This window comes from Cheilinus undulatus, linkage group 23 (assembly GCF_018320785.1).
Source record: "Cheilinus undulatus linkage group 23, ASM1832078v1, whole genome shotgun sequence".
NCBI lineage: Eukaryota > Metazoa > Chordata > Actinopteri > Labriformes > Labridae > Cheilinus > Cheilinus undulatus.
Window position 1 is genome coordinate 4280975 of NC_054887.1, and position 72089 is coordinate 4353063.

A 72089-nucleotide genomic window follows, 5' to 3' on the forward strand; every position below is an offset into this window, starting at 1 on the left:
ATAGCAAGTCATCTTTAGGATTTTAGAGAGGCCAGTCAGATTTCAGAGGGCCCTGGTCGGCCCTGGCTACTACTGGCTCTGCCCCTTGAACACCATCGGTACTCCTAAAAGCCTTCGTAATCCATCAGGGCATTATAAATCAAAATATTGTTATTACGCTGGTTGCCAATATGTTTTCCATTTACAGCATTGCCTTCACTTAGTCACAAAAAACTCAAATCAATCAAGTCTTCTTATCAAAATGTTTGTTTACAGAAATAGTATGTTAGCACTGCCTTGTGCTGAAACAAAGAAGTACGATACAATCAAGCTTCATGTTCAAATGCGGGCCATATTTCATTTAATGTTAAGAATTTGCTGAGGGCCAACAAAAATAGAACTGCGGGCCTGGTTTGGCCACTGGGCCATAGTTTGGACACCCCTGATCTAAATCATTTATTGATTGATTAGGGGTTGTATGCGTTACCCTTGCTTTGCTTTATTTGCAATAAATTCTTTAAACTTCATTTAAAGTCAAGGACCAGACATTTTACTTCTTCAGCAGTTCTCCTACACTACTGATCCTACAGGTTTAGTGTTTTATCATCAAAAAGTTTCCTATAGGTTACACTGGCTAACCAAATTAGCAGACCCTTGGGATTTGCTGTACAAATCTCTAAATGATATTCTAACAAAAAGAGCCAAGGTTCATTAGAGGAGAGCTGCCATTAACTGACACAGCTGGTGTGAGTGCTCAATCCTGGTGTGAGTGCTGCACTGGTGGTAGCAGGGTAGACTTCAGGAAGGAGGCAGTTAGGAGTCTCCTCGCCACCAGCTTTCACGCCATAATATTAAGTGCCATAATCAGAGTAAGTCAGTAATACTGACAGGGACGATAGCTGATGGGACAGAGACCTGGTCCAGTTCCTCCTGTAAAGGGGTGTCATCTGGGAATCTAAAGGATTCCCAGCAGTAAGGTGCTTGAAAAACTTGATGATAGACCTTGAAAGTGCTTCTAAAGGTCTTAAATTTGACCTGGGAAAATATGTATGAATCTAGTGTGAAGGCACTGAACAGCCTCAGAAGCCTGGAGCTGTTTATAGTTTCACTGTAGATGTGAAAAGGAAAAGATGGGACAGAAGTGCCCTCAAAGTCTCATACCTCATGGTGAAGACTCGGTCAGTAGTTGTTGTGTACTCACAGTAGATGGCGCCAGATGTGTTGTGCTTAACTTGTATGCTGTTAACATGTACTTCTATGCAAGAAGCACCTGTAAGGCTGTTAGTTCAGTAAACTGCAAAAGAGAGCACTGAACTATCATTTCATCAATATTTTGAGGAGTTTTCTTATAATTCCCCATATATATCAAATATGTATGCTTAATGGGCTTGACCTTTTTTTTTTTTTTTACCAGATTAGGATTAACCTATGAGACTGAAATAAGGCTAGAATATTTTCTTCTGAATTGTTCAGTGTAAAGTGCCATAAGTAGATTAAGTACTCATCATTAATCTATTCATATATGACACAATTTATTATTGTGCAGGCTTCTGATGCTGCTAACATTGACATTTTGTGTTTTGCAGGGGTGGAAAGTGGACCTTTTATAGGTTATTTGACCACAACACCAGCGGGGTATCACCTGCTAATTTTTACCAGTTTGGATGTGTTAAGTGTGCATAAGTTTTAGGCATGTAAGATGCTAAGGATTCATGGAAGTGCCAAAATCCAGGGCTGGAGAAGGGGGCTTGGTCGGCCAGAGTCTAGCACAAAACATGCTGACTCTTGTCGCTCTGCAGCCAAGGTCAAGCTCAACGGCATCTCTTTTGTCCAGGCCTTTTCACACTCAGAGACTGCAGGCAGTTTTCATGTCCTTTGTGCATCCACAGCATGACCAGGGACCCTAATATCCACCTGTACAGTACCCTAGGCCAGCCTTTCTTAACAGGGGCGCCACCTTCAAAACACGAAATTTAACCAAGAATTACCACCATCATTACCGATCATTAGCTATCCCTGTGTGAATCTGAACAGTCTCAAATGCTCTTTTTATGAAATCCGATCAGAGGTCAGTATTCTCCTACACCAGGTCAGAGGTCAGAGGACTGATAGCTTGACAGACTCTACCTATCTGTCAACCAGAATGCTAGCTAGATAGCTAACAGGAAGTCGAGCTCAGTGGGGTTAGGTTAGGTTGATCCAAAGTTCGGTTGATGCAGTGATTTCAATATGGAAGCCTCCACAGATTGGCTTCAAAAGCTGCTTGAGTCTGCCTATTGTAATCAAACGGGTGATGTCACACAATCTTTGTCCAATTCTCTCTATGGTCTTTGCATTTTACCAGGGGAAAATAACCTGTTGAAAAAAATTAAGAGAGGGCAGAGTAAGGGGTAGATGTGGAGAGTAAGCATGACCTAGGGCAGAGTTTCACAACTTTTTTGCATTCAAGGCACCCTTAAAAAATGTAAATTTTCCTGAACACCCCATTGCAAATATATTAATAAACAATGAATTCACCCCCCTACAGTGAGAGGATATGAAGGCATTAGCTAAAGAGTGTTTCGTGTTTTTGAGCCAGGCTGTAAACCGGTTTATTTCTTGTATTTAAAACTTGTGTTGTGTACGGGACTTCCGGTGTTCCTGCAGCCAGTCTCAATTGGACACTCGTATTGCAATTTTTTGCACATTTGCATTGGCTTCATTTTTCAAGGCCGTAGGTTGCCGCTTGGTAAAATGCAAGGACATCCAGACCAAACCAGGGTTGTATCAATACTCCTTCCCACCTGATGGTGCCATCAGGTTGTTATAGTTAACTAAAACTAACTGAAACTAAATAAAAACTAAGCTTTACCAAAAAAGTAAAAAAACTAACTAAAACTGTTAAGAGCACTTACAAAACTAACTAAAATGAAATAGAAATAGCGAGAAAATATCCTTAGTTTTAGTCCCTGACATAGCCATACTAACTGGCACCTACATTCAAGTCGAGAGAGTGGAAATGCCCTGATTTGATTGGTCAAGACTTCACACAGTTGTAGTTTTATGTCTGGAGTTGTATTCAAACATCCTCTTAAAATGCATAAATAAAAAGTGAAGAGTAGCCTGTTTGAATATTTTTTTTAAAAATGTATGATGTTCACTCAGCCCTGACATGCATCCGAAAAAAACTAAAACTAAAACTAATAAAAACTAAACTAAAACAAAGCATTTTTCCAGAATGAAAACTAAACCAAACTAACAAACCAGCAGTAAAAACTAATTAAAACTAAACTTAAATTTAACTCATAAAGTGAAAACTACATAAAAATAAAATCTAATGAAGAATCCAAAATTTATCTAGCTTCTATGCCTTAATTTAGCCTCAGTTTTTGGCCCAAACATGCCTAAAAGTTCTGCACAGTACAGTATCATATACTAATGAGAGGAAGATGATTTTTAGGACTTTTTTAGAATATACAGTCATGGATGAAAGTATTGGCACCCCTGGAATTTTTCCCAGAAAATACACCATTTCTCCCAGAAATTGTTGCAGTTACAAATGTTTTTGGTATACATGTGTTTATTCCATCACATGCTTGAAATAAAATGATTTACCCACAGTTTTAAAAGGGTGACTATAATTTTGTCTGGCCCATTTTTTGAGTTTTGTGTAGAATTATGTCAATTTTGCCTTTTTTCTTTGGATTTTTTGTGTTGTTCCAATGCACACAAAGCAAATAAACGTGGATAGCAAAAACATTTGTAATTGCAACAATTTCTGGGAGAAATGGTGTATTTTCTGGAAAAATTCCAGAGGTGCCAATACTTTCGTCCATGACTGTAATTTTATATTCATTATTTTGACAACTGTGTATTTTTGTTATTTATATTCTCGGGATGTTATATCAGTATAAAGGTAATACTCATGTAGTTCTACTCCTAGTGTTACCTGTGGACCTCTGATCATTTATGAATTTCCTTGTGACGTTACAGTGTTTGCTGCAGTGCATTCACACAGGAGAAGTGAATTTACTGAAGGAAAACATGAAGGTGCTGCACGCCTAATGCAATGAAAATGCACAGTGAATTTTTATTTGATAAATTCATACACAAGAAATGCAATATTGAGCACATTCTGCAGATGATGTTTCCTGCATGTGTCCTATAGGCACTGTTTACCTGAGTTTATAGTGGACAACATGGACTTAAGCTGATGATGAGAACTGTGTTAAATTAATTGAGTTCAAACTGCATGAAAAAAAATGCATGAAAATCAATGTTGCTGCTGATCATTGTCATATCCCAGGCTGTAATAATCCAAAACAAAAAAAAATCTACTTTGCATGTAGTTTATAAAAATACTTCATATTCTCCCATTTTTCCTTCTGAAAACATGGTGCCATCATGACAAATATCTGGCATTTAAAGGGTCAAATCTTTAAAAATGCAATAATATTTTATATAAATATTCAGGTCAGATGTAGCCGAATAAAATGAGCTCCATGAAAGCAGAATAAAATATACATGTATAATTTTTTAAGCAGCAATTTGAAGAGTGCATATTATGGGTTAAAGGTCTTAAGTGTAATATGTTTGAACGGTCCCAGAGGGTTAAGTCTTAAATCAACTCAACTGACGTTAGTAAAGGTCCGGAGGTTGCTGCAGGATTCGTCCATCCTTTATAATTAAACGGGCATCCTTACAATGATGCATGCAGGGAGATTTAATCAGCCAATCAGGCTGAAGTGTGGAGTTTACTGGCTCGTCAGTGCACAGAGCAGGCGACAGACCCAAAATAAATAATTATTCATCTGAGTTAAAAAAAAAAAAAAAAAATCACACCAACCCGTGACGTCTCAAACCACCAGGAAGTGATCACGTCGTGCTGAAACAGCGTGGTGGTCCCTGCATGTGCATTGGCTGAAACCATAGGTGTGTCAGGGGCGTGTGTGCGCCATGTCGCCGTGCGTCACTACGTTACTTCCTGCAGAGGATGAACGGAGGTTTTTGACAGCGCGGAGGGAGACGACGCGTCAACTTTACAGCGGAGGAGATCGGGGGATCAGTTCTGCGGAGTGTCCCGGGACCTAAACACTTCCCTCCTCCTTCCTCCGGGTAGAGACACCAGTCCATCTCGTCACCGGCGTCCGAGAATGCTTTGGATAGCAGCCTCTGAGGTATTAATCATATTTATTGTTATGTAATTGAGATTATAGAGCATCTTCGGATGTTTGGAGCCAACTTGTAATGCTTAGATGCAGCTGAAGTTCTCATGCTTTATGAGTTTCCTACTAGGCTGCACTGACTCACTGTTTTCTTGCTTCTATTTTGAATGCATGCTTTTGTTCTCAGTTTCTCAGCAGGCTGTGTGATTGTGTGGTTGATCTGAGCCCAACTCACATTTCCTGGCCGCTCATGTCTTCACCTGTTTTGGTAATAAACCCACACAGCTGCATGTTTTCAAGAGTATCTTCAATCTAATAAGAGGAAACTGGCTCAAATTTCCCCTTGAAGCCTCAAAAAGAGCAGACTTTAAGTTTCCCTGATGAGGCAGTGACACATGACAGTCTACGAATTATTGCAGAACTTGTTTAACCCAATGTGGAAGTGGGTTTTTATGATTTCCTCTGTTCCTTGTTGTTGCACATGGATGACCTTGTTGCAGAGATTCAAACCTTGGTGAACTTGTAGAGCAATTGTGGGTCTGTTAACATGCACCGTTGAGCACAGCTGATAGCTCCTGTTTCCTCTTCCCCTGTGACCTAAAGATAGAGCCTTGTGTCTGGGTTTGTAGTTCCTGTGGGATTTAAACACAATGTCCTTTGAGGTGATGAAGAAACAAGGGCTGGGCCGGGGTCATCTATGAAAGGGAATAAAGTCGTATCAGTATAGTAAAGAGGTAACTGCCGACCCATTTTCAATATATTGACCCATTAAGGTGGTATTATTCAAACATGAGGATGAAATTACAGACCTGATTGTTGTCCTCTGTTAAATCTAGAGGAAAAAGAGGCAACTAGCAAATATTTTCATTTGATGGCTATTGGTCTGATGGTTATTTCTTGATGAAAAAGCAAGCAACCTGAATATATTCCATGCATTGTAACTCAATACCCAGAAAATAAGCATTTTAAACGACATTTGCAATCCTTGCACTATCAAATATTTGGCACTTGTTCTGTAAAAATGACTTGGATTTCAAAACAGTCCATGAAATGTAATGTTATCCATGTGTCTGCTCCACATGAAGCCATGCCAGAGTTCAGGTCAGGACACACAGAACTATACCTCTATAACTCATCCAAACCAGTTGTGGAAAGTTTAGCTTGTGTTGTGGTGGGGTCCTACATATTTTAAACACAACCCAGCATAAACTAAAGAAGAGTTCACTGATCAAACAATGAAAAAAGAAAGGCTGTACCTTTGGATAGCCTATGGAGAATCATACCTACACCTTACCTGCCTGCTGATAAGGTAGATGATCAGCAGAGGCAGCTGGACAGACCAGTTAGACCACACTTAGTGAACAAACATCTGTACGGTCTTCACTGTGCACACCTACGTCTTTCTTTTTTTTTTTACCCCTCTTACTCATTTTTTGCACTCTGTTAGGACCTGTCTGCAACCCACAGACTAGATAAACAAGTGCAAGCATGCTTTCAGTGATCACATTGTGTGCTCACAGGAGTAAACAGAGCGTGTTTACTATCCAAGCAAATGACACAATACTTTAGTCTTAATGTCATGTTTAACTAGAAAAATTAAAGCTGTTGTGAAGAGTTATTTGGTTTTAAAAAACCTGTATGAAAACTGAATCTTCTGGATAACCTACATTTTATAGACAAAAGTATTTGTCTACCTGCTAATTATAGAATTCAGGTGTTTCAGTCAGACCTGTTGCCACAGGTGTATAAAATCATCACCTAGCCTTACAGTATCCATTTACAAACATCTGTGATCCTAAATGGGTTGTTCTGAAGAACTCAGTGACTTCAAGCGGGGTACTGTGATGGATGCTACCTTTGCAATAAGACTGTTTGGGAAATTTCATCCCTGCTGGATATTCCACAGCCAGCCTTAAGTGATATCATTAGAAAGTGGAAGAGTTTAGGAACAACAGCCATGAATTGGAAGACCATCAGAGATCGGGGTCAGTGGCTGCTATGGTGCTGAAAGTCACCAGCGCTCTACTGAGTCGATAGCTGAACAGTTCTGATCTTCCACTGGCATTAATGTAAGCACTAAACTGTGCAGCAGGAGCTTCATGAATGGGTTTTCATGACTGAGCGGCTGCATGCCTCACGTCACTAAGGATGGAGTGATGTAAAGCACATTGACACTGGACTGTGCAGCAGTGGAAACATGTTCTGTGTAGTGATTAATCTGTGGCAGGGGGCAGGAGAATGTTACCTGCCTGACTGCATTGTTCCAGCTGTGCAGTTTGATGGAGGAGGGATAATGGTATGTGGCTGTTTTCCACGGTTTGGGCTAAGCCTCCTCTCTCCAGTGAAGACCAATCCTAATGCTTCAGCAGACCAACACATTTTGGACAATGCTATGCTTCCAACTGCGTGGCAGGAGTTTGAGGAAGGCCCTTTTCTATTCAAACATGACTGTGCCCCAGTGCACAAAGGCCTCTAAAGACATGGTTTGATAAATTTGATGTAGAAAAACAGGGAGTATGAGCCAGGCCTTTCTCACCCAACATTAGTGCTTAACCTCAAAAGTGCTCTGCAGTAGGGGTCATCAACTACATCTCAATCAGGAGAGACTTGATCTGAGTTTAAAGGTCACATACTTTACCCTTTTAAGACAAGTTTATTTTGGTCTCAGAGGTCCCCAAAACATACCTGTGAAGTTTGTTGCTGAAAAATATTCCAGTATTGGATTATTGCATGACTGAAAACCCCTCTGTTTCTGCCCTGCTCAGAACAAGTTGTTTCTGTGTCTGTGGCTTTGAGTGTTAATGAACTGTCTGACTCCGCCCCTGACTCCGCCCCTCTCAGGGCATGGATGTGGCTTAATGGATGTGGCTATCCTGATCAGGAGAGGAGGGCAGAACTTTCTTCCAAATGGGGAGGGCAAACCGAACCTGGGGGCGGGGCTAATTCCCCACAGGATGCAGGATCAGATGAGGAGTAGACTTCTGAGAATCTGGACCAGGAACCAGAATCCCCTTCTTGTCCTTCAACCGTGTAGCTGTTGCTGCATGCTTTGGCTTAGTGTCTTGCTGTGGAAAATAAACCGTCTTCCAAGCTTTTGACTGAATAAGATTGTCTGTAAGGATTTTCCATTATTTTGCCTCATTGATTTTACCCTCTACCTCTACAAGCCTGGCTGCTGAGAAGCATCCCCACAGCATGATGCTGCCGCTACTATACTTCACAGATGGTGTGTTTGTGGTGATATGCAGTATTTAGCATCTCGTCTAGTGGCCAAAAAGCTCCATTTTGGTCTTATCAGATCAAAGAACTTTTCTTCCACTTTACCATGGAGTCTCCCACATGCCTTTTGGTGAACTCTAGTCCAGATTTAATCTGAGTTTTTTCTTTGCTATATTGTTATATTCCTTCCATTTCTTGATGATGGATTTAACTGAACTCTGAGGGATGTTCAGTGCCTTGGAAATATTTTTGTTTCCATCCCCTGACTTATACATTTCAATAACCTTTTCTCTGAGTTGCTTGGAGTGTTCTTTTGACTTTCTGGTGTAATGGTGGCCAGGAATACTGATCAACCAGCGACTGGACCTTCCGGACACAGATGTTTTTTTACTACTAACTACTACTTTTTGGCAGAAAGCCAAATCATATTCACCATGATTGATTGATAAAATCAATAAAGAAACATAGGATTGTGATTCACCGAAGGTGGCGCCAAAATCCAAACAAAGTAAAGGTTCCTCCCAGGAGATTTAAAGTCTGGAATCCGACAGTAAAAATGTAGTTGCTCAATCTCCTATTAGCTAATTCTTCATGCTGGCTTGGCTCTCAGATGTAAGCAGCTGTGTAAACTGAGCCTTTACTCTGAGCTCACAGTAACTCCATTACAGCCATTTTATATCCTTTTTATTTTATTTTATATTCTTTATTTTCAACAAATGCAATGTGTAAATCAGTGTTGTTATAGTATTTTACAGCATTTTATTACAAGTTCAATTAATTTTTACAACTCTAGAGAGGAAACAATAATTGCTAAGGAGAGAGAATGCCTCGGTTTTGAGGTATACTGTTGTTTTTGTCTTAATCCTACTTTTATCTTGTTAATGATATTATTATGAATACATAGTGGCCTTACAGACTGTATACTTTGTACTGTTGCCATCCTAGAAGCCAATCAGTGTACAGACTGTAGAAAAACAACTGTAACATCTGCTGCCATGACTTACTGGAAGTAGGACAGTTCGTTATAGAGCGTGAGCGTTAGCCATGGTGCTGTGATGTTGTGTGATGGCTCAAACAGATGTCCTTTACCCCGCTGAGAGCAGCTGTGAGCTCCAGCACACTCCCTCCCACACACTCTTTAAGATCCACTCCGAGAAGGCAGACAGCCACGGACAAGGGCAGAGAAATTTAGTTAAAGCTGCGTGTCCATACACTGAAAAGCTATTCATAAAATGTAAACAGTGACTCTGATGTACAGTATGTACTCACTGAGCATCTTTAGAGTCTCTGTGGGTATCAGGGCTCTTTAAATCAGAGTCAGGGCTCAAGAACAAGTCTCGGTTTGTGTGCTGTGGGTGGACACGTTTGAACTAGGGCTGGGCAAAATGGACCAGAAATCATATCTGGATATTTTTGAAGATGTATGGTGATAAACTCAATACCATACATTCACACCCTTTTACTTTTTTCAGGTTTATGTTACATCCTGATGCATTTATACTCTTTTTTCTCTCATTAATCTACAGTCAGACTGAAATATCATATTTGACATAAGTACTCAGACGTTTTACTCAGTACTTAGATGAACCAGCCTGCAGCCTTTCTAAATATGATGCAACAAACTTTGCACTCCTGGATTGGGGGATTTTCTGCCAGTCTTCTTTACAAATCTTTGCAACGGACAGACATTTTCAGATGTCTCCTGAGATGCTGAATAGGGTTCAGGTCAGGACTCTGGTTGTCCCTAAGCCACTCCTGTGTCATCTTGGCTGTGTGCTTAGGGTCATTGCCATGTTGAAAGGTGAACCTTAGGCCCAGTCTGAGGTTCTGAGCACTGTGGGACAGGTTTTTATGAACAATATCTGTACTTTTCTCCATTCAGCTTTCCCTCAGCACTGTCTTCCAGTCACTCCTGCTTAAAAACACCCCCACAGCATGATGCTGCTACCACCACGCTTCACTGTTAGGATGGTATTGGGCAGGTGGTAAGTGGTGACTGGTTTAGAATTGAGGCCAAACAGGTCAATCTTGGCTTCATCAGACCAGAAAATCTTGTTTCTCATAGTCCGAGAGTCCTTCAGAGGCTTTTTTGCAAACTCCAAGCACACTGGGGAAAACTTTCTGTCTAGCCACTCTGCCGTAAAGCCCAGATCAGTAGATGGCTGCAGTGATGGTTGTCCTTCTGGAACTTTGTCCCATCTCCACACAGGATCTCTGGAGCACAGTCAGAGTGACCATCAGGTTCTTGGTCAACTCTCTTGCTAAGGCTCTTCTCCCACGGTTGTTTGGCCGGGTGACCCACTTTTGGAGGACTTGTTCTATTTGAGAATTCTGGAGGCCACTGTGCTCTTGGGAACCTTCAGAGCAGCAGAAATGTTTTTGTAGCCTTCCCCAGATCTGTGCCTGTCACCAACCCTGTCTCTGAGCTCTGCAGGCTGTTCTTTTGAACTCATTGCCACCTCCTTCCTCTGACTGGCATTGTCAGCTGTGAGGCCTTCTATAGAGAGGTGTCTGCCTTTACAAATCATGTCCAGTCAGTTTAATTTACCACAGGTGGATTCCAATCAAGGTGTAGAAACATCTCAGCAAAGATCCAGAGAAATTGGGGAACCTGAGCTAAATTTACAGTGTTTTGTGAAGAGTCTTAATTTAAATTAAATTTTCAGATTAAAAGAATCACCAATCTTCAAATATTAACCAAAAAATATTTGTTTAAATTCATGTTTGACATCAAAACTGCTATAAAGTCCTGAAACACTTTTATATAAAACTATTGTCTCTGTGTATTCATAACCCCATCCCTTGTCCAAAGCTAAAGTGTGTCACCACCATTGTTTAGATCTATCCCCATTGGGGACCATTTTCAAAAGGCTCCATTTTTCATGTAAAATGTGGTGGAGTGGTCAAAATTTGAGGAAAACATTTTTTATTGTTAGCTCAGGGATCTTTTGTTCCAGATCTCTCTTATCTAACTGATAAAAGCCTGGAAAATTTCAATCACAATGCTGTTGGTCTGGAAACACCAGAGAAATGGTTGTGCTTTCATGCTGTAGCCATGCTTGAAATATAAAGTGAAACTTGCACCCACATTTTTCTCCTCCAAACTTGTATCTGCGTCGGTATTGTCCCTCCTCATGATCATTTTTCTCTCCCCCTTCTCCTCACAGTCTGGTGAGTAAGGGCCTCTTTCTTCCAGTTTTGATCTCCACCATGGCGGGGGATCTTTTCAGCCCCCCATCCCCTCTGGGGGATTCCCTGCTGGACGGTCCGCTGTGTGGAGACCTGATGGAGGATCTACGTGACATCTCCCAGTCTATCGGAGACGACACGCTGGGGTTTGACTTTTTGGAGCAGCAGAGTACCGGCTCTGGATCTGAGAATTCCATTGCACTGGGTGAGTATGTGAGTTGCCTCCTGGTCAGAGGGGGAAAAAAAACTACTAACAAATAAACCAACAACTTAAAAGGTTGAACTAAACATGTCAGAGTTTATTTTTGCTACCAACAGGTGATGGGGATCATTACTACGCTGACCTTTTGACCATTCAGGCTCCTCTGTGCCACATGTCACTTCACTAAAAAGGCTTCTGTAAAACTGTGTCTGATAACAGAAGATTAGATTTTCTCCGAGTCTCCTTCATGATCTTATCTCGCGAAATTCCTGAGCAGCCTTTTACAAATGACCTCTGTAATTTTAGAAAACAACCAATAACTCAGAAAGTAACAATAAAAGATGATTCTTATTTCCATTTTTAACCCATTGTTCTAGACATTCACAGTATTTATTCTTTATTCAACTTGACAGTGTTTATGTTTTGTTTTCCTATTGCATTTTTTCTACATTTGCCTTCTGCCAATTGGCATTATTTTAGGCTGTTAACACAGAGGTATCTAGTATAGGACTTTAAATTTTTCACATCTGCATGGCATTAAGAAAGTATTAAGACTCTTCACATAAACATTGTAAATTTAGCTCATGTTCCTCCCTTTTCTCTGATCTTTGCTGAGATGTTTCTACACCTTGATTGGAGTCCACCTGTGCTAAATTAAACTGATTGCACATTATTTGTAAAGGCAGACACCTCTCTATAGAAGGCCTCACTGTTTACAATGCATATCAGAGCAAAAACCAAGCCATGAGTTCAAAGGAACTGCAGAGCTCAGAGACAGGATAGTTGACAGGCACAGATCTGGGGAAGGCCTGGAAAGCCTTTCCTCAGTGCAAAACAAATAAAAGCCCACTTGGCTTGTGGATGCATGTGGAGTTTTTTGCAAACTCTAAGCAGGCTTTGTCAGCTGTGAGGCAGACACTGGACTAAATCATGTCCAATCAATTTAATTAACCCCAGGTGGACTCAAATCAAGGTGCAGAAACGTCTCTGTAAAGATAGAGAGAAATGGGAGGAACCTGAGCTACATTTACAGTGGTGTTGGAAAGAGTCTGAATACTTATGTTGATGGGATATTTCAGTTTGGAATTTCAGTAAATTTGCTAAATGAATTTAAAGAATTGAAGCATCAGGCTGCAACATAAAGCGGAAAAAGTTTGCTTTAGAGCAGGGGTCATCAACGACATTGGTTTATGGAAAGACACTAGATTTTCAATTAAACTAAACTTACTAGACTGACTTGGTCTAATTACTTTATTTTTGTTCAAATATTTTCATTGCTTTTTAAATGTACATAATGCTATTCTTTACTCATGAGATCAGTCAAATCCAATCCAATCCACTTTATTTATATAGCACATTTTAAGAACATTCAAGTTTACCAAGTCCTGCAAAGTAAAATAATAATTAAAAAAAGATCACAAACACTGCAAAAGTAAAAAAATTAAGAGGAAGGAAATAAAAGTGGGCCATAAAAACATTTAAAATGAAATAACAATACATAAAAACATACAACAACAAAAAGCCATAAAAAACACAGAGAGTTGGACCATTAAAGTCATAAAAGGACAGAGATCACACAGCTCTCATGCTGAAATAAAAGCCAAAGAATAAAAATGAGTTTTAAGACGGTGGGTGGGGGATGTTTTAATTTCTAGTTCCAATTCGTTCCACAATTTGGGAGCCACCGCAGAGAAGGCTCCATCACCTCAGGTTTTTATAATCGGGTTTTTGGGACCCGAGATGAAGCTGATCTGCAGACCTTAAGGACCAGGAGGGGGTGTAAACATTTAAGAGGTCAGAAACTTACTGGGGTGCTGATCTGTTTAAAGATTTAAAAAGAAACAATAAAATGTTTAAATGAATTCTAAAATGAACAGGAAACCAGTGGAGGGATGCCAGGATCGGAGTTATGTGTTCATGTTTTTGTGTACCTGTTAAAAGACGAGCAGCAGCATTTTGGATTAACTGTAAACGTGTGAGGGAAGCCTGATTAACACCAACGTAAAGAGCATTACAGTAGTCCAACCGTGTAGAAATAAAAGCATGAATTACTCGCTCAGTTATTAAAAGATTAAACTGATTTAATCTTGCATAAAAGCCTCAGATGATAAAAAACTGTATTTAACAACAGAATTTATTTATTGATCCAATTTAAAATCATTGTCAACTTTTACACCAAGATTTAAAACTTTAGGTTTAAAATAAGGTAAAAGAGGGTCCATCTCCCTGAGAGGTGCCTCCTGGGCTCCACTGGAGCCAACAATGATCAGTACAATAACCAGCTACAGGGTGGTGATTGCAATGGTTTGGCCCCATATTTCCTACTCTATGGTGCTCTCCATCACTGGGTTTGATGCTCCTATCTGTGCCATGAAAGGTGAAGAACATGTGCAGGAAATGTTTTTTTTTCCTACCATTTTCAGACAGGGAAAACTGTATCTTTAATCGAGAATGGACTTAAGAGTATGTGTTTATCATGACTTATATTTGCCTATTATTGGCGAGCAGGCGAGTTTCTGTAAAATAGATCAAATTTTAAATCGCTGAAAATAAAATAGTTTCAAATCTAAATTGTTTTAGGGGTTGTTTTCATAGCTGTCGGGATTTACGTAAAAAAGATACCCTTAATACCGTAACCTCCTCGTTTCTTCCTCGTGTTTTATGAATTTAATCGTCTTTTTGGGGCTGGTAGGGAGCTTTTGGGGCCTGATGTTGCCCCTGGGCTGAGAAAGATACAGTTTCAGGACCGCAGATTCAGGCCCGGAGATTGAGGACCCTGGCTGCGCACAAGCATGTTGATTATGGGCATTCTTTTAAATGCAGATTGCTAGCTATTGCTATTGCTACTACTCACGACAGCGATGGACGACAATCAGGGTGCAGCCCTTAAAGAATTAAGTTTGCTCACGTCCTTCAGAATGAGGTGTTCCGATAAGAAAAAACAATAAAGTTGGTAGAATGAAAAATTGTTTAACTAAAACAAGCAAAATTAAATTACAACAGAATGAGAGTCTGTACCCAAGAAGTTTAATATTTAGCCTGTGCTTAGCAAGCAGTCATATTGTTAGTGGAAAATATATGGCTAACTAAAGTGGTTCCCAACCTTTTTTCCTTTGAGACCCCCTACTTGTATGTAACAAAGCTGATCCCCCTAAGATCAACACAAAAAATAACAGTGATACTTTGTGGCCAAAATCAAAACAAATTCTAACAGGTTTTTGTTGTGTAAATCCAAACAAAGTAGCCCCAAACACATATGATTTTACCCAGAAACCATTGCATGAAGTGTTTATAAGTGTTATACCAAGATCTCTGTTAGTATGTGCAAATCAAATTTTAACAACCTCAGAGCAGATAGAGCCTCACGCACCCCCTGAGATCTCTGGTGTTCCCCAAGGGGGTCCTGACCCCAGGTTGGGAACCAAGAGCTTACACATTTAAAGATGCATGAAACAGTTATATAAAATTAAGGGGAAACAGAAATAACATTAAAAAAAGTACTTCAAGTGAACTGTAGGTTTCTGCTGATCAAAGTTGTGCCAACTCAAGCAACAAACACGGGTCCTAGCGCTACAGTCCTGAAAGTGCTGCCTGCGAGCCCAGGCCGCCAGTCGATTATCACTGCTGTCGAGCATGTTTTTGCTGTAACTTTTTCAAAATAATGGTGACAAATCCACTTGTTTAATAAAAGATAAAATGGGTTAAACATAGTCATTCTTTAGTCTGACGTTTACCTGAATAAAATATATTCATCTTAATCTGGTTTAGTAATTTAGGTTTTATCTTATTCTGTTTTAACTTCAAAATTATCTTTTAGTAGTTTATCCTCTTGTTTTATCGTCTTTCCTCAAGTTCTTAAGTGTTTTATTCCCTGTTTGAGCATATTGCCATTATCTTTTAGTGTTTTTATTCTCATTCAGCACCCTTTTATTATTTGTTTATTTTTTACTTCATTTCAATTTACTTTTTATTCCATTTGATGATATTTTTAATTTTACACTTTAACCTTACCTCCAGTGTTTACTCATTTTAAACCTTTAAGATGGCATTTCCTTGGTGCGTACTGGATACATAGATTTCCCTAGTGTCTTTTATTTATGATGCATTTTGCCAATACTGTGTATGGATTGTGGGGTGGGTGGGTTAGGGAGTTGGGCGGAGTGGGGTCGCCTGTGTACATGGGGAGCGCCTTTAACCACTAGGCCACCTGCTCCCCTATTTGGGAGAAAATTTACATACTTTTTGTCCTTTATGCATTGCAGACACCTTGACACCCGCCTCAAGTCCATCTTCAGGGACATGTGGAGGAGCACCCAGCCCAGAGGAGACCTTCACCCCCCTCAACTTGGAGTGCCGAGTGTGCTCCGACAAGGCTTCAGGGTTCCACTATGGGGTGCATGCCTGTGAGGGCTGCAAGGTGAGAGATGAAGCATAGTGAGGCCAGTTTGAGTATGTGATGTTTTGCATGGACCGACAAACTTAAATGAAGGTGAGACAGGAGATATACAGGTAGGCCGTACTAGGACAGAAACATTAACACTGTTTGAACTGATGACAGCGTAAATATTTCCATTGGAGTTCTTTCCTTTCACGTGGCCGTGCAGCTATTTCAGAGTGGAACAACAGCGCACACACCCACTCTCACATGTGCACATGCACATACATGGCCTGCATAAGTACCTGCATGCACAACATAACACACAAAGCCTGGCATGTAGGAGCGCCTGACCTAGGGGCCAGTGGAAAGTTTTTGAAGCACACCGTCGAGTCATGTGAGGTAGGGGACAGAGTGGCCTCAGTTGCCTCGTCACCTCTCCCCTGCTTGGCACGGAGCCCATCTAAGAGACTTTATTACACACATACACGGGCACACATGGAGCCGCTGCTGCTGGCACGGAGCGCTTCTTTGTTTAACAGCAAATATTACCTTCATACGGAGTCCCCTTTGTGACACAAGTTTAGTTTAATGCATTTTTAAAAAGTTCTCATTATTATTCAAGTTGAATTAGTTGAGCTCCACAGGAGACTTTTGTGCTGAAATTCCTGACATTCTTGGGATTTTTTGTAGCACAAAAATGTCATTACAGAGCACTAACACGCAGAACATTCTGTAACTGAGACTATTGAGTTCATTATCAGTTCACTGATCATTTCTCTGAGTGTTAAAACCATTAAGGATCATCTCTGCATTACTTTCCAGTCATATGAGCTTCCTTAGGCTGAAACTTCAAACTTGTGACCTTATCTGCAGTTTAATTCTCCCATCACTTTTTCAAGAATATGTTTGGTTGCAGTGTCATCAACTTTATGTAAAAATCTACAGTTAGATCGGCCTGTTCATAAAGTTGCAACCCGGATTCCAAAAAAAGTTGGGACACTGTGTAAAATGTTCATAAAAAATGATTGTTAAACCTCATAAACCCAGAACACAGACAACATATCAGATGTTGAGGCCTGTTGAAAATTAGACATTTTACCATTTCTTGAAAATGATTAGCTCATTTTGAATTTGATGGTAGTTACACATCTCAAAAAGTTGGGACAGAGCTGTGCTTACCATTGTGTAGCATCCCCTCTTCTTTTGGCAACAGTCTGTAAATGTCTGGGAAGTGAGGAGACCAGTTGCTGGAGTTGTGGGAGAGGAATGTTGTCCCATTTTAGTCTGATAGAGGGAACCTCTATTGTTTTCAGCATTGATAGTTCCTTTCTAGATGGGTAAGCTGCCCACGCCATAGGCGCTGATGTAACCCTATACCATCAGAGATTCAGGCTTCTGAACTGTGAGTTTATAACAAGCCATCTCCTCTGCAGTGCTCAGGACACAGCGTCTGTGGTGTCTAAGGAGAATTTCAAATTCTGATTCATCTGACCACAGAACAGTTTTCCATTTTTCCTCGGCCCATTTTAAATCAGTTTTAGTCCAGAGAAGACAACAGCGTTTCTGGATCCTTATTACATATGGCTTCTTCTTTGCTTGATTCAGTCATTTGTGGATGGCACGGCCAACTGTGCTGACAGCAGTGATTTCTGCAAGTGTTCCTGAGCCCATGCAGGGATTTCCATGCCTGTTTTTAATGCAATGATGCCTGAGGGCCTGAAAATCCCAAGCATCCAGTATCGATCCAGCCTTGTCCCTAGCTCACAGAGATTTCTCCAGATTTTCTGAATCTTTTGATGATATTATGGACTGTAGATGGTGGGAGATTCCAAATCTTCACAATTTTACAATGAGGAACATTTTTTTTCAATTGTTCCAAAACTTAGAGATTCAGCTTTCTTTATATTTACTTCTGAGAGACGCTGCCTCTCTGAAATGCTCCTTTTATACTCAGTCTTGTTACTGACCTGTTGCCAATCAGCCTAACTAGAGCTCTGTGCAGGACTCTTTACTTAGGGTGCTCTCACACTAGGCCATCTGTACTGTGCTGTATTCATACAGTGCTAAAGTTTGACCCCCTCCCCTGTACCCGCTTTGGCACAAACTCACACTGCTCAACGCATCCAGGCCTGGGCACGGATACGTCATCACACGGAGCATCCACTGCTGATGAACTTATACGTGTTGATGACTTAGTATGCATAAGTATTGTTTTAGGCTGTAAAATAGCAGCCAATTTATACAATATCTGATCTGGCACCAGAGTTATTACACCTGTCCTTGGATCACGCTAACTATACAGAGCCCAGTAAGGAGAGAGAGAAAGAAAGTGGTTCATAGCGGAGTTTTCGCTCACAGCATATAATATTGAGCCTGATCAGAGGTCTAAGCACTTCTCCTGCTGAATGAAACCCTGACTTTTGGACTCGTATGAGCCCCCACAATCGTTCTCCCGCGTGTCCGTGCACTATCTGAATCCCTCTGGCATTCCTTTATGCGCCATGAACTGTGCCTCAGTGTAATTTTGGATGCCTTTCAGTTCTGTACCAAACAAGCTCTCATGTCACGGGACAGCCAGTTAAAAGATTTTTTTATCGCGACAAGAGCAATTTTGACCATATGATGAGAGCTGGAGGTGAAAACACCACAGGATTAATAAACGATGTTCCTTTTTCCTCAGTACCATTAACTTTTTCAGTCTTTTTGTTGACACATCCCTATTTTTTTTGCTGTGTTGCTGCCATCAAATTTAAACTGAGCTCATAGTTTTCATGAAATGAAAAAATCTCTCAGTTTTAACATTTAATATGTTTATGTTTTATTGTGAATCAAATATGGGTGAGTGACATCTGCAAATCATTGCATTCTGTGTTTATTTACATTTTACATAGCGGCCCAACTTTTGCTGTAAATCTTCAAAGCTGTTTTCAGCTCCTTTGTGTTTGATTTGTCCACAGTCTGTTTTTGCTCCCTGAACTGGCAGTGTGCCTTCAATTCTCTTCCGATCTATAGGAAACATGACGGACACAGGCAGGGGGCAAACATTTCGCAATCTCCTTTTTTTCCTTCCATGTTTTCAAGAATGCACATCTGTATGTTCTTAGTGCTGTAAAGCTGGCTCTCCTCTCACGTATAGCACTCGCCCTTGGGTTGGAACCAAGATTAGCAACTTGACAGTGATCTGTAGGTTTCTGCACACGTGAGAGGTGTATTTTAACCTCACTTTGTTGCTTAAATTCTTTAACTGATGATATTTTGCAATCATGGAAAACTCTGGTGTAGATATGCAACATGCACAGTTCATGGCTTCCATGCTGGACGAGCTCTGCCTAACATTTTCAACACCTTGTTTTAAGAGAGGAGCGCTCTGTAGGGGGACTGATTGGAATGTGGAGCAGTGCCGTGGTGCGAGGGCTTAAGTCTGCTGAGATGATGGTGTGCGGGATGTTCAGGGCAGGCAGTTAAATCACCTCTTCCTGTTATAGAGGAGGAAGTTGTTTGCAGAGATGTCATTTAAACAATTTCTTCAGAGAACAGTTGCCTTTAAGGTAAAATTGCACAACACATCCCTTTGCTTACGTCTTTTGTCTCATTAGTCACCCCCTATGGCAGTAAAGTACCAGCCTCTCTGCTTACTGTACCCACAGACATGCAAAGACATGCATACGGTAAACACACATCTGCTTTTCCCCCCTTGTTCCAGTAGGTTGTTTTGTAATGTGTTTTTGATGACTCTTATGTGTCACTAAACCTTATTCCAGGAACTATGCCTTTTCTTCACGGTCATCTATTTTTCACAACAAAGCTAGACTTTGTAGAATAAAACAGTAATTTATGACAGAATAACCCTTTCAACATAAGGCTCCTTTAAGCTGATTTCTGACACATTTCTTGTTCATATATGGTACTGATTTCTTTTTTTATATATTTGTCACTCTTAAATGTTTACGATCATCAAACAAATTTTGATATTTATCAAGGATAACCTTGAGTAAATACAAAATGAAGTTTTTAATGATGACTTCAGTTATTAAGGGAAATTAGACATCCAAGCCTACCTGGCCCTGTGTGGAAAAAGTAGGCTTTGGACTCCCAATGGTCCATGCTGAGAGCCATTATCCACAAATGGAGAAAAACTGATAGAGTGGTAAACCCTCCAGGAATGGCCGGCCTACCAAAATGACTCAAAGCAAGTATGGACGACTCATCCAGGAGGTCCTAAAACAACCGAGACCAACATCTAAAGACCTGCAGGCCTCACTGGTCTCAGTTAAGGTCAGTGTTCATAAGACGTAAAAAAGACACTGGGCAAAACCTTTTCCAGTGACTTTATTTCTAATCTGTTGGGATGGAATTTCTTGAGATGGCATCATGATGTGTTGCTTTTCATACAAATACAATAACTTTATTTATCCCCAAAGGGAAATTCGTTTGTCTGGAGTCTCATCTGTTTATGGTAGAATTATAGAGTCTTATTGCTGATGGTATGAAAGATCTTCTATATCTTTCTGTTCTGCAGCAAAGAAAGAGGAGCCGTCCACCACTGTTGTTTTTTCGGTCATTTAGGGTGTTATGAAGTGGATGATCCATGTTCCCCAGAATGGCCTCCACCTTCCTCATTGTGCATCTCTCTACCACATCCTCCAATGAGTTCAACTTGATTCCAACCACAGAGCCAGCTTTTTCCACCAGTTTGTTCAGACGCCTTGCATCCTTTTAAGAACGTCTGGTGTACTCCACTTTGTCAGACAGGTTATGTCTGGGAGATTTCTGGTTTAATAACTGTAATCACAGTTGATTCATGATTTTACAATGGGAGAAATGACTTTTTCACATAGGGCCAGGTAGGTTTGGATGACTTTTTTTGATGATCTGAAACATTAAAGTGTGACAGATTTGAAAAAAAAAAAACATGAAACCAGGAAGGAAGCAAATGCGTTTTCACAGCTCTGTCTCTCCAGATATGTTCATTTATCTGTTTAACAGCTGGAGGTGAAGAATATCCTGACATCTCATTGATGCACACAGGTGTGTGTTAGTGCATGTCATTAGATTATATGCACTTGTGGCACATGTGCAGCACCTATTAGCCTGTGTTGGCCCACTGCCTTGTATCCCTGTGTGCATCATCAGGCTTCAAGATGTCTTCTCCAATCAGGGATCACCCTCAGAAGGGCATAGCTCACAGTACACCTTGAGGCACATCTCTCTTTAAATATAGATGTGATTCCACTGTACAGGCCAACTCAAAATGTAATAGAACACTTGACCTACCAGGTGTTAAAATGTGCTGAAGGCGTGTACAGTATAAAAAGGTGCTGCAGATATCCTGCCTATCATATGTTATATAAAACACTCACACATGGAACGCAGTCTTAAAAGTCACCTTTGGATCTGTGTATTAAAATCTACAACAGAAGAAGAAAAGACTCCATCTGTGTATAAAAGTATAATTAAAGCTACTGTCAGGAATTCCAAGGTGGTTATGTAACAGACTTTTGTTAATACCGATGCTGCTTTAGGACCTTCAAAAGTGAACAAGACCATCAGAATGTAGATTGATGGTTTGTAAAGAGTTATTTTTTACGTCTAAAACTGCCAGTGGTGGGGGGTAGGTGTCCTGTGAAATGATGATTTACATGCTACAGAAACTGCCTTTTTTATATTTTCCATGGCATAATTTCAGGACAAATGAAAAAGTAATAAGGCATTGTTTTATGAAAAAACAGAACTTACACATGCAGCACTAAATCAACAAAGAGAAAAGAAGCTCTGTTTTGTCCACAAGGGGCGCCAACATCAACTTTAATTCCTCACAAGAGCTTTAAATGTGGCTTAACAGCCAGTCTTTTAAAAGGCTTTTAAGTTTAAGTTTATATTGGTCTCAGAGGTCCCCAAAACACCCCTGTGAAGTTTGTTGCTGAATAAAACACTCCAGAATTGGATTTTTTGCATGTCTAAACCCCCCTCTGTTTCAGCCCTGCTCAGAACGGGCTGTTTCTGTGTCTTTAAATCTTACTAAGCTGCCTGACTCCGCCCCCATCAGGAAATAGATGTGACTTAATGGGTGTGGCTCTCCTGATACACGTCTGCCAGCTGAGAATTGATCAGAGGAGGGCGGAACTTTCTTCCACGAGGGGAGGGCCAACCAACCCTGGGGGACGGGCTTACCCCCCCCGTGACATCATGAGGGGAAAATCTGAGAACGGCTTGTTGCACACATTTTCTGAAAGGTGGAGAAATAAAGGTGGGGGGGAATGGATTTTTCTGGTACCTGGGGGAATTGTGGACAGGCAGGGGCTCATATTTTTGTAAAATAAAACTCTGAAAAGTGATTTTTGCATAATATTTCCCCTTTAAATATGGCTTTAATAGCCAGTCTTTTAGGATTGCATGCTTTGTTGAGTCTTAAAAAAAACGTGGTGGACACAGAATAAATACTTCCCTTGTGCATGAGGCAGTAAAAAAAATATGGTGTTGAATTTAATCAAGAAGCTTCTTCACATAATTTACAGCGAAAAGGGCACACTCCAACAGTTCGACCTCCTAGGGTGCACAACCAGAAAGACTTTTGACTGTAGCATCAGTCTGAAACATAACAAAATTGGAAAAAGTGTTGGGGGCTGAATACTTTCTGATTTCACTCTACACTTTCATGCAATCTACCAGTTAAGTTGCATAGCACATTGATGGCTCCATTCTGTTTCCAACAGGGCTTCTTCAGGAGAACCATCAGGCTAAAACTGGAGTATGACAAGTGTGAACGCAACTGCAAAATCCAGAAGAAGAACAGAAACAAGTGCCAGTACTGCCGATTCCACAAGTGCCTCTCTGTGGGCATGTCCCATAATGGTAAGGCCTAAATATATATTTAATGCTCTGCAGCAGCTTTGCAATAACAAGTGCTAAAGATTTAGACTGTAACTTTATAATATGTTTTTTCAACTTCCAAGAAAGGTTGCATTGATTACAAATAAAAACTCTTTAGTCATAGTAAAACAGATTTTTACAGAGTTATGTCAATTAATTTAAAATATGTAAGTGGCTGCATAAATATTCACCTCCTTTAAAATGACTGAATTCAACAGAGATCCAGCCAGTTGGTGCTAGTAGCCTCACAATTACTGAGAAGGGGATCACCTGAGTGCAGTGAATGTGTGTCAGTGATTGTAGCATAAAGACACCTGTGTCTGGAAGGTCCAATCACTATTTAATCAGTGTTCCTGGCTGGCTACCATTACACCATGAAGACAAAAGAACACTCCAAACAACTCAGAGGAAAGGTTATTTAAAAGTTTTACGTCAGGAGATTGATTAAAAAGAAACATTTCTAGGGCTCTACATCCCCCAGAGTTCAGTTAAATCCATCATCAACCATCATCGACTGAGACCTATCAACACAGACTCTGTGCTGTGACAGATTTTTATTTGATTGGCATTACTTTGTAGAAATCTTTTGCACCGTTGACATTAAAGAGGGGATTTATAAAATCAATAAAAGGGTAAAACATCCAAGCAAGTGAATACTGTACAAACTGAGCCCAAGTCCAGCTGTTGTAGCAAAATCCCAAAGTTTTAAATTTGAATAAGAGTGTTTATTCTATCAGAAAACATAAACATTTAATTTGTCCTCTCTAAAACAATGAAAAGAAACTCACTAATAAGTACACAGTTATATAAAAGTCTTATCAATTATGTGTTCTTCCAACAGTAGGATGTATCTGTGTCTCTCTGTGTTTTAAATTGAGTGAGTTTATATAGAACAATGTCCTGCCGGAGCCTGCCTGACATTGAGAAAACACAGGCTCCATATAGCTCCACATCTGGCCTGTCAGCCGTACCCACTGCACAGGGGTCATTGAGTTTGTTTCGATGGCCTCCCTCTGCAGGCAGAGCAGAAACCTGAGAGGAGGACGACATGTTATCCTGTAAAGAGGGGAAAGAGAACAGGATGCTGAAGATCTACTGTGAGGAAAAGTTTGTGTACATGTTTGCTGTAGGGGATATCTATGATCTATATTCTATATGTAAGCAGTTTACTTGTAAAAGAAGACATTTGAATACTCTTCAGGCTGTTGCTAATGGTTAATGTGTCTGCATTCTAGCTATCCGGTTTGGTCGGATGCCTCAGGCAGAGAAGCTCAAGCTAAAGGCAGAAAGCAAGATGGTTGAGGAGGAGGTATCAAACCCTATGTTGGCTGACCACAAAATTCTGGTGAGGCAGATCCACGAAGCCTACATGAAGAACTTTAACATGAACAAGGCGAAAGCTCGGCTCATACTCACAGGAAAGACCAGCAAGACGGTAAAGAAGCATCACACTGACGTCAGAGGTTTGCAGGTATTGTTTAGTTTGTAAACCTCACCTTTTTCTCCTGTCTGCTCCCAGCAGCCTTTCATCATTCATGACATGGAGACATTCCAGCTGGCAGAGAGGACGTTAGCGGCACATATGCTCAACGGTGACAATCCAGAGTTTGAGATTGGCCTGCAGGCTGGAGAAGTCGTTCCATCTGTGGGGAGTGGGGAGCTCCAGCAGAGGGAGGCTGAAACACGGCTCTTCCACTGCTGCCAGAGCACCTCAGTGGAGACGGTTACAGAGCTGACAGAGTTTGCCAAGGCGGTGCCGGGTTTCCAGAGCCTGGATCTGAATGATCAGGTGGGTTTAGAGAAGCTTTAGTGTTTGAACTGAAATAAGGATGGATTTTACTTCACTTCAATTGAAGAGAACTTATTTCTTATACATTTTGCCTCCTCTTTTAGGTGACTCTCCTAAAATACGGCGTTTATGAGGCTCTCTTCACTCTCCTGGCTTCCTGCATGAACAAAGACGGCCTCCTAGTGGCGCGCGGCGGAGGTTTCATCACCAGAGAGTTCCTCAAGAGCCTGCGGCGGCCATTTAGTGACATGATGGAGCCTAAATTCCAGTTTGCTACACGCTTCAACTCATTGGAGCTCGATGACAGTGACCTGGCTCTTTTTGTGGCTGCAATTATCTGCTGCGGAGGTGGCTGACCTTTCCTAACTTAATATGTATTCGCACATTTTTAAGAATTGCTTCCTCATATTTTTATTTCTCCCTCTACGTGATCCCTCCCCTCCAGATCGCCCCGGCCTGGTGGATGTGCCTCTTGTTGAGCAGCTGCAGGAAAGCATTGTTCAGGCACTACGGCTCCACCTGCTGGCGAACCACCCAGACAACAACTTCCTCTTCCCAAGGCTGCTGCAGAAACTGGCCGACCTCAGGGAGCTGGTCACAGAGCATGCTCAGTTGGTGCAGGAAATCAAGACAACAGAGGAGACATCGTTGCACCCGCTTTTGCAGGAGATATACAGGGACATGTACTAAAAAGAAAGGATGTTAGAATAGGAATAACTGCCATTCAATCCGTGAATAGTTTAACTAGACTAAGACATGCATATCATTGTACTGTACATAGTTCATTGTGCAGCTTTGGAGGATACTCAGTGCTGAGGTATCACCATGTGATCTGTAACTTTTAAACTCTGCTGGAACTAAACTCAAATGAAATGAGGAGCAAGGAAACAAACTTTTACCATAGCTTTGAGGAGATGTTTGTTAAAATGCGTGAGAGAACAAACAGTAACTAGGAAGCAGGCTGAACAAATTTGCATAGCATTTAAATGGGTGCACACATCATATAGATACCAGGACATGGCTGCTGCAGCCATGTTAGCACGATGTATTTAAATGGGGCATGCAGCATTAAGTTAAAGCGGAGAATTCTTAACATTTTAAATCTTTAAACAGAGATATTTCTATGCACGAGATGCTTCAACTTAATACCTAGACAGAATCCTGTCATGTCCTTTTATTTAGTGCAAGTGCCTTATTAAAGCAAACCAGGGATGCACCGATACCACTATTTTCAGGCCTCATCCACACGTAGGCGGGTATTTTTAAAGGTTTTTCCTCATCTTTATTTCAAAATATTCCAATCTACATGCACGGCAGTTTACAAACATCTTCGTCCACATGAAGGCCGACTGCTGTGAGGAGCACCTGACGTCAGAAATAATGTCCTCGATGTGTGGAAATTCTCTCCCTGCTCCTTTAATGCCAAATTTATTTTCAGTTTTCTCATCAACCTGAACTTTGGCTGCTGGTTTGGGTCTCTCTTATGTTATGTGAAGCAGCAGTGAGATCTGTACTCAAATAAAGCAGAGGTGTCAAACTCAATCACAGCAGGGGCCGGATTGTGGATTTAGGTCTAACCTGAGAGCCTAACAGGGTCAACATTCAACCATAACATTTTCACCAGTATGAAAATATGAAAAAAGCACTGATGATAAATCATTTGGAAATTCAAAAAAGTAACAATTATTAGTTTAAAAGCTCAAATCTGAGATAAAAATTCCAATGTATTAGTTCGAAAGATCAGAGCATGATATTAAAAATAGAAAAATAATATTTTACAGAACAAATATATGAGGAGAAAGTTGAAATCATAAGTTTGAAAGGTCAAAATATGAGATCAAATTTGAAATCATGAGTTTAAAAGTCAAAATATGGGATTAAAAAGCCAAAGTAAGGAGTTTAAAATGTCTAAATATGACTTAAAATTTAAAATTTGGGAATAATTGGGATAAAAATGTGACATATAAAGTCCAAATTATGAGTTGAAAAGGTCAAAGTATGAAATGAAAAGTCAAAATCATAAGTTCTGAGTCATAATCTTAAAATGCAAAATTGAAAATATAAATCACAAATTCATTTCTTTCCCCACATTCTTGACTTTTTATGAAATCTTTCTTACTTCAGTTTTTCAGATGTTTATGGCTTAACAAGGGTATTTTAAATAATCAAGTTGAAGTTTACATTTTTATAATGGAGGAAATCTGCAGACCTCATACTGGTGGGACAGTTAGAATACAAATGTGATGTGATCTTGTGGGCCAGATATGGTTCCATGGGCCGGATTTGGCCCCCGGGCCTTGAGTTGACACCCCTGCAATAAGGCATCTCTGTCAACTTAAGCTACTGTATGTGTAAGAATAAGATAAGATAAGATAAGATGAGATAAGATTAGACTTTATTGATCCCAGGTGGGGGATTCTGGCAAAAGAGAAAGGTGATAAAACACGATAGAATTTAGAATAAAGAAAAAGGACAGGATAAATAAATAAAAAGGACAGGTTTATACAATTAACACTCTGTGCGGTCAGTAGCAATTGAAGTGACACGTGTTTGTGTAAGGTGACATGGTACACTTACTAGCATAAATATATACAGTGCAGAAATAGTCCAAGAAGAATGGAATATTACATGTGCAGCACTTTTCAAGCAAAAACATATGCCCCGGCCTGTCCACAATCCTCCCAGGAATCAGAAAATACATTCCCTCCCCCCTCTCTTTCTCCACCTTTCAGAAAATGTGTGCTGAAACAAGCTATTCTCAGATGTTCCCCTCATGATGTCATGTGGGGAGTTAGCCCCTCCCCCATGATCAGTTGGCCCTCCCCCACTTGGAAGAAAGAGGAGGATCAGGAGAGCCACATCCAATTCTTGAGAGGGGCAGAGTCAGACAGCTCAGTAACGTTTAAAGCTACAGATACAGAAACAGCTCATTCTTTTTTTTTAGACGTGCAAAAATCCAACACTGGAGTTTTTTTCACCAACAGGCATGTTTTGGGGACCTCTGAGGCCGATTTAAACTTGTCTGAAAAGGACAAAATATGTTACCTTTAAAGTCACTTATCTGGTTTATAGAATCACAGAAAAGCATGTGTGAGCTAAAATCTAAGGTGTAAAATAATATCATATTTTGCATCTTAACTTTCAACATACACATACGTCATTTAAAAATCTCCATCCTGTGAAGACTTTTCAAAAAGTTGCGTTTTCAGAGACCTAAAACACTGTTTTCATGTGTACAGAACAAAAATTATTATAGTTAACTGAAACTGGCCTAATTTTAGGACTTTGATATTTTGATATTAAATTTGAACAAGTAGTCTGAATGTATTCTTAAAAAGATGTTTGCTTTTTCTGATCCTGACAGGTATTCCTTACTGCTGAAAAAAACTAAAAACTAAAACATATAAAAACTAAACTATTTGTGATTTTTGCTAAATAAAAACTAAACTAAATGGATAAACCAGCAGTAAAAATGAATTAAAGCAAAAAGTAAAAAACTAAATATAAATGAAATGTTATGAAAAATCCCCAACTTTTATTTCCTTGGTATAGAAAGTCAAAATGCACGTAACAGTTTTAGAAAATACCTACCTATGTGTGGACAATCCATATATGGTGAGCTGGATAAGGCACCAGGTGCCTGTAGAAGTGCAGCTGCCGCTCCTGTATCTAACAGTTAACCCCTTCCCATCCCGCCCTCCTGAGCACGTCAGCATTAGATGCATGGCCTTGGCAGCAATACCCAAAAATGCACCTTCATGCTCATGCCATGCTGCAAAATAATATCACATGCTCAGCAGTGTTTAATGCATACAAGTGTGAGTACTTAGGCTTGGTTAGCATGGATACTGCATACTTGTATCAGATATCGGTGCACCCCTAATTCAGACAATTCTTCCTTGACCATTTTAATGTTCATAGTTGAAGAAATTGTTGCATCAGTATTCACAAAGTGCCATAATGTCAGTTTCTGCTTCTGCATACCTCTATAAGAAATACAATGCTGTAGTCATGGGGTAGATTATAGTTATAGTGTTAATAGCTAGTGTTGAATCAGGGAAGAGTCTGGGTCATAAAACTGATGCATTCTAGTCAAGCAATAAACCCCACAGAGCCTTACTTCATGTGTCAGCTGACATCAGTTTAAAGTTTTATGTTTATGATGTAATTTTTTTTTCCTCAAGCACAACAAGGTAGCTCATTTTAAAACCAGTGTTAAGGAGGATTTTCTCCTACCATTAAGGCTAAATGTTTTCAGGACAGAATAAGTGTAGCGGCCAGTGTTGGATAATATTTTGACTATAAACACAATAATCTGTTAAGCTGGTTTATGTTTTATTTTGTAAATATAATAGGAATGTGGCGGCCACAGTGAAAGGGATGTGTGTACATGCAGACAGTAAAGCAAGCCTCAGAAACGGGCCAAATGCTTCTTTTTTTCTGAATCTCACCTTTTGATGAAGTAATGTAACATTGTTGTCATAATTACACAGTTTATATTTTACCTGGTATATCAGTGTACATTGGGACATGCTGTTAAAGGAATCATGATAAGTGGTAGATTGAATAAACTAATATATTTAACTTAGTTTTCTATTAGTAATGCTCTGTTTTATTGCCACTGCTTTCATGCTGATACTGATTAATAGTTCCTGTCAGTCAGACCCCACTTTAAAACTGTTAAGTAGGCTTTTTCCATTTTCACTCCTTCTGCAGAGGTAGTCTTTTCTTTGTCTATTCCTGTGCAGGGCTCTAGTGATTCTTTTAGACTACAATCCCTGACTTGTCTAAGTCCTTCTCTAGTATCTTGGCAGTTGTTCTGAGGTCTTTAGACACATCTCTCACTAGTTTTCTTCCCAAATGTTTTAAAATCTTCCTCTTCCTACCTCTGCCAGGCTTGTTCTGGACTGTGTAGCTCTCATTGAATTTCCTAATTATATTTCTCACTCCAGTTCTTGACACTTGGAAATGCTGTGATAACTTCTCCTGCTTTGTGAGCATCAACAATATTTTTCTCAAATCTAAACTGATTTTTTTTTTGTTTTTTTTGCCATGATGCTTTCTCCAGTGACAGCTCAAACATTTACTGAAGTTTGAACTGTGTGTAAATGTGAAGATAACCCTCAGTTTAACTTGATTTAACAAACTTTGACCATTACAAAGTTAAAGCACGTCATTGCACAACGGTGGATGTTGCAATGGCTTAACAACAATGTCAGTTCTAAAGAGGGCTAATAATTTAGACCAGCGACACTCAACGCGTGGCTCTTGAGCCACATGTGGCTCTTTTGTGATGATTTGTGGCTCTTTTATGTCTTAATTTGAAAAATTATTCCCCAAAAAAACCTTAAAGAAAAGGGAAACTTTGACCTCGTAAATTATCCGTTGCAGGTCACATTAATCAGTTTGTTTTGTACACTTATAGAATTTGTTTTATTTGTCAATCCTTTTTTTGACTATATTTCCATTGCCCTTACTTGCATTTTAGTGCCACTTTAAATCCAATTTTTACTGTTTTAAGCCCACTTTTGCCTTTTAATGCCCCTTTTCCCCCCATTTTTAACCATTTTCCCATCTTTTTGCTGCTTTTTGCCCATTTCATTCACTTTTGCACTCATTTTTGCCATGTCTTTGCTGTTTTTCTGACCATTTTTACCACCTGTAACCCCTTTTTTGTCACTTCTTACCCATTTCTGCCACTTTCTGCCCTTTTTCTGACACTTTTTCTGCCTATTTTTTGTAACTTTTCACCCAGTTTTAGCCATTTTATGCCTACTTTGCCTCTTTTGACCCATTTTTGCCATTTTTGCTGCTTTTTGCCCATTTTTCCCACCTTTTGCTGCCTTTAACTTATTTTAGTAACTTTTCACTCATTTTCCTGCCATGTTTTGCTGCTGTTTGACTGTTTTTGCCACCTGTAACTCATTATTTTGTCAGTTCTCACTCATTTTTGCCACTTTCTACCTTTCTCGCCACTTTCTTTCCCTAGTTTTGTCACTTTTCAACCAGTTTTTGCCACTTTTTGCCATTTTTCACCATTTACCACCCTTAACTTATCTTTATTGCCACTTAAACCCATTTTTGCCACTTTTCACCACTTAGATTGTGGCTCTTGTGAAGGTATTTTTCAAATATTTGCCTCTTTGGTTGAGCAGGGTTGAGTATCACTGATTTGGATCCTGGTAGTTTTTGGTTTTTGTTGTTTTGTTTATGTGTGTGAAGTTAAATAATGTAAGCATCCAAAATAAACTAGCTTGGAAATGTGTTAAAAATGACTTCCTCTTTAAACAGCACATTGGATGAGTGGTCTTTCATGAAATGTTTCTGTGTGTGCTGTCTCACTCTATTTTACAGGTTTTCTTACTTTAAAATCAACCATTTATCACAGTCATTGTAAACTAATTAAATCTGGCTGTATTTTTGAATGTATATCGGCATATATTTCTGAAAAGTATGGAAACACGGTGCTATATCATTAAATCTCGGTGATTCTTGGTGTCCTTCTACTCCCCCTGACCGTTAGGTGGCGGTAAAGCCACATGAAAAACAACCGGCCGCTGCATGAAAACCCGGAAGTAGGTCTTCCCACTCTTGAGCCGTGGAAAATGGAACAAACAAGTGAACCCCGTCAAAAATCATTTACCTGCCACTTATGTGGTTTAAGTAGCCCGTTTACTTATTACGGGCAGAAACCACCAAACACCAGAGCCATTGTGTAAGTTTACATTAATTTAAAAGCCTCCTTTAGCGCTCTGGAGCTAGCTATGCTAAAGCTAATGCTGCCTGCTACGTCAGTGGCTAACAACAACATTCAGAGTTGTCTAAACTTTATTTATTATCATCGTCTGCCTTGGCAGATATTTTTCTACTGTGTCTGACAACTTTATGGGTAAAGCTTCAGTATTAATGTAACTACATCCCCCGTCTGTCGTCCTGTTAGGCTGCTTGAGGAGTGTTTTGTCACCAGGGACCCCTTCAATCCGGACCAGGAGAAGTTCCTGGTCCTGGGCTCTAGCTGCAGCCTGTGCAGCATGCGGGTCTGTGTTGGCTCGGTAAGGAGTCTTTGAATTTAATTTCTTTGCCCCATACTAGATGAGTAATCAGGTAATTCAGTGAATCTAGATGAGATTATGCAGGAGTGCCTCCTTTAGTGGTAGATTAGAGCAGGCATCATTAGAGTTTATTAGCTGTTATTATCAAACTGAGTATTTAAGGATATTTAAAGGTATTTTAGGAGTGTGATCATTTCAGAAATAATAGGATCTGAAGTTCTGCAGGGTTGGCCTTCAGGGGTCCCCAGCCTGGGGCCCTGGCACCCCTGGGTGCAGGGCTGACCCCAGATTTGACTGGGCCCCTGAAAACCCCAGATAAGAGGTCCTGATGGGATGTATTGATAATATCAGTGAATGTGTGTGGGATGAGTAGAACTGGCGCCCTGGATTACTTTTGACCTCTTTTAACACATTTTCTTCAATTTTTGAATGTTTTCCTGAATCTGAATGAGGACATAAAAATTATTAGCACAACTATTCATATCCAATTTGAGATGTGTGAAAAAACAAAACTAAATATAAGATTTTTCCAAAGTTGTTCAGTTTAATCTATTTAACATTGTTTTGGTTATAATATAGAATGATTTGTTGCTTGTGTTCTTAAAATGAGGGACTTGAAAATAATCACATATTAATTTGCAATTGCAATGTTGAAAAAAGAAAATGTACAATTAGAATATTTACCCAAATAGTTCAGCCCTACCTTTAACCCACCTTACTCCGATTTATGCCTCTGTTTATGCTTTTAATGAAATGTTGATATTTTCTGCCCCTTTTTGCCATTTTAAACCCATTTTTGCCATTTCCCATCCTTTATTTCCGCTCTTTTGACACTTGCGCTCAATTTTGCCACTAATTTTTGGCCATTGTAATTGCTTTTCACTCTTTTTACCACTTATTTTTGCTACTCTACACCCATTTTGCTGCTTTTTGCAAATTAAATTGCTTTTCATTTCTTTTTTTGCGACTTTGTTCTAACCTGTTTTTGTGCCTTATTGTCAGTATTTCATCACTTCATACCTATTTTTGCCTCTTTCACACATAATAGTTGCTTTTCATTCATTTTATAGTGTTTTCTTGCTCCCTTTAACGTTTTTTTTTTTGCCATATTCTCTCCTTTATTGCCACTCTTGAATGACAATTTTTGCTCCTTTTTACTGATATGAAATGCTCTTCTTTCTTACCGCTTTTTTCAAAATTTTTGCAGTTTTTCCTCCGTTTTGCGATTCTTTAGCCACTTTACACCCATTTTTGCATCTTTTCACCCATTATAGCTGCCTTTCACACCTTTTGTAATTTTTTTTTTACCACTTATTTGTTTTGTCTGTCGTCTATTGCCACTCTTTTTCCACTTTACGCCCATTTTTGCTGCCTTGTGCCAAGTTTTGTTGCTTTTCACTCATTTTTGCCACTTATTTTGCCAGTTTTTTAACCAACTTTTTGCTGATTTTTGGCCATTTTGACATTTGAAATCAAACGTTATTCTCCAAATGGTTTAGCTCAGTGTGCCCACCCACAATGTTAACTTTACCAATGAAAGCTTATTTGATTTAAGAAAGGCCTTTACGTTAATGAAAAAAGCTACATTTAGTAAATAAATTTGTAAATTTATTTACTGACAGGATAGCCCCTTGAGATGAATCATCTCGTTTCAAGGGGGTCCCCAATAAGATTAACGTAAGAGTGGTTATTATTCAGGTTGAAATTAAAATATCGTCAGCCTAACTTCTCAGTGGACCATGACTTTGCTGATCTCCATGGGCCCCCAGTTTGGCTGGGCCCCAGAAGGCTCTTCCCTTTTATCCCCCCTAGCTTTGGGGGCTGTCCTGATGCTGTCAAAATTAGCTGCTCATGTAATAGTGTAACATAATGTAAGGGCCACCTTGGAAAATTAAAAGAAAAAGAGGATCTGTTACTTTTGGAGAATAAAAGACTAATTTTGTGTAAAGGAATCACAATTTTTGAAACAATAAAGTTCTATTTAGGAAACCGATCTCAGAGTTTAGAAAGATTTCCATTTTGGCATTATAAACTCAAAACTTTAAAGTTGTTAAAGTCAATGTAAAGTTGAAAATATACAAGAAACCAAACTAAAAACAGCAGTTGGATAACCCCAGTTTACAGAAATGTCTCTTCTAAGTCCAGATGATAATGATAATAGGAAGATCCTGGGCTAAAATACCAAGTATTTCCTTATTGATCAGTCCCAGGAAGATGAATCATCTGGTCTGATTTTTCTTCCACGCAATCCCTTATTTTCAACTTTGTATCTCAAAAATTCAAACTTTTGCCTCACATAAAAATATTTTCTTTTAAAGTCCAAAATATTGTACATTTTTTCTTAAATTTACATCTTTTTAAACTTGTGAATTTTTGATTATTATTTTCTTTCTTTTAAGAGGTCTTCTGTATCTGTTATGCTTTAGAGTGGAACTAATACACTGTTGTACTAATGGATAGTTATACAGGCTAGAATAAGTGTATGCAGGCCTATTTTGTCAATGAAAGCAATTAAAATTAATTCTTAATTTTATGAAGGGGGTACTGGGGGTTAAGCTTTTCTTGCCCTGAAGAATAAAGGTTGGGAACCACTGTTCTGGATCACCGCTGATAAAACATACTACTGCAGTTCTCATGTTTTTCCCAGATAACTTTTCAATCATGTGGCATACATGTCTGTGCTGAGAACTTCATGACTGCTATGCTCCTGGAATCAATTTATCCATGTTAGCATGCAGATATCGAGTAATAAAATCATCTGTGTGCGCTGAAGTGAAGCTGCAGAACTGATGCTAAACTCTTGCCTTCTCTTTTGTCAGGAGTGCAGCCTTTTCTACACTAAGAGGTTCTGCATGCAGTGTGTGAACAAGCACTTGGACCAGTTCCCCCATCAGATCCAGGCTGAGCTGGCCAAGAAGAAGCAGAGCTCCAAAGCTGCTGTATCGTGACATCAGAGAAAGTCCTCACCTGCAGAAGAGATAACTGAGTAGACTCACTGCCAAACCACTGTGGAGCCACAACACCAAAAACACCCCCCATCATCCTTTTATCACCTACTGTAGCTTCATGTTATTTATATTTCTGTTTAAAAGATGACCACCTTACACTAGAAAAATATGATTTACTCTTTAGCCAGCCGTTTTAAGAATTGGCTAAAATTAGTTTGTCTGTAGTGCTTTTAGAAAAAGTGAGCAGCACCAGTGTTACTTAGCCTCTGTCAGATGTGGCTGTAGGTTTTGTCCTGCTAGTTTGCTTTACCAGAAATGCCCCCAGATTTAAAATGTCCCATCATGAACTGAAAGTGCTTAGTTGCTCTGTAGATGCTATAATATTTTTAAAAATGCAGAAGAGATTTTTTGTAAATGCATAGCCAGACTAAGTGGACGTTGCCTTTCAAGAAGACAGAAGTATCTAATATTTCGTATTTATTACTATTTCTATTAATATGGCTCATCCCATCTTTTTTTGAACACCAATAAATCATTCTGTATCATAACCAACACTATAATAGGTAAATTAAAGCTAACCTGCTCTCTCCTGTAGGCTGGGCATATATGTAAGGATGGCATTACATGACACATGAATCAGTATGAAGTACATATATTGCCAAAAGTATTTGCTCACCTGCCTTGACTTGCCTATGAACTTAAGTGACATCCCATTCTTAATCCATAGGGTTTAATATGATGTCAGTCCACCCTTTGCAGCTATAACAGCTTCAATTCTTCTGGGAAGGCTTTCCACAAGGTTTAGGAGTGTGTTTATGGGAATTTTTGACCATTCTTCCAGAAGCACATTTGTGAGGTCACACACTGATGTTGGAAGAGAAGGCCTGGCTCTCAGTCTCCGCTCTAATTCATCCCAAAAGCGTTCTATCAGGTTGAGGTCAGGACTCTGTGCAGGCCAGTCAAGTTGATCCACACCAAACTCTCTCATCCATGTCTTTATGGACCTTGCTTTGTGCACTGGTGCACAGTCATGTTGGAACAGGAAGGGGCCATCCCCAAACTGTTCCCACAAAGTTGGGAGAATGGAATTGTCCAAAATCTCTTGGTATGCTGAAGCATTCAGAGTTCCTTTCACTGGAACTAAGGGGCCAAGCCCAGCTCCTGAAAACAACCCCCTTCCACCAAACTTTACACTTGGCACAATGCAGTCAGACAGGTACTGTTCTCCTGGCAACCGCCAAACCCAGACTGATCCATCAGATTGCCAGATGGAGAAGCGTGATTCGTCACTCCAGAGAGCACATCTCCACTGCTCTAGGGTCCAGTGGTGGTGTGCTTTACACCACTGCATCCGACGCTTTGCATTGCACTTGGTGATGTATGGCTTGGATGCAGCTGCTCGGCCATGGAAACCCATTCCTCTGCGCACTATGCTCCTCAGCATCCGCTGACCCCGCTCCATCATTTTACGTGGCCTACCACTTGCTGGCTGAGTTGCTGTCATTCCCAGTGGCTTCCACTTTGTTATAATACCACTGACAGTTGACTGTGGAATATTTAGGAGCAAAGAAATTTCACCACTGGACTTGTTGCACAGGTGGCATCCTGTCACAGTTCCACGCTGGAATTCACTGAGCTCCTGAGAACGAGCCATTCTTTCACAAATGTTTGTAGAAACAGTCTGCATGCCTAGGTGCTTGATTTTGTACACCTGTGGACATGGAAGTGATTGGAACACCTGATTTCAATTATTTAGAGGGGTGAGTGAATACTTTTGGCAATATAGTGTATATGATGTGCACATCATGCATAGAAGCACAACATCTCTGCTGAAAAATATATGTGAAACTTTTTGGACACACACTTCAGGTCTAATAAATAATCCAACTTCTGCAACTTCAGAATTGAAGTAGGACATATTGTGATTTAATCTAAATTTCTGATTAATTGCCCAGCCTTGGTAGTTCCTAAGGAGTTGTACAGTATAGGTTGAACTTCCCTTATTGGTGATAACAACAAGAGAATATGCATCTCAACCTGGCTTTTCAGGTAAAGTCAGACCTTTGTGAATAAGTAAAATAGAAAGGCTGTTTCTGGATGTGATGTGGAATCATCCTCTCTCTGGGTAGACAACAGAGATGGAAAGGTACAGGAGTATTGTACTCAAGTAAAAGTGCAGTTACTCTGGTTAAAACTGACTTAAGTAGAAGGATAAGTACTGATTTTAAAATGTACTAATAAACACTACACAGTTACAGTAATCTGGGTGATTATTATAGGTTACTTTCTACTTCTGGTATTGACAGGAACTCATCCCTTTTGTCAGTGGTCAGAGGGTTCTGTGCTGACTTCTGTGGAGTCAAAAATGTTTTGTGTCTTTATAATCTAAGATTATAAAAAGTCCCACCCAGCAGTGGCCTGTCTGTTGTTTTTGACTGTTTGTGGACCCTTATTAATGAGTAACTAGCTTCTCCTGCAGTTGCATCACCCCCCTCACACATTTTGTGTTTTTCTTTAAAGCTGTGACTGTGCCCAAACACAAGTATTACCCACAAGGATTACTTGTGATGTGTGACCCAAACAAAATGTTCCCTGGCCCCGTTTCTCAAATTCCCATCTAATCAGTTTGATCAGAATCTGTTTCCATCTCAGGGATCACTCGGTACAACGGCGTGCACAGTTTGCAGCAGCATAAACACATTACGGATTAAGTGTGATCCCGGCGATAGCATTGATAAAACAGATGGCCTTGCTGAATTCATCACGAGATGTTTCACTCTTTTCAAGGGTTAATTGAAACAGCATGGCCTTAAAGGCAGGCCGGTGATTATTTTTTTTCTCTTGCAGGCTCTGCGGAGGAATGCAAAGCGACACCCGCTGTAGAGTTTAAGTTGGGACATTGTGAACTCTGGAGTGCTGATGCATGCAGTTGATTACTGCAGGACGCCTTTGCAACTCTGGGACGTACAGAAAATCCAATCTTCAAATAAACACCTGCTAAACTGGTTTTCTACATGCACACTGAGAACCCTGCAGAAATGTTTTTCTTTTGCCCTTCTTTTAAAAGCCTCTCCACTTTTTGTCTCCTTAGTGTTTAAATTCTAAGCACACATAAGCAATTACAACCACACAAACCCGCCCTGTGGCACCAGTGGGAGAGTCTGACAGTGATAGGCACCGTGCCAACCATTACGAAGGCTTTCTGCTCTAGAGCTGATGTCATCAGATACCAGGAGGCAGATTTGTGGTCTTTTTTGTTGTTTTCCTGCATAAAACCTCATATTAAGTGTCTTAATTGTCCTTCCATTACCTTGAGGCTGTGGCCGAAAAGATTCACACTGATTGAATCAAGTGTGTCTAATTTGATGCTAAATCAGATCTGGCGCTGATATCTGTCAGCTCTTTAACAATCATTGGATGATTTATTCCTGTGATAGCATTAGCAGCCAGGAGAGGTTCCCCTTTTGTCTATTCTTATCACTAAAGACATCCAGTGCAGGATCACAGCATTCAATTCACACTTAATTAGATCACATATATTTGACTTTATAGCTGCTCACTTAAATGTTTAACATGATGCCAGTCTGGGTACATCAGATGCTTATCTTAAACTCCCCTCCTTTCTTCTCCTTGTTCTTCTTTATCTAATCAAACCAGTAAATTAGGCCATATTCCCGTGTAGAGTTAATCCAATCCAGCTCTGTGTTGTTGTTGCCCCTGTTCGACTTTAAGAGCTCTCTCTGTGGGCGGTCCTAGCGCGCAGACCAATGAATCGCCTCCTCTGTTTAAATAGTCCTTGATGTCAACTTTTCTTCTTCACTCACAGCTCCCTCTAACGCCATGTTGGCTGTTATGACTTGACTTGTTGTTTTCATCTTGCTTTACTACGGACTTGACAGGAGTGGCTTTCTTAAACCCCCCTGCGCCTGTTTGGAGACGCTTTATTCCATTTTTACGCGTACGCGTTTTGGATGATACGCGCGGAGTATGCACGCATCGCTCATTTTATTTTGCATTTAAGAGGAGTACTACTTGGAAATAGAAGTTTGGAAGGCTTCGGTTGTTTGTGGGAGTGTTTTTGCTTGTCATATGTGCAACAAAATGTCAGATGTTCGCCTGTCTAATGCGAGCCCGGTGGAGAGGGTGGATGCTCGGCAGCAGGACAACGTCAGACCTCCGACCCGCAGAAACCTTTTCGGCACACCTGATCGAGAGGAGACGCGGAGGTATTTCGAGGCATCGATACAGGAGAGTGTGCAGGCGTTCATGGAGGAGTACGATTTCGATCCCGTGAACGGGAGGCCGCTCACTCCGCGCAGTTACGACTGGCAGGAGGAAAACGACGCACCGGAGTTTTTCCGCAGACCGCCTCACCGGAGACAGCCGCCCCAGCGAGAGGTGGAGCGCCCCGGGGAGAGCAACCGACAGGATGCCGAGGAGAGGAATGGAAGGCAGTCAGACAGAAACGGCTCCAGGAAGAGACGTTCAGGATCTTCAGGTGATTTGACTTCTCTAGGTTGTCATGCTTTCATGTTTTGCTGTGTCGCAATGTGGCACACAGCAACAGTTGTGTCCGGGATTTAACTCCAAGCTGCCGCTCTGGCTTAGCAAAAATGTGCTGAAGATGCACCCAAACTTATTCGTAGCTCTGTAAGTCGTTTGATTTTATACTTTCAATGTGAATTATCTGTGATGCATGCTTGTAAAAAAAAGGCTCAAACTCGCTCTTATTACGCTGTGGTTTGCACATTTTCCTCCGCCGTGTAACATTTCACCCTAGCTGTCAGGTGCCTTTTTTTTTTTTAAAGTGAACGTGCAGAGCTACACGCCCAACAACCATGACAACTTTTCCCCCCCTGCCTGCTCTGTGTCTGCCAGGTTCATGCTCAGGCGAGAGGCAGAGTAAAAGGTCGCATTCCGACGAAGAGGAAGATGACGACCAGGCGGGGGAGAGACGGAGCAGGCCGGAGGACGGCGACGAGGTCCAGAGGAAAACAGAATAAGGTGAGAAAAGTTTGCCTCACTATTAGTTGTTTATATTCACGTGTTTGCAATGATTATCTATTATTATATTTCTGTCAACGTAAGTGTAAAAGCACCAGTTAAACTGTCATTGCCTTTTACTGCTATGATTGTTGGTGTGCGTAAAAGCGAACTGCCTTTTAAACAGCCTGTTTCCTCTTTGTCATCCGCAGAGCGAAGAGACCTGTTGCTGGTGGAATACTGTAGCCTTTCTCGTCATCTGACAGATGGAAGAGAAAAATATAAAAGCAGCCTTTTCCTAAAGAAGGGAGGGGGACAGGCTGCACAAGCACTGAATATGTACACTATCAAGTTTTGGCACTCATTTCAGTTAAATTGCCTCAGAAGCAGCAGACGATGTAGCAGTGTGCAAATGGATTTTTGCTCATTTTTGTATCTACTACCTATGTTTTCAGATGTAGCACAAAAAAGAAGCATAATATGCTTTTCATACCTTTTTGTTATATGTCTTTGTAAGTGTGTGAATTTGACTCGGGAAGTTGCAGTGCAATTTTTCCAGAAGAGAAATATTATTTTGTTAAAGTGGTCATAATGTGTCATTCAGGTAATTGATGTAAGTTAAAAATGCAGATTTCAAAAGTCAGGGTTATGTGGAAACAAAATTGTGTTTATTTTCCTACGGCTTTATTTGTCCCAGTGTTTTTTTTTTTTTATTTTATTTTGAAGGCCAAGATGCCCACACTGTAAGTTGAGGGTCCATCTAACTGGGATCAGCCATGACAGATAAAGTTTACATCTCCTTTCCCCCTTTTATCTTACTTTTTTTTTTTGCCAAAGTTAGTGCCTTTTATTCTGGGGTTGAAGGGTGGGAAGGGAGGGTTGCTAAACTGCTGAGCAATATCCAACCAAATTTTAACAGTATTTGCTAATAATCCTAAGAATTAGCTTTTTTTTTTATCTTTAAAATTAGTTTCTATTTTACTGACTTTTGTGTCCCGCCCCTTGTGATAAATGATACGGTCCAGGGCAGTAGCATAGAGAAAATATGTTAAAACCACTGGGCTACTTATGCAAATATGTGAATCAAAGATTTGTCTTTGTGGTGTGGATTTCATGTGGAACATGTAATTGCACTATTGATAATTTCTCTTTTTTTAGGGCAGGAAAAAAATGACTCTGCCTCATTTGGTGTAAATCGTTGAAGAGTACCTGTGTGCCTTTTTTTTTTTTTTTTTTTTTCAAAACACTGAAAAATTATACTAACTTATTTATGTGTTGCTTTTTCGTTGTTGGTGTAAGTATAGCTTCCCAAAGCGACATTTTTGTAAATATATATTTTCATTATTGTTCTTAAGATAAATAAACTGTTGCAAAACTGAGCCTAATAACTGGTTTTATATACTGTGTTTTTGTAATTTGTGCATGTGGCTGCACATGCATTTTACTGAAATATAAAGGAAAGCAGGTCATAGTGAGAATGCAAAGCTACCTAATTTAAGATGTAATGTTTTTCTCATTGTGCATCTGCTTTAAAAAGCTGCTATACCACAGCATTAACTGCATATGATAAAATATTTCTCCTTATATCCATAGGATAAGGCTTTAGTGAGCCTTTTATATGCAGCGTTTAAGCTCTGAGTGTATTTCTGCAGGAATCCGACCACCACAGCCCCACACCTTGCCCATAGGAACTCTATTTCCCCCTCGAGTTCCTGCAGCATTAGTAAGATTTGGCACAATAAAATTATATAATGTGTGAGGCTGGACTAAAATCAAGTACACTGTGTCCGTCTTGAGTTCGCACACAGCACCAGAGTGCAGACTGTGACTGTGCTGGATCGTTTCAGGCCAGCTCTGCCTCTGAAGTTGAAAACAACAAGGGTAGGTCCTGAGGAAAAAGAGGGAAAAAAGTTCTCACTTACTGGCATCCCTCTGCTCCAATCACAGCAGAGAGAGGAAAAGCAGACCACTTAGGATCAGCCAGTCAGACAGCGGTGGGAGGGAGCAGCAGGCAGCACAGGCTGTTCTTTTCATAAAACACACACCACCCAATTAGTTTCATTGGCTGCCTCTTTCCTGTTGATACCAGCGTGTAGGAGTCAAACACAGAGTAAGAGAGAGAGAGAGCTATTCCTACAATATCTCACACCGGCTGCGACAGCCTCTGCAGTCGTTTCCAGTGAGCTCATGGCCTTTCTGTAAACTTTTAGAGACGATTGCAACACTTTATCGACTTCTGAAAATGTGGAATGACAGCACAGTTTTAGATATTACAGCAGCAACAACACCGGTTTAACGGGGGCGAAGATGAGTTCACAAAGTAGTCCATCATCTCTAAATCTGTGAGGATCTGAGGGTTCAGTCCGGTTTGTTTTTGTGTCTACAGAGTTCCAGTAATTATGCATACATTGTTTTTATTCATTCTTCCTTAATCGTCTGTATAATTGAGCAGCAAGAGCTGCTGTTCTGAGCTTTTTAAGGTCTTTCCACATTTGACCTATTTTTGCTGCTTTTTAACACCTTTTCACCACTTCAGCCACTCATTTTTGCCCAGTTATGACACAGTTAACCTTTTTTCCCCCATTTTTAACCTATTGTTACTATTTTCCACCATTTTGGATCCTTTTTGCCATTTTTCACCCAGCTGTTTCCCATTTTGCTTCTTTGAACCCATTTTTGCCTCTGTTAACTCGTTTTTGCCGGTGTATAATCACTTTTCACAGCTTTTCTCTGACATATTTTGCCACTTTTCACCCTTTTTTCCAACTTTTAACCTACTTTTGCTCCTTTTAAGCATATTCACCATGTAAAATGCTTGTTTGCCCTGTTTCTGCCACTTTCTGCCCATTTTTGACACATTCAACAAATTTCTATTTTAATAATTTTTCACTTTTTTCCATCCATTTTTATGCCTTTCTTAACTCATTTAAAAAAATTATCTTTTTTGAAACCATTTTCTTCACCATTTTTTATTTTTATTTTTTGCTATTTTTATCCAATTCTGCCCATTTTTGCCACTGTTCACATCTTATGTCCTTTTAACCCATTTTTTGCTACTTTTGATATCCTTGCCACTTCTTGCCAATTCTGACACATTAAACATTTTTTTCCACTTTTAAACTGCTTTTGTCCATTTTTCCATCCATTTTTGCTCTTTTCTCCTTTCTTAACATTGTTTTTGTAATCTTTATCCCATTTTTGCCAGTCACTCCAAAATCTTGCCACTATTTTTGCCACTATTTTTGTCGCTTTTTAATGCCTTTCCACCTCTAAAGCTGCCAATCTTTTCGCCCATTTTGCCTCTGAAACCTATTATTGAGACTTTTCATACATTCTTGCCACATTTTGCCAATTTTACACAGTAAACCCATTTTTTCCACTTTTAAACTGCTTTTGTCCATTTTTTTCATCCATTTTTTGCTTTTTTCTCTCTTAACACTTTTTATGTAAAATTTATCCCATTTTTGCCAGTCACTCCAAAATTTTTCCACTTTTTTTGCTGCTTTTTTATTGCCTTTCCACTACTTAAGCTGCCACCTTTTTTTTTTTTTTTGCCAATTTTGCATCTGAAACCCATTTTTGCCATTTTTAATCATTCTTGCCACTTTTTGCCTTCCTTAACCCTTTTTTCTTTGCAATTTTTATCCAACTTTTATTTCGTTGAATCTATTTTTGCCAGTCTCTCTCGAATTTTGCCACTCTCTTACCACTTTCCACCATTTTTATTCTGTCAAGTTTTACCACTTTTCACCTCTTATGCACCCTTAACCTGTTGTTTTAACCTTGTTCTGCTTTTTAATGCCTTTCCACTACTTAGGCTGCCACTTTTTGCCCATTTTGCCTCTGTAACCCATTGATGCCACTTTTCACTCATTTGGGTTCATTTGGAGTGTGCCAGTCATGATGGAGGTTGTGGAAATATAGAGCTGAATGTTGTCTGCATAACAGTGAAAATGGAGGCCATGGTGGAGGACTGAAGGGAAGCAATGATGGAAAGGCGGACCAAACGAAGAACCTTGGGGTACATCTTGTGTCTGGGGAGCTATGGTGGAGGAGCTGTTGTCTGTCCATGAGATAAGATTACACCGCTTTCCACATTATTAAGCAAATGACATTTTTCTTTTATTTTTTGAAATATTAATGCAAATGACAGTCAGAGTATTTTTCAAGTCATCAGCCATTAAAGCATAATGCAAATGTTTTTGAACAAACCTCATAATGATAACCATTATTTTTTTTCTTTTAAATAAAACCCCCAAAATGCACTGGTCCACATTATTAAGCACAATAGAGTTTACAACAATTTTTTGGTTGTAAAGAACTGAAAAATGGTCAGTTGTGGAATTTGCAGCATTAGGAGGTCATATTTACTGAAATCAAAGCTATTTCAATCAAAAACATCTTAACAGGCCAAGTTCCATGTTAACATAGGAGCCCTTCTTTGATATCACCTTCACTATTCTTGCATCCATTGAACTTGTGAGTTTTTGGAGAGTTTCTGCTTGAATTTCTTTGCAGGATGTCAGAATATCCTCCCAGAGCTGCTGTTTTGATGTGAACTGCCTCCCACCCTCATAGATCTTTAGCTTGAGGATGCTCCAAAGGTTCTCAACAGGGTTGAGGTCAGGAGAGGATGGGGGCCACACCATGAGTTTCTCTCCTTTTATGCCCATAGCAGCCAATGACACAGAGGGATTCTTTGCAGCAAGAGATGGTGCATTGTTATGCATGAAGATAATTTTGCTACAGAAGGCGCGGTTCTTCTTTTTGTACCATGGAAGAAAGTGATCAGTCAGAAACTCTATATACTTTGCTGAGGTCATTTTCACACTTTCAGGGACCCTAAAGGGACCTATCAGCTCTATCCTCATGAATCCAGCCCAAAACATGACTCCTCCCCCTCCTTGCTGATGTCACAGCCTTGTTGGGACATGGTGGCCATCCACCAACCATCCACTACTCCTCCATCTGGACCATCCAGGGTTGCACGGAACTCATCAGTAAACAAAACTGTTGAGTCTTCATGTATTTCTGGGCCCACTGCAACTGTTTCTGATTGTGAGCATTGGTTAGGGGGGGCTGAATAGTAGGTTTATGCATGACTGCAAGCCTCTGGAGGATCCTACACCTTGAGGTTGGTGGGACTCCAGAGGCACCAGCAGCTTCAAATACCTGTTTGCTGCTTTGTAATGGCATTTCAGCAGCTGCTCTCTTAATCTGATGAATTTGTCTATCAGAAACCTTCCTCATCATGCCTTTATCTGCACGAACGCGTCTGTGCTCTGAATCAGCCACAAATGTCTTCACAGTATGATGATCATGATTAAGTTTTCGTGAAATATGGAATGTTTTCATTCCTTGTCTGAGGCATTACACTGTTTGACACTGTTCGGCAGCAGAGATCCTTTTTCTTTCCCATATTGCTGAAACCTGGGGCCTGCTTAATAATGTGGAACAGTGCATTTTGAGGTTTTTATTTAAAAAAAATAAAAGTTATCATTATGTAGTTTGTTCAAAAACATTTGAATTATGCTCTAATGGCTGATGACTTGAAAAATACTCTGTCATTTGCATAAATATTTTGGAAAAGAAGAGAAAAATGTAATTTGCTTAATAATGTGGAAAGCGGTGTAGATCCAGGAGGGGGCGGTGCCCTTGGCTTCAGAATTCTAAGTCATGGTGGTATAATGATCACAATTATTAAATAGCTTAGTGAATTTTAGCAGCGATAAAGCCGCTATGCTGTTATAAAACAGAAAAAAAATCACATACAGTTCAATAGTTAAACCACTTATTTTTTCTCATTATTCCATCAGAACCCCCCCAAAAATCCCAAATACTGAATGTCTAAATTAATTTGAGCAAAAATCCAGGTCACAGAGAAATTGAACAATGGTTTAAAAATATAAAAAAAGCTGGGTATCAATTATTTGAAGGGGGTTTGCATAGAACACTGACTGTCATGACTGAACACTGTCATAATCATGACATGATGTTTGTCATTGACATGAATAAGCCTTTATGAATGTTTATGAATGTTTCCATTGAGGTATTCAGTCAATTACGTCCCAGTTATGTATTTGCTTCTTTGTACTCTTAGGTTAGGCTGTAGCCAGCTGTCTAAGCCTGGTGTTAAGACAGGAAGTAATACAGGAGAGTGGGAAAAGATCCGGTTTTTGGCTGACTGCTGGGGTCAGCCCTGCACACGGGTCTGTGACTGACTGAGTGACTCTACTTTCAGAGTCGTACATACAGAGTTGCACTGTGGGCGGGGTTTGCTTTACTGAAAACTGTCAGTAATGTCAACTGGAACTCTAGCTTTAGCACTGCTTCCTTTTTACTAGAACTGAACCAGGTTTCTGTATGAGTTTTTCATGATGTGAAAGGTGTGTTCACTCTTCTGCTGGCCTGCTTCATCAGAGTTTGTGAGAGTCAATGGAAGGGTTAGTTGTTGCGAGTGGTTGTAAGCAGTGGCTGCTAGTGAAGCGATTAGCTTGGATGTAGCCACAGCGGCACTTTTGTCAGAACTGGACGTGTCTTTAGAGAGCAACACAAGAGGCTTTCCGTCACAGAAATGATGTTTTTGCTCTTCTCTCCCTCTGCTTCGGCGTGGGCGATCGTTTCAGGGGGGGTTTTTCGGTGTATCCAGGTAGCCGTTGTAGCTCAGATGTAGCTCTAGGAAAGCAGCAGTTTAATCAGAACTGGACCACATTTCTTTTTACTACAAGAGCAAAGAGCCACACTGGAAGCTCGTCTTGGCAGAGAAGATGTTTTTGCACATCTCCCTACCGACCTTGGAATCAGTTTTACATGAAGCTCCACCATTAACAATCAAAGGCGGCAGTAGTCTGCACAAGAGTAGCGCATGCACACTATGTAACTTGTCGCTCTGGTAGCACTCAGAGAGCGCAGACCTCCGGCATTAACCCTATCTCCCAATAGTGCAGGATCCTTTAAAAAAATTCCTGGATCCAGATGGTGATCCGGATCACTCCCAAAACCTAATCAGTTCTTCCTCATGCCATTTCTGACATTTCCTGAAAATTTCATCAAAATCTGCCCATAGGTTTTTGAGTTATGTTGCTAACAAACTATCAAACAAACAAATAACCTCCTTGGCAGAGGTAGTTAATCTGTATTTTCTATACATCGATACAGTAACTGGTTAGGGTTATACACACACTCCACTTTCAGAGAGATAAATAGACTTGTTATCACAATTATTAACATTTACAGGTGACAGACATGATTATCTCACCTTTAGATGCTGGGGGTTGCTCCTTTAACACACCGATGAAGAGCACAGAAACATCTGATCATAACAGCTGTCTACATCAGTGTATGTGACAGCTGGATGTGCAATACAATAACATGAGTTTAATTCACAACTCCTCTCACCAGAATGTTTTGCTAGCTATAATGTATAATACTGAAGTGTTCAACTTTTTGTTTATTTTATCAGGACCCCACTCTTCCTATACAACAGGACGTTTCCAGCTTTGTATAAGCTTTCGCTAACTCAGTGCAGGCTACTGTGGGCCGTAGCCAACGCCAAAACAACAAAATTTGCCATCTTTATCAAGAGTTTAGTTCTCTTGCAGACACGCACGCACACACATAAAAACACACATGGCTTGACGTGCACAACCATCTCTCGCTCGCGCGCGCTCTCTCCCAATCACATCACAGCTCCCTCCACTTTGCTCTACAGGATACTCAGAGTGACTGACAGGTTTCAGAAGCGCTGCTGTAAGTTTGATACGTTCACTGACATCAAGGAGAACTCACCGTCATAACTGTCATTTTACTTAACTAAACAAAACAGTTAAGAATGTAAAGATGTTAAGATGCAATAAAACCCACCTAACTTAAGGAAAACCACCCAAATTGTATCAACCCGCCCAAGCCCATTTTTACCCGCACAAGTGGGCGTAAAACCGCCCAATCTGGCAACACTGACTGTGACAGACAGACCACTCGTTCTATCACCTTCTGAAGATTTTCTGAAAAGTCCTGCCCTTCCCAAACGTTTTCTTTGGGAGTTTTCCCAGATGAATGTGAAACTATGGCCTGAGGGCCAAATGCGGCCCATGGTCCAGTTGTGATTGGCCTGCAGCGAACTCTAAAAATAAAAGAGATGTTCCACATTTGACATGAATCTTGTGCTTGACTGTATTGTCCTTAGTAGTTTCAGCACAAGGCGGTGCTGCTGCTAATTCTGTAAACAAACATTTTGACCAGCACAATTCATTGATGTGTTTTTTTTGTGATTAAATTGAATCAACATTGTAAATGGTGAACATATTGGCAACCAAAAAAATACTAATACCTTGATTTATAACACCCTAGCGGACCACGACAGCTAATAGCAGCCATGATAACATTCCAGTGGCTGAATAGGGCCCCCTTGCATGTTATTGACCTCCCCAAAAATCCTGAAAATGTCAGTCACTAACTAGCCACTTAGGCATCACTAAGCATATCTCAACCTACAGTAGATTGGTGTTAATTATTTTGAGGTAAAAGTGGCCCCAGCATCCTTATATATTTACATATGTGGCTCTCAAAAAAGTTTGGACACCCCAGGGTCAGTTGTTCATATACAGTAAAAGACATGGACATACAGTCCCAGGGATGTGGCCGTTGGTTTCTAAAGAGGCTTATAAAGCCAAGCAATGTATGTGAAAACTAACTTTCAATCAATAGAAAGAGGGAAAGGGACCTTATGCCTCCTGGGAAACAACAACATGCCCACCAGTTACTCTGCTACGCTCCCATTTGTGCAAATGTTTGATAACTGTTGGTGTAATTAAACAGAAATGGGTGTGTTATTGGAATATCAACCACATACAGGTTTTACCACAAAGGTAGTGGGCTATAGAGAAAACAACTCTCGAGATCTTTGGTGCCACTCTTGGGGGGGTCCCTGACCCCAGGTTGAGAACCAATGAGCTACATGATTTTGTAACATTGTACATTTGCCACTTTTTGCCCCTTTATTGCCACTTTTTTGCCACTTCAGGCTGAGTTTTCCTATTTGTTGCCACTTATAACACACTTTTGCTGCTATTTGTCCACTTAATGCCCATTTCTTTCTGTTGTTTATGCCACATTTTTCCAATTTCTGTGAATTTTTTGCCTGCTTTTTGTCACATTGTGCCAATTTTTGCCACTTTTGTCCCCTTTTTGCTACTTTTTTTTGCCACTTTAACATATTCTTTGCTGCTTTTTGTTCGTTTGTGCTGCTTTACCACTTTTCACCCATGATTGCTACTTCTTTGTGCCAGACTACATTTTTTCATCACAGTTGGCACTGAGAGCAACAGGGAAAGTTTCTATGGCAGAAAACGCTGTTGCTCTTCTGCCGACCCACTTTGGCATGACTATGTGATAGTTATGGGGAAAGGGTTAGTTGTTGTATACAGCTAATGGGTTGTTGTGTCCCGTCCAATAACTAGCAGGCCTGTCATTGGCTGGGACTGAGCCGCAGCAGCACTTTTGTCTGAACCAGACAATGTGTCTAAATCCAAACAAGCACAGAGGACAAAACTGAAAGTTTTCTGCGACAGAACAAAATGTTCTCGCTCCACTCCCAGTCTGTTTCGCCATGGCTTTCAGATTGTCCACCATTAGCTGTTAGCTTGGATGTTGCAGTAAGACGGCTGCAGTTTACTCCGACCTGGACCGCTGTTCTTGTTAAATCCAGAGCAGAGAGCCACACCAACAGCTTGTCTTGTGTAGACCCTTTTTGCCCTTTCTTGCCATTTTTTGCAACTTTTTGCCCATTAAAGCTGTGTTTTGCCATAAATGCCACTGTTTCCTGCATTTTTGCCACACTTTTTGCTTTTTTTAGGCCATTTTTCCCACATTTTTGCCCATTTTAGTTACTTTTACATTCATTTTCCCCCATGTTTTTGCTGCTTTTTGACCATTTTCCCCACATTTTTTGCCCATCTTAGTCACTTCTACATTCATTTTTTGGTAACTTCTCACCCTTTTTTGCCACTTACTGCCCTATTCTGCCACTTTTTCTCCGTTTTTCCACTTTTTGTCATTTTATGCCTACTTTTCACCCCTTGTTGCCACTTTTTTGCACTGTTTGACCATTATTTTCCACCTTGTGCTTATTTTTATAGCCACTTTAATCAGTTTTTGCCACTTTTCACCACTTACATTGTGACTCTTGTAAAGGTGTTTTTCAACAATATGGCTCTTTGGAGGAGCAGGGTTGAGTAACGCTGCAGTAGACCAGGATTTTGCTGACCCCCACAATTTGGCTGGGCCTTCAAAAGCCTTCCCCTTTACCCCCCCTCATGGGCGGCCTTGTTTTTACATAACATATGTGCAGAACTCTGTTTTCACCTTTTTCATTAAAACTTTTTTTTTTTTGTCAAAAAAGCCAAATAGTATTGACTAGATTGATTTATAAAATCAATAGAAGGGTAGAACATCCATGTAGTGAATGCTTTTCATTGGCACTGTATTAGCAAGAGAACAGTCGACTCTAAGCTGAAATCCTGACTGTCTGTGAGATTGCAGCTTTTGATTAAGAGAGGAAGAAATTTATGTTGAGCCACAAACTTTTAAAATAGCACATGAGAGGCCTTTCCTTTCAGTGGTACAGGAAGAGGCAGGAAGTCTTGCCGTGATGAAGATGTGACATCACCTCTTTATGATTTCAGAAAGCTGTGCCAGGCATGACCTCAAACCACGACCGACACAGAGTGTGTGTATTTAGAGGTGTGTTTGTTACCTCAGTCTGACCCTGTTCACCTTTATGCTCTACTGGTGAGGAAAAAGTCCACCACACTCACATAGACACAGAGCCGCAGCCTTGTTTTCACTTTTCTATGTTTTAGGAACCATGAAGGGTTTAATCAGCCCCTGTACTCACCGGTTTACTGTGAGCCACCCTGGGCTGGATCCAAGTGAGGAAAACACTTCCATATTTCCTGCGTTTAATTCACAGGCCTCTAATTGCCGCTGCAGATAACGAGAGGAGAAACGGGTCATAAAAGTCTGACATCTCGGAGATGACGCTATGAATAGATATTCAGCAGAGGGCCCTCAAAGAATGAGCTCATAACCTGGCAAACCCCACCGGGGGAAAAGACTGCTTTTTTTTTTCTTTTACCAATGTCTTGTTTTATTCTGGAAATACAACTTCCCATCTGTTTCGTGTTGTTATTAATTTGTCTTTTTTTTTTACTTCATTCAAATTTTTTACAAGGGCAGGGCTGCACTATTTTCCACTTCACTCTGCCTCGTGATCATGTGCTCTTGGCAGCGGTGAGAGATGAAGTGGAGATAGTTAGGCGGGAAGAAAGAAAAGAAGGAAGGAAAGGGGAAGAGAAGGTCTGAGTTAAAGGGAGGGAAGAGAGAACGGGCTTTTTTGGCTGTGTTGTCCTGCAGCGCCGCCAAATCACGTCCAGGGCAGGATGTAAACAAACTAATCTGCCAATGTGAAGTTTTTACACATTTTGGACTGTGTGACTCATGCAGCCTTTGCTGTGTGGGCTCAGATGCTGGCGGGCCTGCTGCTTCAGAGATGGAGAGTTCAGTTTGCCTTGCAGTAGGGGTCACGAAGACGGAGGCTGGCCAGCCATGCTCTCTACAAACCGTTCAAATGGTCTTTGATGAATAAAAGCAAACCAAGGCTGAAGATTTCTGTACAGATCAGCACTTTTAAAGTGTTATGTAATAGCTCCACTCTTGATGTTTGTCATGCCTTGTTTTCATTTGTGTTCACAGCTGCCACTTACTGAGCTGGCAGCGCTCACAACCACAGTTCTCCTCACCAGTGTTTACTATTGCTAGGTTACAAAATGTGACCTCTGCTTTCCTTGGTTTTATATGTAAAGTAGTTTTTAAACTGCTCAGTATGCTTCATATCAACAGGAAATATCACCAAGAAAACAGCAGAACAATATAAAGCAGTCCTGTCCTGGCATTTGCAGCAGCAGTAGACCTGAAAAAAGGACGCACTGCAAAGTGAAACCCAAAATGTGTGTGTTGATATTACTGCCTTCACTGAAAGTTAACATCCATCTTCATGCTTTGTTTTTGTTGCTGCTGTAAAGGACTGACTGTTTGATATTAACTGTTGGATGGCACAGAACTTTCTACAACTGCAAATCCGAAATAATTCTCTTCAACCTACAAAATTCCTCAAACATAATCAATAACAGCCTTGGTTCATTTTCATCAAATATCAAATCAACAGGCAGAAATCTAGGAGTTCAGTTTGATTCTAACCTCACCTTTGCAGCTCATGTCAATAAAATCACAGTCATGCTTCTTTCACTTACGCAGCATCTCCAAATGAAAATCCATCCTCTCCCAGTCAGACATGGAAAAAGTCGGCACTCCTTACTTTTCAAGCACTAAAGGGTCTGGCTCCGATGTAACAGAACTTTTAACCCCCTGTGAGTGGGGGCCTCCTGGTCGTTCCAAAGTCGAGACTTGTAACTAAAGGTGACAGGGCCTTTTCCATCAGGGTTCCTCGACTTTGGAACGACCTACCCGAGGAGATAAGGCTTGCAGAAACAGTCTCTGCTTTTAAATCACTTCTTAAAACTCATTTTTATCTACCTTATTCCCAGCCCCCATGATTCTTTGCGTGAAATATGGGCACAACTTCCGGTCCCGCATATCTAAATAGGACTTTGCATTGCTTACAAGATATGAAACGTGATTATTAGAGCAATTTGGACATTAGAATATGTAACTTTTGACTGCTTCACCTCAATTGGGACAATATTATATTTCTCCACCCTCCACTAAAGAGTACAAAGAGATGACATTACCTCGGATAACCTAGACAAGCTTATTTAGCTAACTTTATTAGTTTGTATCAGTATAGTAATAGACGATCACGTTTTGTTAAGTGAGTTTGGACACCACCTTCAGGTAACATTTCTAGTTTGTGGGGTTGCTGAAATCCTTATTAGCTACCAACTAATCCCTCTTAAAATGTGGGAATTATATTAATAAAATTATCCATGACTCAAGTTATCAGCGCTTCAGTTTGGTAAATGTCAAGTTTTAAATTAATGATGAATTAATCATCATAATCATCATAATAATCACTTTAGTAAGCCCTTGGAAGAAGAGTGTTTTGTTATTATTGTTAGTGTATTGTTAGTTCAACCCACATTCATAGCTACAGTAGACCCCCAGGAATAACGTGGTATCTACCTTATTTACTTACAGCTTACAATAAAAACAATGTGAACATGTGATTAGAAAAATATATCAAACTCGCGGTGAATTCCTATCAAACAACTGTTGTTCGTAGTTAGCATCTATCGTTAGCTGCTGTATTAAAATACATGTAATTATGTACTTCCCCCTTAGCACCGGAAGTTTCGCCCATGTTCAGATTTACAGGAGCGGCTCCAGGAATAAGGTGGATAGACTCGCTTTTATGTGATGTCATCTTCAACTCCTTTTTATTCCTTTACTCATCATTCAACCTTTTTATCTTCACTTTCTTACCATTACTGCTACTTTTGCTATTTTACTGTTATTATTATTCTTATTATTAATTCATTACCACTTCTGATTTTTAGCTTGTTTGTATGTTTTATTCTTCTTATTCGTGTCTTAATATCCCTTTCTCCTATTATAGTTTTGATTTCTTATATTCATGATCTTGAGTTTTAATGTAGGCAGTTCTTACTGGTTTTTGCTTTCACACTCTTGATGCTTGTATCATTTTAGCGTTTTCCTTCCACAGACTTATTCTTTTACATTTGTTTTTACTTTGTGGTTTTATCTCTCTTAATGTTTTTAGTTCTGATTGCTTCTCTCTCACTTGCCTTTTGAAACTTCAGTCCCCTTGGTCTCAGGTTTTTTTGTGCTTGGTTTCCTGTGTTGGCCGGGCACTCGTGGGTTCTTACGATGTCTTGTGATTTCCGAGTTCCTGTGATATCTCAGGATGTCTTGTTCTAATGATGTCTTAGCTCTCTTAGTTCGGATGATGTCATGGGGTATCAATACTCATTTGATTGTCTTATGCTGGCTCAGTAATAATGTTGTTTGGGTTGAACATGTAGCCTGGGGTTTAGTTTTGTTTAGGTTCTCTTACCTCGAGTGTTCTCTTGTGTTAATGTTTTGCTGTCGTTTTTCTGCATGTCAAAGCACTTTGTAAACCCTTGATTTTAAAAGTGCTATATAAATAAAGTTATTATTATTGTTGTTGTTCATTTTGAAGTCAGTTTTCCAAATCGATAAGCCACAGCGGACCAGGGGTCATTAACCCTTAGGGCATGGGTGTCAAACTCAATCACAGCAGGGGCCGAAATCTGAATTTAGGTTTAACCTGAGGGCCACCTGATTGGTGAACCTTCCCAGGAGTGGCTGACCAACCAAAATGACTCCAATGACTCCTTCATGTGCAGCTAATGCCACCACTATTGCCAAGCGCCTTTTATGACCTAACTTCAGAAATAGTGAAATAACCCTTTAAGACTGTAGAATTCTGAAATGCTAAGGCTTTATTGAGTCGCAACGATGCCTCACAGGAAGGTTCAACGTTCACAGAAATATTTAGGCCTAATTCTTTAGATTTATGTAGTTCAATTGCATATAAAATTTCCATCCATTTGAATTACTTAGATTTAACATAAATCTAGTAAGTCTAGATCTAGAGTGACAAATATGCAACACATAAAGTTTATTGGCCTGTTCAAAGTAATTCAAATGGATGGAAATTTTATATGCAATTGAAATACATAAATCTTAAGAATATTTCTGAGTGCAGCTTCAATCACTGACCAGACAACATTTTTCTGAGAGTTTGCTTGTTTACTCTTTATGTTTGTGGCTTCCGCCCATGGACCAAAGATGTGATAGCTGGGTTATTGGTGACTCTAAACGCGAGTGTGAAAGTCTACCGTCAGCTCAGGGCTTTAAAGAAATTACCTTCCACTTTCATGAAAGTTTTTTATTAAATGTCAAGAGTAGATGGCAGCAAAAAGGTTGCAGCTCTACATAAGGAGATAAATGTCAGCTTGCTGTATTGTTATAGTCACTGTTTTGGAAACAAACCTCTGTTATGACCTCAAGGCCAACTCTGTGTTCTTGAGTTGTTTTTTATTTTTGAGACCTTCACAGACATATGAACACACCAGCTTGGCCCCTCTGCCATCCCTTTGAGGGTCACATGTCTTTGATTTCTCTCATCTGGCTCCGAGGGTTCGATGACATGTGTGTCTGCGAGGAGAAAGGAAGAACAACTCGGCTGAAATAAGGCAACAATCAACTGCCGAGGTGACTCGTGCTCCGGCTAATAACCCCGGGGCCGTATCTTTTCCTCACATACATCAAGGCTCAAGCAGCTGGGAGATGGCACGCGAGCCTCAGCCAGCCAGACAGCCGCAACGTCAGCCTCCAGTGTGTGAGTGAGAGTGTGTGGAGGCAATAATAGGTTTTAAATAACTTTCCACCTTACGTATAGGTTTGCTAAATCCCTCCTGGAATGCAGTGAGATTGAATTTTCCTCTAATCACTACCTACTTTATTTAATCATACTGCTGTTTATGAATGCTGCTGTGCATGCAGCGCTTCCTTCAACCTGGAGGAGCTTTAGTCGCAGTAGAAACTCAAAGATCATTACCTGGTCTCTCTAAACTGCATTACTGATGAAGTCGAAGGGCCTCTAATGTGTGAAGAAGTAAACTTTGAAGTGAAACCTGGCTGTGGACGATCTTTGAACACTTGACCCCTCAGTCGGGTTTTTGGGCGGTGAGTAATGTTTGACCTGAGGACAGACGTGTGGCTACAGGAAGTATCAGCCCTCACGGGTCAGGGTGAGGCCAAACTTAACTCCTCTGTATGTGATCGCTGCTGTGATTGGGTGATGGTGGGTCATGACCCTCTGAGGGAGTAAATGTTAAAGGCTAAATCCCAACATGAAGGCTGCAGGAGGATTGTTTTCCTTTAAAGGAGAGTGAGGTAATGTGGTGTGATTTTTAAAAGGCATGGATAAGGAAATGTGAACAGCATGCCTTCCTCCAGTTCAACGACACTGAAAGTGATGTTGCTCTAATGATTATCAACCTGATGACAACTAAGAGAACTTTCACTCATACAATACACAGGGACTGTAATGACTTTGTTTTCAAATACATCTGCTTTAATAAGTTAGGGCCGTGTCCGCATCCCCAGCACAAAGTCCGACACGTTTCCTGTGTGTGTTGGCCTCCGCCAGGTTTGCCCCTTGTCTCCGATTCTGTTTGTGATTTTCATGGAGAGGATCTCAATGCCCAGGTGGGGGGTGGGGTGGGGGGGTGGAGGGTTTCCAGTTTGGGGACCTCAGAATTCCATCCCTGATTCTTGCAGATGATGGGGTTCTGTTGGCTTCCTCAGCTGGGGACCTTCAGCAGGCACTGGGACGGTGAAGCGGTGGGGGTGAGAGTCAGCACCTCCAAATCTGAGGCCATGGTTCTCTGACATGAAATGGTGGATTGTGCCCTCCATGTGGGGAGTGAGTGTTTGCCCCAAGTGAAGGGGTTCAAGCATCTTGGGGTCTTGTTCACGAGTGAGAGTAGAAGAGAGTGAGATTGACAGGTGGATTAGCGTGGCATCGGCAGTACTGCAGGCATTGTGCTGTGCAAGAAAAATGGAGGCTCTTATAGCTCTGGGGGGGGGGCTCCATATTAAAGTACCATCCATCCATCATCTTCATTGGCTTATCCAGAGCTGGGTCGCAGGGGTAACAAGCTAAGCAAGACGTCCCTTTCCCCAGCAACACTTTCCAACTCCCTCTGGGGCTTCCTGAGGCATTCCCAGAACAGACAGGATATGTAATTTCTCCAGTGCATTCTGGGTCTTCCCCGAGGTCTCCTCCCAGCGGGACAAGCCCAGAATACCTCCATGGGGTGGCAACCAGAGGGCATCCTGATCAGATGCCCGAACCACCTCAGCTGGCTCCTTTAGACGTGAAGGAGCAGCGGCTCTACTCTTAGGTCTCTCTGGATGTCTGAACTCCTTACCCTTTCTCTAGGGCTGAGCCCAGACACCCTCCGGGAGAAAGTCATTTTTGCTGCTTGTATCTGCGATCTCATGGTTCATGACCACAGGTGAGGGTTGGGAGGTAGATCGACCGGTAAATTGAGAGCTTTGCCTCTCCGCTCAGCTCCCTCTTCACCAAAATGGTCCGGCACAACACCTGCAGTACTGGCAATGCCACCTGTCAATCTCACACTCCCTTTTACCCTAACTCAGGAACAAGACCCCAAGATATTTAAACTCCTTCACTTGGGGCAAAAACCCACTCCCCACTACTACTCCCCAATCCATCGTTTTCCAATCACCAAACCACTGATAGAAATGTAGTTAATGGCTTTTTGCAGTGTGGTTGTTCAATTTGGTAACGTGCAACTTGCACGCAGAACTTTTCAGTTGTTGCATTTGTTTGGATGTTTAAAACCCTTTAAATCCTAGTGCATCACAGACGACGCGCTGTTGAAGCACACTTTGCATGACCATAATTGCATGACTATTAAACATCTGCTGTTTAATATGCAGACTTTGTGTCATTTCTGTGAATGCAGATTTTATTCTTATGCAGTTTTTTCCATCAGATTTGTTAAATTTTCAGCATGTTTCAACCGTTTCCATCTTTTGGGGGGTGTTTGTATGTATACTTTTCAATTTGTGTTATTTTTGACTATGCTCTGCATTTGTCCTAGAGGTTCATTTTTGCTGGCTGTTTGCTCTTCTTGGCAAAAATAAAATCAGGATGTAGTAGCATCTCTAAAAAAATATCCCAACACAATGCAGAGGTCCACCAGTAATGCTAACATGCTTAAACTGGGCATACATTGTGCACATTTTTGCAATTTCTGATGTTGTTTATGGGCCGTATCACTGATTTTGACAAGCAAATTATTTACTGTTTAGTGTGCACAGGGGTGAAGGAACTGAACACAGCTTCATGTCTATTTGTCTTAGCAGAATGCCTTTTCTCGTACAGTTGAAACAGTGCAATGGTGGTCCAACTTCAGAGCTTTTTTTCCTGGTTGCACCGTCATAAAAGGCCTGGCCTTACAGTATATACTACAGTACTACAATATGATGTTTAATGGCTTCTGATATCTCTTACTTAGTTATTGATATATTTCAATTCTGACCAAATGGATGTGAGTTTGATAAAACTTTAACTATCACGTTTCTATTTAAAAAATGAGAATCCTCTTAGATCAGAGCTCATTTTCAGTGACCAGGCAACCAAAAACACTGGGACAAGTTTCCTATGAAGAGCTTCCTCTGACTGCACACACGCTCAGATGTCTTTACAAGGCTCAGCAGACCATACGTACAACCACAGCCTTGTATTACACCTTGTCCTTCTCTATTTCTCAGAAGCACATTTCTATTAATAGGATGAAACCTGCAGACTGGATTAGTTTCATTGTTACTCGGCTGTTCTGTTAGTGAGACAGAGAGAAGCTGTGGTTTACCAGGATCAGGATTTGGGACATTATACAACTTCATACACTGGCCGTCTTTTTTCCAACCCCTGCCCCTCCACTCTGTTTCTTCACCTTGTCCCTACAAGTGAGAAGATTTGAAAGTTCTTAAGTGTTAAAGACAAATCTCCCTCTTTTATGTTTTTCTCCTACACACAGTCTCATTGGGGTTTTGACAAAATAGGTGAAAGGCCAGTGTGGGTGAAGTTCTCAATCTGAACTACTGACAGCTTATTTGCTTACTCCAGAGAGATGACCTCTTCAGAGGGAAACCAACTTGCCCTGCATTTGACACCAGTGTATGTGTGTGTGTGTATGTGTGTGTTTTGACTGTGGATGAAACTGCATGACCCCAGCTGACCGACAAATCTACTGAGGCCCTGGTGGGAGAAGGCCATGAACTATTGGCAACAGCTGGATCTGCAAAAATAATCAGCCTCATCTGGGTTACTATTTAGGGACCATAATCTTGTTTTTATTCATATGAGCACTTTTTACCTACTTATTATCATTAAAAAACAACAATGGATGTGCTGCAAATGTGTTGGAGCTTCAATGGAAGAAAAAGAAACAGAAGAAGTGTGCAGCCTTGGTGGAGTAAAATACAATTTGATATTTACAATATGGAACAATACTGTATGAAACAAAAGATTTCCTATATAAAAACTAAAAGGCACTAAAATACTTTGTGAAATGATGCAAAGTAATTTATTTAATTTGTAAAATGGGATATAATGCAATAGGAAATTATAGGATATGATAGGACGCAAGCCATGATTAGACATGATAAACTCTGAAATAATGCAACATACATACGACACAATATCATAGGATATGATATATGATTTGATAAATCCAGCGGGGGAAAAAGTATTCAACTCCAGTACTGGAGTCAAAGTATTGATACTCGTGGTCAAATCTTACTCAAGTACAAGGAAAAGTTGCTCTGTGAAATTTTACTAAAGTTAAAGTACTAAAGTACTTACTTTTAAAAACACTTAAGTATTCAAAAGTACAAAGTACATTTTCTAATATCAGTAAATTGCTGTATTGTTTTCTCAGTGCTTTTACAGAACCTTATAACTCTCTGAAACCACCTAATGATGTACTGACTTACATGTAGAACCACTCTGCTACAAAAAGTCTCTAAAACACTAACTCTAAAACTTCACCATAAAAATGCAATCAAAAACAATAAGGACAACTATTGTCATTACATTTTATTTTCTTGAATGCAGAAATGTAGTTTGTTCTTGGTGTACACAGAGGACATTTGAAATGATATGAACCATTCCTCATTTCTGAAATCTCAAACATGGAGCTGAGACATGGCCATGGGTGTGCTGGTTTTTCAGCTTGAGTTTCTGTCATCTCCATTGCTGAGTTTTGTTTGAATGAAGGCGGGAGAGCTTGCTACACAGAGCGAGGACGACGTAGAGTATTTCCAAATCCATCCCAGGCGTTAGCGGTGACTGTGATTGGTTCCCTTCTGTGAGGAGCACTGCGTGTGGCCAATTGTATTTTAGAAAAGAAAATCATCTGACTACAAAGCTATGTTGAACCTAAAAGGAACGAGTAACGACAAGCTTCCTAGAAATGTAGTGGAGTCAAAAGTACAATATTTGTCTTTGAAATGTAGTGGAGTGAAAGTCACAAGTTTACAAAAAAAAAAACAAACCAAAAAACCCCCAAACAAATACTCAAGTAAAGTACAAATACTGAAAAAATGTACTTAAGTACATGTACTCTGTTACTGTCCACCACTGGATATATGACATGATATGATATATGATATGAAAAATGACATAATATTAAATATTATATGATATATCATAATATGATACAATATATGATAAGATATTATTTGATACAATATGATGTATGATATGATGTGATGATATATGTTATGATATAAGATATGATATGATACCATATGAAATGATACCATATGAGAGATGATATGATATTATATTATACATTATATTATGTGATACAATGTGATATGATACCATCTGATATGATATGGTATCATATAATATGATATGATATGATATGATTCAATGTAAGATATGATACAATACAAAATGATATAATTCGGTACGATATGATATATAATATGACATGACACGATTAGATCTGATAAGATATGACATGATATATGATATGATACAGTACAATATGATATTATTTGAGACGATATTATATAATATGACACAACATTATACGATATGATATGATATTAAACAATACAGTGCGATACAGTATAATATGATATTATACGATATGGCATGGAATGGTTTTATAAGATACAATTCAATTCATTACAGTATGATACAATAAAATGTGATATAATATGAATGATATAATGCAATACAATACAGCACAGTACGAAACATTATAACAAGATAAAATACAATATAATATGATATGGCACAATAGAGCACCCTACAGAATGTTACAATAGGATAATTTAGGATACTAATAAGCACAATAAGAACCATATGATACAGTGTGATATGGTATGATACTGAAATACCTGTGCTGTCTTTTGAAAATATCATATGGATCAAGCACTAGAGGAGATTATAAACTGGCTCTACACAGCCTTTCACAGAAGAGTCTTTAAACGTCTCAAATGTGACCCCTCTCATCCGGCCCCTCTCTTCTGTGGAGGTGTGCCATCCTGCAGATGATACATACACAATTAGTTGACCTCTTACACAAAGCCTTCTATAACATCATCCTAAAAAGACCACTGCACATATCAAAATACATATTAATGCCTGACTTGAATGGTTAAATCAACAAAAAAACCATCTCTGAGTTAGCAGGAGTAGTTACATGTGCATAAATACAGCCCACACTCAGGTCTCTGTGCAACCACAGCCACAGTCGGGAGTCCAGTTCAGCGAGAGGCAAGCACATCCCGTTCACCTCCACTGCCTCCAATTATCCTGACAGTCTCAGTTTACCTAGAGAGATGATTTACAGATGTTTAAATCCAACATCTGCAGCTCTAGCTCTGTGCTGCTGCTGAGCGGGGTTGGCATTATGCTGCACGATGACTATTAGTCATTGTTATGGGTTTGCAAGCCTAAAGAAAAGATATTATTGAACGCTAAATCAGGCACATTTATTATTTCTTTTTTATTTTTTTACATTTATTTTAATTGTCTAATCAGAAAGCTGAAACCGCTGTAAGAAATATGGATCATGAATTCCTGAACAAGCTATTATATTGATGTCAGCTAAATTGTACTCTGGCAAAATGTCTCTGTGTTGTATACATGTATTGTTTTGTAATGTGATGTTCTGTTTTGTGCTTGTGATTTGTGTCTCCTTGTTTTTGAAATTTAAATAAACTGTTAAAAAAAAAAAGATATTGTGCTGTATTCACTTGATGAATTATAAACCACAGAAGAAAGTGGGATGTTGGTGTCACAGCCATTTCTAAGCTGGTGCAAGAATTTTATTTGCACCATTATACTGTAAAAGAAACCCGTCTGATCCAGCAGCATTTCTGGCTGCAGGTTCTTATCTAACTGGCATCCGTTTCTTCTGATTTTCTGTGGTATTGGGGTCACTTTATGCCCACACGCTTACCCAGCCCATGTACTTTCACATGTGCACACAGGCCCTTAACCCTGTTCTTTAATCTGGTTCACAGCTGTAAACAAAAATCTTGAACCTTGCAACACATGCAAAGGGGACATCCGAGGACTGCTGGTATGGTTCAGATCAAACAAAGGCAAAAACCTGCACCCACGCTCTGCACCGGCAAGCAGCACGTATGTGTATGTGCGTGTGCACAGATAGAGAGAGAGAGAGAGAGAGAGAGAGAGAGAGAGAGAGAGAGAGAGAGAGGGAGAGAGGAGGAAACGGTGAGAAAAGAACTCAGCGTCTGTCTCCTGCTAAACCACAAACCAAATGTCACATCCAGTACATCGCTGAGAGGAAAACCTGTGAACCGAGCTCTTTTTTCACAAATAAACAAATATTTTTCACACATTCAAAATTTGACCTTTGCAGCTTCATGAGGGTGTTTGCCAAGGCGAGAAAAAAAAAAGACACTGCTACAAGCAGATGTTTTAAGTAAGAGTTTTACTATATTATATCACTATTCATGGCAAGCAAATCAGCAGAGTCAGCACCTGCCGCCTACCTCCCCCTCCGGACATTAACCATCTGTCCACACAATCCACAGTGGAATCAACAACACACACCTGTGTGTATACAGGGCCTGTTCCAAAAGCATGGCCTCCTTTTTTTATGATTGATGAAGAAGCATTACGCCTGTGATAAGCAGTAATGTGGCTGTATTGGTGGATTATTAACTATAATTAAGCTCCGGGATCACATGTGGGTGAACATTCACTGGCTTTGCTTCAAGTCTACTGGCACATAATACAGTGAGCTGCTCTCAATCAGCAGACAGGTGGATGAAAAATACAAATCCTCCTCAATTTGAAGGATTCAAAGTCCAGGATTAAATGGAGCAAACTCTTTTAATGATAATCAAGGCCGCCAATAAGGGAGCATAAAGGGGAGAGCTGCAAGACTGCAGGCCCACCAATGTCAGTCTGTTGGAAAGTTAAGCTGTGATGACCATATTTTATTTTTTCTTTACCTATATAACACTCATCAAAGCACAGTTTTCTATTTATTATGCTGTAGTATAAAGCCTTCTTAAAAATGTAAACATCCTTTTTAAAACAGATTAAAACTGAACTGTGTAACGGTCATAGCTTATGAATAGCACCAGTCAGGAGAAGTGTAAGAAACATCTCAAGAGAAGGCTCTTGATTAGGAAATGTGGCCCTGCTCTGATAGTGCTGCTACTGTAGCTACATGTAAGCTAATTTCATCAGTGGCAGCCATTATATATACCAGGTAACACTAAACTAAACAAAAGCCAGCTGACACCAAACTTAACCCAGCTTACTCTTAACTAAACCCAGCTAACACTAAACAAAAGCCAGCTGACACCAAACTTAACCCAGCTTACTCTTAACTAAACCCAGCTAACACTAAACAAAAGCCGGCTGACACCTAACTTAACCCAGCTTACTCTTAACTAAACCCAGCAAACACTAAACTAAACTAAACCCACCTAACACTGAACTAAACTAAACCCAGCGAACACTAAACTAAACCCAGCTTACACTAAACTTAACCCAGTTTACACTTAACTAAACTTAACCCAGCTAACACTAAACTAAACTTAACCCAGTTAACACTAAACTAAACTAAACCCAACTCACACTAAACTAAATTAAACCCAGCTCACACTAAACTAAACTTAAGCTGGCTAACACTAAACTAAACTAAACCCACCTTACACTGAACTAAACTAAACCCAGCTAACACTAAACTAAACTTAACCCAGCTAACACTAAACTAAACTTAACCCAGCTCACACTAAACTGAACTTAACCCAGCTCACACTTAACAAAACTAAACCCAGCTCACACTAGACTAAACTTAACCCAGCTCACACTAAACTGAACTTAACCCAGCTCACACTAAACTAAACTTAAGCTGGCTAACACTAAACTAAACTAAACCCACCTAACACTGAACTAAACTTAACCCAGCTAACACTAAACTAAACCCAGCTCACACTAAACTTAAGCTAACCCAGCTAACACTTAAACCCAGCTAACACTGATCTAAACCCAGCTTACACTTAACTAAACTAAACCCAGCTAACACTAAACTAAACTTAACCCAGCTCACACTAAGCTAAACTAAACACAGCTCACACTAAACTAAACTAAACCCAGCTCACACTAAGCTAAACCCAGCTTACACTAAGCTAAACTAAACCCAGCTAACACTAAACAAAACTAAACTCAGCTCACACTAAACTAAACTTAACCCAGCTAACACTAAACTAAACTAAACTCAGCTCACACTAAACTAAACTTAACCCAGCTAACACTAAACTAAACTTAACCCAGCTAACACTGACCTAAACTAAACCCAGCTCAGACAAAACGTAACTTAACCTGGCTAACACTAAACTAAACCAAACCCAACTCACACTGAACTAAACTAAACCCAGCTCACACTAAGCTAAACCCAGCTTACACTAAACTAAACTAAACCCAGCTAATACTAAACCAAATTTAAGCTGGCTAACACTCAACTAAACTTAACCCAGCTCACACTAAGCTAAACTAAACCCAGCTAACACTAAACAAAACTAAACTCAGCTCACACTAAACTAAACTTAACCCAGCTAACACTAAACTAAACTTAACCCAGCTAACACTGACCTAAACTAAACCCAGCTCAGACAAAACGTAACTTAACCTGGCTAACACTAAACTAAACCAAACCCAACTCACACTGAACTAAACTAAACCCAGCTCACACTAAGCTAAACCCAGCTTACACTAAACTAAACTAAACCCAGCTAATACTAAACCAAATTTAAGCTGGCTAACACTCAACTAAACTTAACCCAGCTCACACTAAGCTAAACTAAACCCAGCTAACACTAAACAAAACTAAACTCAGCTCACACTAAACTAAACTTAACCCAGCTAACACTAAACTAAACTTAACCCAGCTAACACTGACCTAAACTAAACCCAGCTCAGACAAAACGTAACTTAACCTGGCTAACACTAAACTTCACTAAACCCAGCTAACACTGACCTAAACTAAACCCAGCATACACTAATCTAAACTAAACCAAGCTAACACTAAACTTAACTAAATCCAGCATACACTAAACTAAACCCAGCTAACACTAAACTAAATTAAACCCAGCTTACACTAAACTTAACCCAGCTAACACTAAACTAAACCCAACTCACACTAAACTAAAGCTAACCCAGCTTTCACTAGACTAAACTAAACCCAGCTCACACTAAACTAAAACCAGCATACACTTAACTAAAGTAAACCCAGCATACAGTAAACTAAACTTAACCCAGCTCACACTAAGTTAAACCCAGCTTACACTAAACTAAACTTAAGTCAACCCAGCTAACACAAAACCAAACCCAGCATACGCTAAACTAATCTTAACCTGGCTAAAACTTAACTAAACAAAACCCACCTTACACTGAACCAAACTAAACCCAGCTCACACTAAATTAAACCCATCTTACACTAAACTAATCATAACTTGGCTAAAACTTAACTAAACTAACCCCACCTTACACTGAACTAAACTAAACCCAGCTAACACTTACCTAAATCTTGCTTACATTTAACTAAACTAAACCCAGCTAACACTAAACTAAACTTAACCCAGCTCAAACTAAACGAAACTTTACCTGGCTAACACTTAACTAAACTAAACCATCTTACACTGAACTAAACTAAACCCAGCTAACACTAAACTAAACCTAGCTTACACTAAACCTAACCCAGCTTACACTAAACTAAACCCAGCTAACACTAAACTAAACCCAGCTAACACTAAACTAAACTAAACCCAGCATACACTGGACTAAACTTAACCCAGCTCACACTAAATTTAACCCAGCTCACACTTAGCTACACCCAGCTTACACTAAACTAAATTTAAGTAAACCCAGCATACACTAAACTAAACCCAGCTTACACTAAACTTAAGCTAACCCAGCTAACGCTTAACTAAACCCAGATCACACTAAACTAAATTAAACCCAGCTCACACTAAACTAAACCCAGCTAACACTAAACAAAACCCAGCTGACACTTAGCTGAACTCAACTCATCTCAGACTGAACAAAACTAAACCCAGCTCACACTAAACTAAACCCATCTTACACTAAACTAATCATAACCTGGCTTAAACTTAACTAAACTAAACCCACCTTACACTGAACTAAACTAAACCCAGCTTACACTAAACTAAACCCATCTTACACTAAACTTAACCCCGTTTACACTAAACTAAACCCAGCTAACACTAACCTAAACCAAGCTTACATTTAACAAAACTAAACCCAGCTAACACTAAACCAAACTTAACCCAGCTCAAACTAAACTAAACTTTACCTGGCTAACACTTAACTAAACTAAACCCAGCTAACACTAAACTAAACTAAACCCAGCATACACTGGACTAAACTTAACCCAGCTCACACTAAATTTAACACAGCTTACACTTAGCTAAACCCAGCTTACACTAAACTAAACTTAAGAAAACCCAGCATACACTAAACTAAACCCACCTAACACTAATCTTAAGTTAACCCAGCTAACACTTAACTAAACCCAGATCACACTTAACTAAATTAAACCCAGGTAACACTTAACTAAACCCAGCTCACACGAAACTAAATTAAACCCAGCTCACACTAAACTAAATTAAACCCAGCTAACACTAAACTAAACCCAGCTGACACTTAGCTGAACTCAACTCATCTCAGACTGAAATAAACTAAACCCGACTTACACTGAACTAAATTAACCCATATTAACGTACACTAAAACCAGCGTAGACCAAATGAACCCAGCTAACATTAAACTAAACCCAGCTTACTTAACTTACAATAAACCCAGCTCACACTAAACCAAACCCAGCTTGCTAAACTTACACAAAACCCAGCTCACACTAAACCTAACCCAGCTTACTAAACTTACACTAAACCCAGCTCACACTAAACCAAACCCAGCTTACTAAACTTACACTAAACCCAGCTCACACTAAACCAAATCCGGCTTACTAAACTTACACTAAACCCAGCTCACACTAAACTAATCCCAGTTTACGCTGAACTGAACTTAACCCAGCTCACACTAAGCTAAACCCAGCTCACACCAAACTTAACCCAGTTTACCCATAGACTTTTGCATGTGACATCAAAGCCACCCATAAGCGGGGATATAGGCGAGCCAAATGGGGGGCTCCCATGGAGGCCAGCAAAGTCATGATTCATTGCCCTTTAGTTGGACTGCTCAGGGGCCATCCATGTTAAGATTGGCATGTATTATCATACTAACACACTGACTGTATAGTTTGGAAATAGTTCCTTTTTGTAGCAGCCAACATTTCATTGTTCATTTTTGTTGAAAGTGGTGGCACTGTCTGTCCTCGTGGTAGAAAAGGAAAGATAAAGAACATTTGTGTATTGGCATATAGGAAGGCGGTTATGGACTTTACAACTGTAGTGAAGTGCCGGCGTTACCTCTGTTTCCATCTGCACGGTTGACCTGTAGAGGTCTGAGGGCACACGTGGGTTAAGGGATTTCTTCAGTGGGTGCTTTTTGTTCAGAAGGACACAAAAATCTCACGCTTATTTAAAATTGAAAGCAATTCATTACTTTTATTTCATTTGGTTCTGCAGGAGAATCAGCTTCTCTTAGACATGATTCGGGGGGAAAGGCTCCAGGGAAAATGGTCTGGAAGCATTTTCCTTGGATATTTCATTTAATTCTGCTTTTAGTTTCATTTAGTTAGTGTAAATATTAACATTAGTATTTGGTTTTGATATTTGTCACCATCTAAATTTTTTTAAGTATATAGATTTTTTTGTGATAACACACTCAACCACAGTGCTATATCAGGTCAATGTTGACTCATTCTGCCACTATTACACTTCTGCTTTGGCCTGTCACTGAGTTAATAGTGTTATTTTTTCTGTCAGTAGTACTGAGAAATATTACCCAGTCTCAATTTGATTCTTTCATTTACTGACACTATAATAATCAAATTCAACACTTTAAAGTCTAAAACTATTCAGTGAACACAGACTTTTTAAGATTAGTCTTAGCATTGACATATAAAAAGACATATAATATGATTTATTATAAACCTTTGGAAGGTAGATAATCCAATAAAATGGCTCTTCACCTCAGTTAGTGCAAACTTGCAAATGTATTGCTGAGCAGGGTTTGTTTAGATTCTCAGACTTTGAATTTGAACTTAACACATGATAGGCTACTCTGGCCCTTACAGGATAAGAGATGTCTAATCTCAATTATGCTACTCATAAATCGCTGATAATCCACCAGATGGCCCTTGGTTTCCACAGCATCGTTACCTAGACTCTGCATGCACACTCCAGGTAGTGCCAGTGCTGCCTGACCCTTTTATCTGATTGGTTTATTTGGAGAGGCCAGACCATGGGCTCTGGTGTCTTAGAGCCACCTCCGTCCATGTAACTCCCACTGCAGTGCTATACAGTTGATACTGGCTACAGTAGGCCATGGCTTACCCTAGCCCCAAAACACAACAGCAGTTCCTGCTGCCATTTTACCCATGAAGAGGAACCGCAAAGAGAGCAACAACAGGTTAAATACTGGTATAAGGCTGTCTGGCATTTTATAATGCCAGACAGAAGAGAGGAGTAGCCCCGCCCACTCCCTCATACGCGATATCCACAGCACTATAGACAGAGCAATAACCTGACACACCAGATAGACTGTTTCATATACAGCCTCCATTGCATGGATGTATTTCACACTCATCTGGGAAGTGTCTGAACTTTAAAAAAAAAAAAAAGAATAGAATAGAATAGTGATAGAAATGTGGTCCAGTTCTGATTACTGCCGCTTTCCTACAGCTACATCTGAGCTAACAGCTACCGCGGCAGCAGCTGGCAAACCCCATGATCGCAAACCATCTTTTATGTCATTAAAAGCGTTCAGTGTTGCTCTCTGCCCTTGTTTTAATAAAAATGCGTGGTCCTTTTCTGACAAAGCTGTTGCTGTGGCTACATCTGAGCTAACCACCCCACTAGCAACCACTGTATACAACAACTAACCCTTTCCTACGTAACTATCATACATTCATGCTGAAGCAGGTCAGCAAAAGAGCGAAAACATCTTTCGCATCAGGAAAGACATCTAGTGTTGTTTATATTCTTTATTTCATGCAGAAACGTGGTCAAGTTCTAGTAAAAATGGCGCTATGCTAATGCTACATCCAGGCTAATCCCTGCACGGAGGCAGCCATTGCACTCAGCTTTGAATACAACTAAACCTCAGCTATCGCTACTTGTTCTCCTCAACTGATTGGTCAAAACAGTGTTTGGTTCAACACCGACGCTGTAGATTGGAGGTTTTGCCTGGTGACAGAGATGGAGTCTGGTAATTCTATCTGCTTTGCAAGATAAATAGTATATGAGGTCAGCAGAGGTCCACTAAGCTCCAAGAACCGCCATAAAATGTCGCAACTTCTTCGCTGACGCAACTCTGTACGGCTCTGAAAGTCTAGTTACTCAGTCAGTCACATACAGACCCGTGTGTAGGGCTGACCCCGGCGGTCAGCCAAAAATAAGAAAGAAGAGAGAGTAGTACAAAACTGGAGTACTGCACTGAAAACTTGACAACCTTAGATGTGTGGTCAGTGATCACACTGGATGAGAATTTCATAGCTGTGTAGAAAAGGGTAATGCCTTTCAGTCCCACAGATGTTGCCTGACACTCTTTTAAATGTTATTTACTCTTCTCACTGCTCATGAGAGCTCTATTCTCTTATCTGTGCTCTGCGCCAGGGTTTGCACAGAGAGCCTGTTGTCTGGAGAAAAGCTGACGAGGCTACTATAAACAACCTGGTCAAAGCGTTTACAGCCGTCACTCTGCTAATGTTCTGTTGGCACAATAATCGCAGACATGTTTCCCTTGCTTAAAGGTTAATGCATGTCATAAAATTTATTTTCTTTTTGTCAACAAATCCTGTCAGATGGCAAATCAACAGTGTGCTAGTGTATCCTTTCACCTCCTACTTTTAGACTTTACTAGCCTGCTTCTATAGTCCAAGCCCACAGAACAGACAGTTTAACAAATAACTCATTTATCTCTAATGCAAAGAGAAGTTATTCTAAAACAACTAGATTTTCAGGTTTTTAGCAGTATGACTTTTTTGGGGGACTATTTAAAACAGTGGTAGAAAACTGGTAGCCCATCAGCCACATACGGCCCTCTTCCTCACTCAGTGTGGCCGACAAGTTAATTTCAACTATCAAGAATTTATGAAAATGAGGAAAATATGATCAAATTTGCCATGGGCTAATGATGAATGATTGCAGCAGGGTGCAAATAAAGTTTTTTTATTATTTAATATAGAAACCTTTCTATGACCATCTTTGATTACTGGTATATGTTAGTCTTTTAAATGCACCATTATGTGCATTTATATACAGTGTTTAAGAAAATATACATGCAAGTGCAATATAGTAAAATAACAATAATAAACAACATTCATTTGAATCAAATTAGATTGCATTTGTTGCTTTTGTGAAATTACATATTTGATACATACTTTTATGATACCTCTATCTAATCAATATGATCATAAATTACTAAAAGAAAACCTTCTGAATATAATCTGATAAATGATTAAAATTCCCCCTAAGTGGATTATCAGTTACCAAAAACACCTAATGTATCAAATCAGGTACTATATATATATATATATATATACATATATATATATATATATATATATATATATATATGTATATATATATATAGTGCTTAACAAATGTATTAGACCACCCTAACCCTAACCAAAGTAAGGTTTATGCCACAGCTGCCCTAAATTAACAGCATTGGTAATTACCAATCATTTTTTATTTTCTGCAATGGTTAATACACCAATATGTAGAAGCTCTTTAACCCAAATTATATTTTTAATGCTAAAATAGAATTATTACTGTTATCCATGAATTTTCAAATTTACTGATTTACACAAAAACTGAAGAAATAGTAAAGCACATTATTACTTCTTGATTAATATGTCAAATTATAGTTATTTACTTGCATTCCTGAACAGAAAAAATGAGTTTTAGTGGTTGAATGTTATGTTTGATTCATTTCTGACTTCTTCAGAGAAGCCCAGTGTCCCGGCTCAAATTTGGGTGAATTCAGTTTGAAATTCCTCATTCCTGTTCAAAATGGTAAAACGTGGAGAGCTGACTGAAAATGAAAGAGTCCGCATCAAAGCACTTCATGATGCTGGATGGTCTCTGAGACAAATATGACAGGTGGTCTAATAAATTTGTTAAGCACTGTATGTGTTAAATTTTATGGAAATTTGGACTTTTTTGGATTTCATTAGAAAGTGAAATAAACATTTCAGTTCCAAAAAATTTATAATTTTCTGGCTATAACTTGGGTTTTCAGGCTTTAATTGGATAAAGTTCCCCAAAGTTTTGCCCTGTGACTGTGAGAATGAAAATAATGTGGCCTTCTCAGTAACTAAAGTTGACCATTCCTGAGTTGAAATAAGCAGTTATTTAGCAGGAGAGAAGGCATCTTTTCAAAATAAAAGCAGTGTGCATGTGACTGGCCCATCCAAAAATATAAGTACACACTGTACTGTATCAAAATAATGTTTTGAGCAGAATCATCCCTCTGAATCATCTGTACAAAAACATGCTTACTATGTTTTGTTTTTTTTTGACAAATGAGCTGTGAGGCTGGCAGCATAAAGCAGAGTGCCATCTGCAAATATGCAGATGAGTTGTGCCTTTTTCCTGCAGTGCAACAAAGTCTTGGGAAATAATGCTTCTGATGTGAGGAGTCCATCTGACTTTGCAGAGCATAAGAATATCATGAAAAAGTTCAATATTTTTTGGTCACTCATTTCAGTAGGTGAAACCCATATATAGACTCATTACACACAGAGTGAAATATTTCAAGCCTTTATTTCTTGAAATTTTGATGATTATGGCTTACAGACAAGAAAACCCAAAATTCAGTGTCTCAGAAAATTAGAATACTACATAAGATAAAATAAAAGGATATTTTAAACAGAAACATCAGGCTTCTGAAAAGTATGTTCATTTCTATAGTCTCAGTACTTGGTTGGGCTTCCTTTTGAATGAATTACTGCATCAATGCGGCGTGGATGGAGGCGATCAGCCTGTGGCACTGCTCAGGTGTAATGGAGGCCAGGTTTTTTTGATAGCG

At 39.8% G+C, this 72089-nt stretch overlaps 3 protein-coding genes across 4 annotated transcripts; all 3 read left to right on the top strand.

The window, feature by feature from the left end:
- The first annotated feature begins 4986 nt into the window (after positions 1-4986).
- LOC121505387 (peroxisome proliferator-activated receptor alpha-like) lies at positions 4987-25607 on the top strand. 2 transcript variants are annotated; one of them, XM_041780665.1, is made up of 8 exons: positions 4987-5135; positions 11510-11736; positions 15996-16150; positions 22825-22963; positions 24217-24416; positions 24501-24770; positions 24875-25118; positions 25216-25607. In XM_041780665.1, the coding sequence occupies exons 2-8, from the start codon at positions 11553-11555 to the stop codon at positions 25458-25460; spliced, it is 1437 nt and encodes a 478-aa protein (XP_041636599.1). In that variant the 5' UTR covers positions 4987-5135; positions 11510-11552; the 3' UTR covers positions 25461-25607. The 2 variants fall into 2 exon arrangements, with proteins under 2 accessions (XP_041636599.1, XP_041636600.1); XM_041780666.1 differs by having other exon boundaries at positions 24504-24770.
- Positions 25608-31339: 5732 nt separating this feature from the next.
- Positions 31340-35522, top strand: cdpf1 (cysteine rich DPF motif domain containing 1). The gene is made up of 3 exons (XM_041781085.1): positions 31340-31485; positions 31711-31822; positions 34642-35522. Exons 1-3 carry the CDS (start codon positions 31376-31378, stop codon positions 34768-34770), a joined length of 351 nt encoding a protein of 116 aa, XP_041637019.1. The 5' UTR covers positions 31340-31375; the 3' UTR covers positions 34771-35522.
- Positions 35523-36468: 946 nt separating this feature from the next.
- Positions 36469-41128, top strand: cdkn1ba (cyclin-dependent kinase inhibitor 1Ba). The gene is made up of 3 exons (XM_041781276.1): positions 36469-39268; positions 39649-39774; positions 39966-41128. Exons 1-2 carry the CDS (start codon positions 38860-38862, stop codon positions 39771-39773), a joined length of 534 nt encoding a protein of 177 aa, XP_041637210.1. The 5' UTR covers positions 36469-38859; the 3' UTR covers position 39774; positions 39966-41128.
- Positions 41129-72089: the final 30961 nt, after the last annotated feature.

Coding starts and splice junctions, on each gene's coding strand:
- cdkn1ba (XM_041781276.1), top strand. CDS start 38,860: ATGTGCAACAAAATGTCAGATGTTCGCCTGTCTAATGCGAGCCCGGTG. Junction 39,269..39,648: donor GAGACGTTCAGGATCTTCAG/GTGATTTGACTT, acceptor TGTGTCTGCCAG/GTTCATGCTCAGGCGAGAGG.
- cdpf1 (XM_041781085.1), top strand. CDS start 31,376: ATGGAACAAACAAGTGAACCCCGTCAAAAATCATTTACCTGCCACTTA. Junction 31,486..31,710: donor CCAAACACCAGAGCCATTGT/GTAAGTTTACAT, acceptor TCGTCCTGTTAG/GCTGCTTGAGGAGTGTTTTG. Junction 31,823..34,641: donor TGCGGGTCTGTGTTGGCTCG/GTAAGGAGTCTT, acceptor CTCTTTTGTCAG/GAGTGCAGCCTTTTCTACAC.
- LOC121505387 (XM_041780665.1), top strand. CDS start 11,553: ATGGCGGGGGATCTTTTCAGCCCCCCATCCCCTCTGGGGGATTCCCTG. Junction 22,964..24,216: donor TGTGGGCATGTCCCATAATG/GTAAGGCCTAAA, acceptor TCTGCATTCTAG/CTATCCGGTTTGGTCGGATG. Junction 24,771..24,874: donor GCCTGGATCTGAATGATCAG/GTGGGTTTAGAG, acceptor CTCCTCTTTTAG/GTGACTCTCCTAAAATACGG.